This window comes from Apium graveolens, chromosome 2 (genome assembly GCF_009905375.1).
Source record: "Apium graveolens cultivar Ventura chromosome 2, ASM990537v1, whole genome shotgun sequence".
Classification (NCBI taxonomy): Eukaryota; Viridiplantae; Streptophyta; class Magnoliopsida; order Apiales; family Apiaceae; genus Apium; species Apium graveolens.
The window spans coordinates 202,084,446-202,156,534 of record NC_133648.1 but is presented as its reverse complement, the minus strand read 5'-3'; the positions used below and the strand labels follow the sequence as shown (position 1 = coordinate 202,156,534).

Sequence of the window (72,089 nt, the reverse complement as noted above, 5' to 3'; positions counted from 1 at the left end):
CCCTTCATAAACATTCATGGTGAAACAATCATTCCTAAGGATGAACCAATTGATTGGGACACCATCAAATTGCCCACCTTCTTAACCTCTTCTCCACCATCAAAGAAGCAGAAAAGAAGAATCAAATCAACACCTTCTAAAACCTCAATCAAATTCACTCAGAAGCCTAAGCCTAAGCCACAAGACTCTAAGGATGATTATGTTCACATTTGTGACATAAAAGAATTTTCGGACATTGAACTCTATCTGGATGAGCTGGAGGAAGTAAGGGGAATAGCTGCCTACAGACAGCTACCAGAAAGACTAGTGTTCAAATACAAAGGAAGTGGGGAAAGAACTTGGCCTCTCTACAGGAATCTGAATGAAGGCTACTCTACCTTGGTTAGAGTCTACTCAGCCATACAAAGGGATTCTGGCTTTACCAGGACTGCCAAGACTGAGATTCTCAACAAGATTGCCAATATAAGGAAAACTTGGTGGGAGCCCAATGCCTTGCCTAGAACATTACTCATTCAAGAAAGAGGAATTAAAGTTCACAAATCACCTCATTGGTTGATGGAGTTCAGAGACAACAAAGGAGTCAGAAGATTTTTCAGACTTGAAGATCAGCTCAAGATTGCCAGTAATGAAACTCTCAAGGATATGCAATCTAAGTTGGACATCAATGAAGAACATGAAGCTGAGTTCTACAGACAACTTCAACTTCAAATAGAGGAGAATTACAGGAGGCTAGGAAAGAAAACAAGGGATCAAAGGAAAAGAAATTAATCTGCTCAGGCTAAAGGAGCACCCTTGGAAACAATGTAATTCTTCAATTCCATCTCAGCATACACATTTTTGCAGCACTTTTGAATTTTTGCTTTATTACAGTTAATATATTTGTCAAGTGTTTTGTTATCATCAAGCTAAACCCAAATTTATGCCTACAGTTCTAGTAGACATAAATAGGGGGAGATTGTTAGGAATATGTGTATTAGTTTGATGATAAGTTGTACAAAACACTTAAGTAGAAATCTAGTGTTTGTAGCCTCAACGGATAAGACCATCTTGGCTATCCGTTGAAGGAGTAGCTTTACTTAGCAATAAGTTTAGTATTGTAGCACATTTCATTCTCTGGATTCAAGTTGTAATTCTTAGATGTTGTAGGAAATTATCAGTCATGTTGACTACTAGTGGATATGCAAATAGGAGGGCTAATTGTAAATATTTCATGCCTTGTAATTTTGTATAAGTGAAGAAGTATCAACTGATATTGAAGACCTTCAACGGATAGAAAACAAAGCTTCAACGGATGTCTCTAAAGCTTCAACGGATAATATCCATCAACGGATAAGTGCGTCAACGGATAAAGACTTCAACTGATAATGCATCAATGAATAAAGCTTCAACGGATAAAGCCTCAACGGATAAGGCATCAACGGATGAAAGCTTCAACGGATGCTTAGTTCATTAGCAGTTGATAGTGACAATTCATAAGCTGACAGAGGCACATGGGTTGACAGAGACAAACTGAAATGTGGAAGCCTCTAGGAGGAATCAAGAAAATACAGCATTTCCATTCTGGTACAAACAAGGAAGTATTCAAAGATTAACAACTAAGCCTAAATTGCATTGGATAGAGAAATGAAGAAGAAACATGTGAAGAGCATTTTTAATTATATTTTACAGTTTTGTCTTCACTTGTAAACTTGGTGATATATAAACCAAGTAGCAGCTAGTAATTAGATGTGAATTTTTCCAGAGCTGTTTAGAAAAATCCAGAGAGAAAATCATCTAGTTTGTACTAGGAAGCAGCTGTGATTTAATTCTTTGAATCACAGATTTTCTGAAATAACACATCTCTGGTGGAACAACAAATCCACCAGAAAAGTTTTTAAGTTCTTTGTGTTCTCTACATTTGTGTTTGAATATATATCTGTCTGTATTAGCTTCAATCCATTCACACACATCTGCTCACTAAAACACTTAGCCTTAGAAACTACTCAAAACTTGAAAAAGTTTTGAGATTTACATTCAACCGCTCTTCTGTAAATCTCATTGTTATTCCACTGGGAATAACAATTAGTCCTAAAGAAAATAGAAGATCTAAGGAGCAATAGAGCCAAAGATGCACTCCCAAAAACTCTGTCAATTCCCTTCATGGGAAAAAGAGTGCATTTGAGGCCTTATTGGCTGATGGAATTCATGGATGATAAGGGTGTTAGAAGATTCTTCAGATTGGATGACCAATTGAGTATCTCTAGCAATGAGACTCTATTGGAAATGCAAGAAAAGCAGGATCTATCTAAAGCTGATGAACTTGAATTCCACAGACAACTCCAGAATCAAATAGAAGAAAACAACATGAAGCTTGGGAAGAAATCCAGACAATCAAGGAAATAGAATCATCTGCTCAAACTAGAGGAGCATCTTGATTATGATTGTGAGAACTCTTTGTACACTATGCTTTATTGAATTTTCAATAAATTTGTGCACTAATCAATTTTATCTACTATATTTTAATCTGTATTTTTAGGGTATTTTGTGAAAAGAATATGTCCTAAGTCCAATCATGTATTAGGATTTAGGAATAACTTTTATGTAATCTGTTTTGATTTCATTGATATTAATAAAAGACTTGTTTTGTTTTTATTACGGGCTCTATCTATTTAAGTGTTTAAATAAGATATACCATAGTTTAGAGTAAAGCTTTTATGGATTATGATGAGATCATAATAGTGAGACCTAAAAGATGATAACTCTAAACTTAAATTGTTCCTGATAATAGGATTAATAACTGGTAATTAATAATCCGCAAAGATCGGTACATACTATGCTTGCTTCATTATGAAGGATGTCTTTTCTCATAGACATTTGTGTGGTGACACTATAGCTAGTATGTAGGTTCTTATTATAGAATAAGTTCACTGAACATGACTCGCACAGCTGAACAACTGATGGAGTTCACTCACGTGTCAGCAGTTGTTCACATAGTGATAGTTGTACAAGTATCCTTAGACTTGAGGTCATCATAGTCATCTTGTGTACACTGAACTATGCTTTGGTTTAGTTCTTAGTCTCCAGGGACAATTATTAGGGCTCTACTGGGTATAGGAATTTGTATACGAAGATAATGTATGATCAATAAAGGATCTACCCCTTCCAGTGAAGGAAGCGAATGTTCAAGGCTGATCCACTTATGCTAGTTCAGGAATCTTTGGGCAGAATGAATGAAATTAGAAAGGAGTTTCTAATTTGCATAGAACTAAGCATAGTAAATGGTAAGCAAGTGATTAAATTAGATAGGCTTAACAAAAGATCCATGCCTTGTATTTAATCTGGACATTGTAGGGTAGAAGGAGTTTATTGTACGGTAACTATTCACTGAATAGGTTCTTGGTATTCTAAGCAGTGAATTCGTATTATCCGGATAGTCGCGATATGCTGAGAAGTATCCCTCACGATGTAGAATAAATATGATTAATTAATTAATCATATTTAATAAATTAGAGAATTTATATAAATAATGATAAAATAGTTTTATTATTATTTATTTCTACTACCGGCTTAATATTGAACCTACAGGGTCACACCATAAAAAGAGAATGATTTAATGGTGGAGGAATTAATTAATAATGGCTGATAATTATTTATTTATGAAATAAATAATTAATTGGCAAATTTAATAATTGATTAAATTAGATTTAATTGATTATAAATTAATTAAGAAAAGTTCTTAATATTATTAATTTAGAATTTAATTTTTGGAAATTAAATCAAGAGAGAGAGTTATTTCTAAAGTGTTTAGAAAAAGGATTAATAATTAAAAGGTGTTTTAATAATTAATGAGAATAATAAATGGGTTAATAATAATAATATTTTATGGGAAAATTTCAGCTGAAAATTTTGCCTATAAATATACTATTACAAACCCTATTTTAATTCTAACCCTAAACCAAAAAGTTTTAGAAAAACCTAATTCTCTCCACCTCCTCCTCCTCCTTGATGTCATTTTCTTGGTGGATACCGGTGGAGTGCTTCACGTTTGAGGAGCAGCTGCTAAGGATCTCCGATCGTGGCATTTGGATCGCTATTAAAGGTTAGTAATCGATTCATATGTTTTAATCACGATTTATATGCTTTTATTTGGATTTTATATGTGTAAAAGTGTTTTACCATGCCTCCGCTGCGATTAAAATCCATCATTAGTATCAGAGCATAGGTTGTATGCATATAGATCTGTGGTAAAAATTTCAGAATTTTATGTACTTGTATGAATTAATTATGATTTTTACAAGTTATATCATGGATTAATTTTGTCTGATGAGAAATCATTTCTCATAATAATTTTGAATGTTGATCTGGGTTCTACAAGTGTTGTAGATCGTCTGGGTATTTTTTTCATAATTTTATGATGTATAGATTTTTTATTATAAATTTTTGAAGTTCTTGCTATTAAATTCGTAATTAAATAATCATATATATATATATATATTGTAAGTATATATATATTATGCATCTGCTGCTGTATATCTGTTGTGGTCTGCTATTATCTAGTTGAATGCACGGAAGCAAAGAAGCTGTCAGGTACGGCGGCACGGAAATCCGTGCGAGAAAAGACGGCGAATGCTGAAAAAGGCGAAGGACCGCGCGTCTACCACGCACGCGTGGGGTTCACGCGCTCCAGGCCCACGCGCGGCGCGTGTCAGCCACGCGCTGGTCAAAGGTCAGATGACATGCTGACGTCAGCACAGGGTTTCGGGCGCGTGAGGCGCGTGTGCGCGTGGGGGTGCGTGGACGGGAGTCTGACACGCGCCTGACAGCGCGTGTGCGCGTGGGGGCGCGTGGGAGACGTTGTTTTGGCGGGTGCGGGCGCGTGGGAGCTCAGAATTGGGCGTGCCTGGTGTCGTTGGATTCGTCTTTTCGAGACGCTTCTAATGGTATATTATATGATATTTTATGAAATTGTTTCATACTGTTTATAGCTAACAGAAGTGTTTTAAAGCTGTTTTTGACTGTTTTAATTGCTTTTAAATACTTCATGTGATACATAGAGATGTATAATGCTTAGACCAATATGCTAGATGATGTAACATGCCTACCTTTATGTTTATTTATGTTTATATATGTGTTATATGCTTAGTTTATCATGCGATGATAGATTTAGGTGAACTTAAATGAACATAAGGCGTTTGTTAGACAACCTAGTATAGTGAAATTGTTTCATAACCTTAATAATAATATTATGAATACAATCATGAGATTCTTGTGTTTATGAAACACGTAATTGAATATAAATTTTCGATATGAGAGAAAGGATGATTCTGTCAACAACAGATTTCTATCTGTAAGAAAGGGTTATTAAGTGACGCCTCTTGACAATGCTCCACCCGATCTGGGAATCATCTGATTATTGATTATTGATTTGAAATATTTAATTTAAAAGGAAGAATCTCTTTATAATATGATTATGATTGTAACGTAATATAATCCCTCTAAAATTAAATAATATCAAGTAGTAATTGGCCAATGACACAACGGGCTTGTGTCGGTCATAGCCTTCCAACATGATAGAAAAGTAGTTCTTATTTTTGAATCATTGTCGGTTCGTGCTACTGCCGAGGGCTTTGATTTCGAAATAAGAAATACTTGTCTATTACATAGAGATGTGTACGTTGAATTAGAATCTAAAGGTCGGTACGTGCCACAGCCGTGGCCGTTGGAGACTGATTCAAATGTACGGAATGTTGGGTTAGACTTGACTTAGAATATTGAGTTTGTCGTGCCACATCCGTGACTCAATTATTCAAGAGGCTAAAGTTTGATTAGGGAATAACATAAGATGTAATTGACAAGAGTTGTCTGCCTATTGAACATTACATGGCGGTTCGTGCTACAGCCGGGGTTGTGTAATGGAATGTAGGATCCCTATTCCCACTAGCATTATGAATGCTTAATTTTTCATGTAGGGGGTTGAATAAATTAGGTAAACTAGTGGGAGCCACTTATGAATAAAGACCCAATTCATATAGTGTTTTAAAATGAAATCGAATATTTGCTAAGTGTTGTTATGTGTTTATCATTTACAGATTTACAATATACATTATGTCTTCTGCACTATCACTCAGGAGCATATTGGATGCTCACAAGTTGACTGGTCCTAATTATGCTTACTGGCTTCGAAACTTGAGAATTGTTCTCAGGATTGAGAAGCTGGAATACGTGATTGACTCACCTAAGCCTACTGAACCTGCTAGCGATGCACATAATGATGAACATGTTGTGTATCGTAAGTGGGTAGATGATGCAAATGTTGCTCAATGCATCATGCTAGCTTCCATGAACATTGAGCTATAGAAGTAAAATGAGCATATGGATGCTCACACTATCCTCATGCATCTACAAGAGTTGTATGATGTGGCAGGGAGGACGGCTCGATATGAGATATCGAAGGAGCTGTTCGGTTGTAGGATGTCTGAGGGATCATCTGTGAATGACCATGTACTTAAGATGATCAATTTGATTGAATATCTTGGACAACTTGGTTTTGCCATGGATGGGGAGCTGAGCCAAGACCTGGTCTTGCAATCGCTTCCGAGTTCGTTCTCGCAGTTTGTTGTGAACTTTCACATGAATAAGTTGGATGTCAGCCTGCCTGAACTCCACAACATGTTGAAGACTGCGGAATCGAATTTTCCCCCTAAGAAGAGTTCTGTTCTTCTAATTGGTGAAGGTTCCAATCCTAAGAAAAGGAAGAGAAACCCTTCCAAGAAGAAGAAAGTAGGTGAAGAAACGCCGGTTCCACCAAAAGCTGAAGACCCCAAGAGCAAAGTTGTTTGCTTTCACTGTAACAAGGTGGGGCACTGGAAGAGGAACTGCAAGGTTTACCTTGCAGAATTGAAGAAGAAGAAGGGTAGTGAGACTACCGCTTCTGATTCAGGCATGTTCATGATCGAAGTTAATATGTCACTAGGTCAAATTTCTACTTGGGTATTAGATACCGCATGTGGTTCTCATATTTGCAATTCGTTGCGAGGACTAAAGGGAAGTGGGAATCTTGAAAAAGATGAGGTGATTCTACGTATGGGCAATGGAGCAAGGGTTGCGGCCATAGCTGTAGGATCATTTAGTTTACATATGCCTACGGGCAAGACTATTATTTTGAATAATTGTTATTACGTTCCCTCTATTGTGAGGAATATTATTTCTATCCATATGTTGGATTTGGATGGTTTTTCATTTATTATTAAGAATAATGAATGTTCTATCCTTAGAGATAATGTTCTTTATGGACGTGGAATTTTAAATAATGGTCTGTATGTATGTGACGTAGAGCATGATTTACTTTAGATTGAACAAACTAATAAAAGAAAACGAGATGATGAAAATCTGACCTATTTATGGCACTGTAGGCTAGGTCATATTAGTGAAAATAGACTTCGGACATTGCATAAGGAAGGGTTACTAGACCCCTTTGATTTTGAATCATATCCTACATGCGAGTCTTGTCTATTGGGTAAAATGACCAAATCTCCATTTAGTGGACATGGAGAGAGGGCTGCAGATTTGCTAGGATTGGTACACACAGATGTATGTGGACCAATGTCTACGCAAGCCATGGGAGGATTTTCGTACTTCATTACTTTCATAGATGATAAATCTAGATTCGGATATGTGTTTGATGAAACACAAGTCTGAAGCCTTTGAAAAGTTCAAAGAGTATAAGTATGAAGTGGAGAAACAAACCAAACATAGTATTATAATTCTTCGATTAGATCGAGGTGGTGAATACTTGAATGGAGAGTTTCTGGATTATCTCAAAGTAAATGGTATAGTCTCCCAGTGGACGCCTCCAGATTGGTATCTGAAAGGAGAAATCGAACTTTGTTAGACATAGTTCGGTCCATGATGAGCTATGCAAATCTTCCAGTATTCCTATGGGGTTACGCATTGGAAACCTCAGCATATTTACTGAATAAGGTGCCTTCCAAATCTGTTCCTCAAACTCTGTATGAGATATGGAAAGAAAGGAAACCGAGTCTTAAACACGTTAAGATTTGGGGATGTCCAGCTTATGTCAAATAAGTTGACCCAGATAAGCTGGAATATCGATCCGTAAAATGTAGTTTTGTAGGATATCCTAAAGTGACTTTAGGGTATTACTTTTACACCGATCATCGGGTGTTTGTCTCCAGACATGCTACCTTCTTGGAAAAGGAGTTTATCCTTGAAGGAAACAGTGGGAGCAAAATTGAACTTGATGAAGTTCAAGAAGCACAAACTACTACGGATCAAGTGGAAACACCTATTCTGACTGAACAACCTTCTGTGGAACAGCCCATTCGTAGGTCAGGGAGAGTGTCTCGCCAACCTGAGAGGTAATATGGCCTTGTCATTGAGAATGACAATGAATTGTCGATCATTGATGATGACGACCCTGTGACCTATAATGAGGCCATGAGTAGTGTTGACTCAGAGAAATGGCATAGTGCCATGAAATCCGGAATGAAATCTATGTATATGGGATACAAAAGAATGATTAGAGCAGATGGCCAGGTGGAGACCTTTAAGGCCAGGCTTGTGGCAAAAGAATTCAAACAAAGGCAATGGATTGACTTTGATGAAACCTTTTACATGTGCCCTGTTATAATCAGTTCGGATTTTGCTTGTGATTGCTGCTTACTACGACTATGAGATCTGGCAATTAGCCAGATGGTTTTCTTTCCAAGAGAAATGAAAACCTAGTGTGTAAGCTGTTGCGAACCATATGTGGTTTAAAGCAAGCTTCTCGTAGATGGAACATCCGTTTTGATGAGACAATCAAAGAGTTTGATTTTATGAAAAACGTAGATGAACCATGTGTCTACAAAAGAGTTAGTGGGAGCGCGATAACATTTCTTGTGTTGTATTGAAATAGAGTTGACACACATAACAACATAGCAGACCCACTCACAAAGCTACTTTATGAAAGTCACTTTGATCGTCATAAAGACAAGATGGGTATTAGATACCAGAGTGATTGGCTTTAGTACAAGTGGGAGATTGAAAGGAATATGTCCTAAGTCCAATCATGTATTAGGATTTAGGAATAACTTTTATGTAATATGTTTTGATTTCATTGATATTAATAAAAGACTTGTTTTGTTTTTATTACGGGCTCTATCTATTTAAGTGTTTAAATAAGATATACCATAGTTTAGAGTAAAGCTTTTATGGATTATGATGAGATCATAATAGTGAGACCTAAAAGATGATAACTCTAAACTTAAATTGTTCCTGATCATAGGATTACTAACTGGTAATTAATAATCCGCAAAGATCGGTACATACTATGCTTGCTTCATTATGAAGGATGTCTGTTCTCATAGGCATTTGTGTGGTGACACTATAGCTAGTATGTAGGTGCTTATTATAGAATAAGTTCACTGAACATGACTCGCACAGTTGAACAACTGATGGAGTTCACTCACGTGTCAGCAGTTGTTCACATAGTGATAGTTGTACAAGTATCCTTAGACTTGAGGTCATCATAGTCATCTTGTGTACACTGAACTATGCTTTGGTTTAGTTCTTAGTCTCCAGGGACAATTATTAGGGCTCTACTGGGTATAGGAATTTGTACACGAAGATAGTGTATGATCAATAAAGGATCTACCCCTTCCAGTGAAGGAAGCGAATGTTTAAGGCTGATCCACTTATGCTAGTTCAGGAATCTCTGGCCAGAGTGAATGAAATTAGAAAGGAGTTTCTAATTTGCATAGAACTAAGCATAGTAAATGGTAAGCAAGTGATTAAATTAGATAGGCTTGACACAAGATCCATGCCTTGTATTTAATCTGGACATTGTGGGGTAGAAAGAGTTTATTGTACGGTAACTATTCACTGAATAGGTTCTTGGTATTCTAAGCAGTGAATTCGTATTATCCGGATAGTCGCGATATGCTGAGAAGTATCCCTCACGATGTAGAATAAATATGATTAATTAATTAATCATATTTAATAAATTAGAGAATTTATATAAATAATGATAAATTAGTTTTATTATTATTTATTTCTACTACCGGCTTAATATTGAACCTACAGGGTCACACCATAAAAAGAGAATGATTTAATGGTGGAGGAATTAATTAATAATGGCTGATAATTATTTATTTATGAAATAAATAATTAATTGGCAAATTTAATAATTGATTAAATTAGATTTAATTGATTATAAATTAATTAAGAAAAGTTCTTAATATTATTAATTAAGAATTTAATTTTTGGAAATTAAATCAAGAGAGAGAGTTATTTCTAAAGTGTTTAGAAAAAGGATTAATAATTAAAAGGTGTTTTAATTATTAATGAGAATAATAAATGGGTTAATAATAATAATATTTTATGGGAAAATTTCAGCTGAAAATTTTGCCTATAAATATACTATTATAAACCCTATTTTAATTTTAACCCTAACCCAAAAAGTTTTAGAAAAACCTAATTCTCTCCACCTCCTCCTCCTCCTTAACGTCGTTTTCTTGGTGGATATCGGTGGAGTGCTTCACGTTTGAGTAGCAGCTGCTAAGGATCTCCGATCGTTGCATTTGGATCGCTATTAAAGGTTAGTAATCGATTCATATGTTTTAATCACGATTTATATGCTTTTATTTGGATTTTATATGTGTAAAAGTGTTTTACCATGCCTCCGCTGCGATTAAAATCCATCATTTTGTTATCATCAAGTTTCTCTTAATTTATGGCTACAATTCCAGTAGACATATATTGGGGGAGATTGTTAGGAATATGTTGTGAACTTGATGATAAGTTAAACAAAACACCAATAGTAGATTTAACTTAGTCGAATTTGTAGATCTCGGCGGATGATCTAATATAGTCCCGACGAATGAACTTTATAGTCCCGACATATGACAATTTGACATCCATCGAGAGTGTATCTTATGTAACAAATAAGTACTGTAGCTCATTTCTGTAAATAGCATGTTTAAGTCTGGTAGATTGTGTAGGGTTCTCTAAGTCATGTTGACTAATAGATTGATATGCAGAATAGGTTGACTAATTGTAAATATGAGATGTCTTGTAATTCTGTATAAGTGAAATAGAGTCAAGTGGCAGATAGACTCTCGATGGATGATCTACAAGACTCCTGACGGATGATCAACAAAGTTCCCGACGGATGACCAACATAGTCTCGACGGATGATCAAATTCAAAATAGCTATTGACAGTGACAACACAGTCACATGCGTTGGGTATTTGCAAAAGGAATATGGCAGCCTGTTAAGCAGGATTTTGAGAATAAAAAAGCATTACCATTTCCATGCAAATGTGAAGATATTTAAAGATGATAGAATAGAGTAGTGAAGCAGCATGGAGTTAGGCTAGATAGATTTTATTTTATTATCTTGTCTTACTATCATGTAACTTGGTGATATATAAACAAAAAGTAGCAAGTAGAATATTTAACAACTAAGCAAGTTTATTTTCAGAGAAACATATCAAGTTGTATTCTGCAATAATTTCTCTGTAGTTTGTTTATTCAACTTGTAAAGCAGACGTGAGCTATTCAAAGCTTCATAGAGTTCTCATTCTGATATATATATGTCTCTGGTTGATATATTCAAATCCACCATAAAGTTTTAAAGCCTTGTGTTTTATTACTTAGTGTTTTGATTTCAATTATCATTCTATTCCGCACTTTAGCAAATCAAACATTGTTATATGTATTGAGTTAGAACAATTTTAAAATCAAGAAAAGTAGGAAGAATTACATTCAGCCCCCCCCTTCTGTAATTCTTGTTGTATTGTTAGGGAATAACATATATTGCTTGTCATACCTGTAGCTATCAATTCTTGTTTATGTCCCAATCTCAGTCTTGTAATCACCTCTTGAACTGAATTTGTAAAAGTCTCTGCTTCAGAATAGATAGGCTTGATCCTTGGATATAGCATAAGTACTCCTTGTGAATCTGTTGCGACTAAACTTCCCTGACAGGTGAAAAACTGCCCTGACGTCCAGTCCCTCAAGTACTTCTACCTGAGCTTCCTCTGATTCAGCTATTAGTAACTTTTACATTATGTCCTGAGGTTCTAACTATACTGCATGTAACTGAGATGTTTGTATATCCCCACTATTCTCTTTGACCTCCAAGATTTCTGCCTATATGATCTCATTGATTCCCGGATATATGTAGCATTGGTACAAACTACTGTGTGACTATATCATCTAGAATCATAGAGTTGTCTTTAAAATCTTCGAGAAAATTTGTAACCATAGAAATTTCATTTATTTCCTGCGTCTGAAAACCTAGTGGTATCCAATGGAGTAAGCCTTTGAGGATGTTCCACAATTTTCGTCTGCAGGTCTTGAAATCATTTTCATTAGAGTGAGAAAACGATTATCTCCGATTTTCGTGTTCGGGAATTTTCTGTCTGAAAAGCACATGGTCTTCGTTTTTTCGAAAGATTAAAATTATTTTTAAAAGCCTAGAGGAATCTCGAGTCTACCAATACTTTGAGTACCCTTCATTTTATATTTAAGAAAGATTTAAATTTCCAAAAGTATAAATTTCTTAAAAAAATAAATTAATCAAAAATAAATATTTACGAAAATCTAATTTTCAAAAATTTCGAATTTTCTTAAAAATTAAAATAAAACTTAAACTAATATTTTAAAAAAAATTAAGAATTTTAAATTTTTTGATAAAAATAAATAAATTAAAAATAAAAACTTTGGTACACGCGAATTGATCTGTTGTAGCCGAAGTAGTATCTGAGTTGCGATCACAGGGAGGGTGATTACTTGCGACTTGAACTGGCGACGACACGGGAGAGCTGAGTTGCGACTTGTGTATATGTTGTACGCGGTTGTTCAAATAAATAAGGAATGCTTGTCGCAAGTTAGTCCGCGCATGTAAAATCAGCTGTCCAGGCGCGTGTATAACAATTGCTGCCAAAACCTGTTCGTTGATTTCTCCGCGCGTGACTGCAGTCTCCACATGACGGCGCCTGGTCGCAAGTTACAGGCGCTTGTCTCCCAACCAAATATGTACACCTTTTCGTTTGTTCACTTGTAGTTTCAGTGTTTTTCTATTTCTTTATTTCCACGCGATTGGTACAGGTTTAAATAAGGTTGTCTTTATCCATTTCTATTGCAGCTATTCAAATGAATAAACTGAGGTGATCACCGGCAACTAATAGTTTAACAAAATGGCACCTAATAAACTAAATTAGATTTAAAAAAATTATTTACTAAAATTTAAATAGTAAAATAATTTAGTTAAATTTATAAAATAAATTTATTTAAATTAAGTTCATAAAATAAACTTATTTAAATTAAATTTATAAAATAAATTTGCTAAACCAAATTTACAAAATAAAATTATGTAAATGAAAAATTAATAAAATAAATTAATTTCAGGATCCTGATTTGTGTATCAATCAATCAGCTCTGATATTAATTGTTAGGTCCCAAAGTATCGTAGAAGGGGGTTGAATATGATACTCATTAAATTTAAAAAAAAAATCGAATCTTTTGGGGATATAAAATTTAGTGTTCGGTTAGTGTTCCGTGTTCTTGAGGTGAATAGTGTTTGGAACAGTAAAACGATGAACACAAGATATTCGGGAAATATATATTCGTTTATAAATCTGCGAGGGGTGTTTTTACACTCTGGTAAATAAATTAACCGGCTACAATCTAAGAACAACAAAGTTCCTAGCTATCACAAAGATCAACAAATTAAATCCTATACAATGATCTAGTTTTTATTTGTCTAAGGATTTAATTATCCGGTAACGTTTATAATGCTTCTATGAATGCTTCTATGAATATACAATAGTTAAACCGGACATTATAACGTTACTCCGGTGAGAAGTTAAACGAATATACAATTAACTTGAACTTCTCTGAAAATCTTTGCTGCTATTTTCACCAGCTCTCTTGGGAGAGAAGATGAACATAATAAAATTCAATAGCTGAATGAATCTACTGATGTAGTATAGACTTTATATCAATTGAAATGTATGGCTGAAATTGAACCACACAAATAATTGATTGAATCAATAAATAGCTGTTGAGTTAGTTGCGTCCAGGTACATTTTCTTTTACTTGCGACCAGAATAAAGATCAATTGCACTTAGTTTTATCCGGGCCTTATATTACTTGTGATTAGGAGGGAGCAGTATACTTTTACTTGTAAACTATTTACAAGCCACACTTACTTGCGACTCCCTACACACTAGTACAGTACATATCCTTGAAAAAAAAAAAAAAAAAACCTCCCTGATTTTACTTGCGCAAGTCACCGGGTACTTGTTTACTTGAACAAAATACAGGTTAATTAAGTCCTGCGAATGCATTAACAAAACAAGTACTAGTATTAGTACTTAGAAAAAACAATCGCCTGGTTGTTTTCTTTTTATTTTATTTCTTTTTTCTTTTCTCCTTTTTTTGTTTTCTTTTTCTTTTTTCTCTTTTTATTTTCTTTTTCTTTTCTTTTTTTGATTTCTTTTCTTTTTGTTTTCTTTTTCTTTTGTTTTCTTTTTTTGTTTTTGTTTTCTTTTTCTTTTAGTTTAAATTGTAACTAAATTATTATAAAATAAACTTAAATATAACTTATATAAATAAACTAATTTAGATTTATAAAATAGACTTATTTAAAATTTATAAAATAAATTATTTTAAGTTTATTAAATAAATTATATTAAAGTCTACTAAATAAATGTATTTAATTTAACAATTAAACTTTGAGTTTCGCTAATCCCTCAAGTTGTTTAGCTGAAGACCTTACGCACCTCTTCTCGTACTTTAACATATAAACGTTCAATCCAAGTACGTTACTCAACTTAATAATTCTTCTAAAATTAATACCCAGATTCCTTTCACGTGCTGTTGACGCCTAGTACAACTGGTCTGGTTCACAGACGACTAACCCCAATTCAGGTCTTCGTATTATAGCCTTGATTACATTGTTAAGCTTGCAACAACTTTATCGCTTCAAACACTGACTGTCAATAAACAAATGTACTTTCACTGGAATTTTTTCTGGTACTTTAGACAACATCCTCATTGCCAATACAATCTTGAATACTTCATTCACTGTTCTTCACCGATGCTTGCACATATAAATGAACTCCTGTCAGTGAGTATAACTTCAAGACTGCAGCTGTCTTTTTTAACCTCTGTCAATACCATGTTTTCAATTCTTCAGATTCCTATGTTTCATACACTGTCTATCTTCAATCAATGCCAATACACTGAAATCTTCCGGTAGCACTTATACACTGAATCTTCATCATTTCTGAAATCCTGAAAGTCTTTAACCTTTATTCTTCACTAAGGCATGAACATATTAATGAACTTCTTTCAGTGACCTGTAAACAGACTTCAAACTTTCTTCTAATCTTTTGATTCTTTGTATTTGTCTTGTCTTCATTTCTTCTGATTTCTTGTGTAAACGTAGTATTATTAACCTGTCATGTTGTAGTGTTGTTCTCGTGTTGAGTTATCAGGTAACTGTTCATACAGCTACGCAGTCTCACCAACAAAGACCTTAATCTGGATCAAAGACAAGTAGTTAATAGAGGTGCAAGTTGAAACAGATTGCCTAGTAGCAGTTCAAGCAATAAGAGGTACTAAAATAATGCAGTCTTATTTTGAAATAATTTTTCGGGAATGCAGGGCTCTATTGATGGAGCTAAAAGACAGAGGTGTTAACCTTAGATTTATGTAGTGTTCTACGAATAACATAACTCATGCGTTAGCAAAATATAGTTATTCAATAGATAATCGCATTTGGAAGGTAAATGTAGCATGTCTGGAGTTAGTTTATATACTTGAGAATGATCTGAGGGATTAATGCAATTTATTCTTTTTTTAGAAAAAAAAAGTTAAATTATTGTTTACCCTAAATTAAATTCAGTAAATAATCCATAATTGGATGAATGCCAAAAGTAACTATGTTTCTAGTAACTGTGACAAGATTGCCATCACTTATACATCATGACTATATATATATATCAGTCTGTTGCACATTTTTTAAAAGGGTAATAGTTGATATGCATTTATCTCTGATGTGTTATTTTATAATACCGCAAGTTTACAGTGTCTGTTGTTAGCAAATACAGGCAAGTACGGGTCATATCCACAAGGAGATTGTTTCGAGGATTTTAATTTAACTATTATAAATTATTTCTAGAGAAAGAACGAGTTGATCAGTTTTAACTAACTAAATAATGCAAATTAGGTGTGTTTAAAATCAGTTAAATAAAGTTTAGGGCAATGCAGGTACACCATGCTTACACCAAAATATTCACAGAAATATAGGAGTTTATTGGGTCGAGTAGTTAAAGTAAAAGTTATTTTTTTTCAAGCATTAACACTTTCAAAAATCTAATGATGCTCTCGCACTCGTCCTCAACTCTGCTAATCGTATGTGTGCCTCTAGTGAGCAAATCTCTCTATCTATTACTCCTGTTATGTCCAAAATTTGGTACAAGAAATATTCAGGTCAAAACTAGGTCAATTGAAGATAATTGGATCAAATAAGTACCTAAATTAAGATATTAGAATTTTTCCATTTCTCAATATGGAAAGGGCGCGCCTTCCTAAAGTAAAATACATGAGGCACTCCTAATGATAGGACGCACCCTCTGAAGAAGGAAAAAGAAAAAACCCTAACCTCCCTGAAAGTTAGGGCGCACCTACAATTGTTTAAGAAAGGCAGGGATGATTTAGAATGTAGGGTGGTGCCAACCCATGCAGATGTTAGTGCGCGCCCTCACAATGAGCATAGCTCATAATAGAATTTTAAAACTAACATATTTTTTGCAGGTACTTTATTAAAGAACTCCTTCCTGTAATGCAACTACAAGAAGGCGGTGTACGGGATCAGAGACCTCCAACGTATGCTGGGAAGGAAGGCCTCCTCCTGTAATCAATGGGTGTCATCATTGGGGATGTGGGTGAACTTTGGTGTGTGCTTTGGGAGCACTGTCTCTGTAGTCAATGGGTGTACTCATTAGGAGACTTTTCGAGTATCCTACACTTTGCACCCAAAAGTTTGGGATCACTTGTCCTGCAATTTGGTAGGGGCTCCTTATTCGGGGGACAAAGATGCATCCAATATTTGTGGTATCCATGGTTATCCATGCGTCCACGGATTAGAGAAATAGCTGGTAGAGGAGAGTTATCCTCGGCCGGGGAGATGCCTTATCCGCGAAATCTCAAAGCTGCGGACAAGCCTTGGGCCTTTGTGGTTAGGCCCCATCGACGGACATTCCTGAAGCTAGTAGAAGACGGTTTCCAATAGTTTTTCTAATGGGCCTTGGGATGAGAAATCTAAGTCCATTAGGTTTCTTGTTCCCTAAGAACTACGTTGGCTTGATTCTCTATAAATAGGGATACGTAGGCAAATTGGAAGGGGTTGGAAGTTGACAACGCAAATGAGCCACCACTAACCCTAAACAATCTCAGCTACCATTAAACACAACCACCAAACAGTGTTCACGTTTTCCAGCAAAGAACACCGTTATAGATCTTGTTTCCAACTACGAACCTCGAATTTTGTTTCTACCAAATTCTTCCATCAACAACTCCTATTTAATTTAATTAATTCATGATATCGGCCTATTGCACAAATTAATAATAAAACATTATCAATTAGAATTAACCATAATAAATCGAATGACTGTGAAAATTATGTCAAGATTATAGTGCAAACATGGGTTATCCTTCTCTGCTCCAGAAAATGACTACTCGCTAATAATTACACAAGTAAAACAACTAAGACAATAAAGAAGCACAATTAAACTAATAAGAACATATAAGAAAATCAGATAAGAAACCCTGTAATATTTAATCCTGTCACGAGACTAAAATCCATGGATTTCTTCTATGTGTATAAAACCCTAACTATATTCTAATCTAAATAATACGTGTCTCTATTATATCTAAACTAATAATAAAATTTGTAATCTCGTCTCATAATTAAAGTATTTTCTTATTTTAATAAAATTACAAGTCAGACTTCCAAACCGAGTATGATTCTATAATAAAAATTTGTAGTTATCTATTATTGGAACATATCTAAATTAAAGAGAATTTCATGAGTTTCGCGTGGGTTGTAAGATCATCAAAAAGGGACTTCTGAAACTCAAGATATGGGTCGGACAATGTTGGTAGCCCGTGTAGCCCAATAACACGAATTTTCTTCTATTTTCACTCTAAAATAGGACTTTTTGCTCCAAAAGCTTCCAAGTATTAAATTTCCTTTTAACAATAAAACATCAAAACCTTATAAATAAATATAAAAATAAGTGCAAAACACAATAAATATGAGGACAAAATCATCTAATATATATATATATATAAAATATATTCTATCAATCACTTATATATTCTTTGTGTTTGTGTTTCTCTTACGCGTTTGAATTATGGGTAATATGTATTATGTTAATCTCATATGCGTGTGCACTCAGTCACCCACATTGTTGTTTCAGAATACAAACTCAATCTTCAGCAATATCTTTCAATTGGGTTTTCAGTTAGTTCTTCTGCCAATCACAAATTATCTATTATGGATAACGAGTCTGTCAATTTAGACAAACTAGAAGGGTTTAGTTATTAAACTTCTAATACGCATTTGATATTGACTTATTACAATGGTATTTTTGGCCACCTTGTCTATAGAGTGATATTTTAGTAACAAAAGTGTTAAATTATGATAAATTTATCATTTTTTCTATATAATCCATATCTAGTTAATGGATCCGTTTGGGGTTTCTTAAAAAATGTAATTTATGACTTAAAGTTGAGAATTGTCGTATAAGAGATATGAACATCGTAACTTATATGTTAATTAGGTGTTTGGATAATTTTAGATATAATTTACTTATAAGTTGTTGAAACGTTCGGTAAATCATAACTTATAAGTTATAGTTATTTCTTAAAAAAATCAAAATTTTAATATAATAATTGGATACATGAATAAAAAATTTAAAAAGACCTTAAAATATAAATACTGAAATATAAATTAGTAAAAATAGTATTTTGTAATAGTATATTATATAAAAGTACTGAAGTTAAAAGTTTCAAATTAAAAAAAACATAAAATTTAAATAACTACAAAATAAATATGTTGCAATAAAAGTATAATAATTCATTAAAGCTTTAATATATTAGTGGAATTTAATTTGATTATGTTTATTAGGTTATTATTATTAATTAGTCACATTTTCCAAGAAATGGAAATAAGTTGACGGGCTTTTTTAAGAGGAATTAGCATAATAACCCGTGTTAGTAGGGGAGAGCGCGGGTCGGTTTGGGGCGGTTTTTAGCCGAAACCGAAATCGCATGTCCTCGGTTTTTAAAATTAGAAACCGCAACCGAAACCATCGGTTTAGTTTCGGTTTTGAAAACCTCAGTTCGGTTTTATTCGGATCGGTTTCGGTTTTAAAAACGCATCAAATAAAATTAACTAAACAATTATGAATACTAAAATTTTTAAGTATAGGAATTACAAAATAAAATTATTCGAAAATAAAAAATGCAAATTTTTCTTAATAAATTATAAGTGAATGAATTCAGTTGCTCCCGGACCATAATCACAAGTCCATTAACATGATAAAAAATAGAAGGCTTAGTCTCAGGCTCTCAGCCATCTAAGTCTTTTCTTAATTGATACCAATATAAAAGAATTAAAAAAGTGAACCCGTAGGATTTACCCAGTGCGCATGTAAACGGTAGTGGCTGTGGGTTAACTATGATAATAAAAATATATATATTCGTATACCAGTTACAACTGAACCCACATCCTTGAATATGTATCAAAAGTTATGTTTACTATCTATTCGTGCATAAATAACAAAAAATATATAATTTTAAGTCTTCAAACAGAAAAAAATAACATAGCTATAAACTAGTAAAATATGCATACTTATTAATTTTAGAAAATTATATTATATGTGTAAATATAAATATATTAATTTATTTATTTTAATAATCGGATCAGTTTCGAGTTTTTTTGGTTCGGTTTTAACATAAAACCGAAATCGCAAATCGGTTTCAGTTTTTAATTTTTCGGTTTCGGTTCGGATGTAAGCGGTTCAATATTTATCGGTTTTTAGCGGTTTTGGGTTTTTTCGGTTTTTTGTTCACCCCTACGTGTGAGGCACGGGTCATTTTCTAGAGTTTTTTTATGCATCATACAATGATAATGTTCTTAGTTGTTTTCTTATTTGTAAATGTTGTACAATGTCTAACGTATATCAAATACAAGTTGATTGTTTATCAATGTGTATTATTTCCATACAAGACATTACCAAGTTACACAACGTTTCTAATATAGCCTATTAATATATATATATATATATATATATATATTCTTATTTGTGTTGTATAATTTGTATTTAATGAATGAATATAAACAGGGAAGTCGGTGTACGTTTAAAACGAAACGATTAAACTTAATCTGTAGAATGCCGTTAATATGTTTACAAAGATTAAGCTAAAAATTAACAAAAATGTTAAATACAGAGTTGACCAAAAATTTTAAATTTTAGACCAAAAATTTTAAATTTTATTTAAATAAATCATATGTACTGCTCTATGTTATTATTGAATTTACTACTAACTTACAATTAACTTACTCAATTTAGAAAGATAAAAAATGCATAACTGAAGTCAAATGATTTGCAGACATAATATACAATAATATAAAATTTACATTACTGTTAATATAAAAGTTGATTTTAATGAAAAATGTTAGTTTTTGAAATTCAACGTTTGTATGAAAAATGCTGATTTTTTATTTACACTACTGTTAACAAAGTAAGATTAAGTTATATTTGTGTATATCAGCATGTAAATTATAGTATGTTGCATTTCTTAGTAATTACGATGGTTTCAATTATTTATATGTTAAATATTTGATTTATGTACATGTATAATCATTATTAACATCTAGTGAGACAATTGGTTACTTAAATAATATACATTTATAATCATTCAAAAATTAAAATTATGTAATAAATAAATTGCAATAAATTATATATGGTATTCACATTATCACTGACATACAATTCTTATCTAATTTTTACGCAACGAAGTATCAATCATGGTTGTAACATAAATATAAATTATATATTGTAAAGACTTATTATTGATATTCATGATTTGTTTTCCAAAATTTGAAGGAAAAATTATAATTATATCATTATTTAAACCGTTTTTAAGTTTCTTTCATTACGACTCTAAAATTTCTTCATATAATAATTTGATAACACTGTATACTATTCTACTATAATTAAATATTTTTCAATTCGATAAAATTTTATAAATATCAGTTGAAATGGTTAATTACTTTAAATTATTGAACAATATATTTTTAAAAATAGTATAAAATACATTGAATCAAATGCAACAATATAGTATAGATTTAACTTTTATTTGAATAATTCAAAATATTAAAATTCAAATATGTGTACAATATTATCTTGATCAATGAATATTTCTAATATTAAAGAATTCTTTTTAAAAGGCTAGTTTTTTAAAGTGGAAAATGAAAAATAAATTGATTTAACATATCATCGTAATTTTAACATATCTCGTGAGACTCATATCAAATTTTGAATATTTTTAAAATCGGGATAAATCCCAAAAATAAAAATGTGCTATTAGTGAATTTAGTAATTTTAATACAAATAATCAATTGACTTGATCTTATAAAAAAACTCAAACATATTAATTTATATTAACATAAGATATTAAAAAAATTCACATTATTGGTTAGATATCCTCGCCGAGTTTGTAATTTAAATTTAATAAATATACAATGTGACGATGTTTTTCGGTCGGATTATGCGGTCAAATTTCAAATATTTTTTGAACAATGGGCCACGTTATGATTTCAAATTCGAAATAAACTAAAATGAATTGACTCATTATAATTCAAATTTATCTATATATGTAATACCAATATAGATTATTTATATATAAACCATTATATTTTCAATATTTTTTTTAAAAATTATATATGTACATTTTAATTACTTTTTATAATAAAAAATATATTAAAAATATATGAGATATATTTTCAAACTAAAAAATAATTAATAAATAAGATAGTAATCCGTTTATGTATTATACCTAACTTTATATCCGGAATTCAATTCTTTAAAAACAATTGTACAAATATTGAAGTAATTATCTTTTTTTTTGCGAAATTCAAGTAATTATCTTTAAAGTTAAATAAAATATTGATTTAGCATACTTACATAATATGTGTATGATACAAGTACATGTGACAATATTAGTGTTATTAGGTTGTATAGATTAATAAAATATCTCGAATTCGAATCCTCAAACCACTTGCAAGTTTAGGCCCTGTTTGGTATTGTATTGTTATTGCAAACAATTACAACAGCTTTTTTGGTGAAAAGCTGTGAGAAATATTTTTGATAAATTCTAAAAACTGCTCTCTCTGAAGAAGCGTTTTTTATCTTGTTAGCAAAAACATGTCTCCCATTCTTTTGGAAAACCCAAACGGTTAGTCTTTTTTAAACACAATGTCTATACCCTGATGTGGACCCTATAATTGTTTTTTTTTTTCTTTTAAAATTTGATACTGGGTGAGAAATTAAACAGCTACTTGTAGCCCAAGACAAGATAAAAATATTTCGGATTCAAAAGCCCTATGTTTGTTCTTATACTTTGTGTCTATGGCGGCACTGTCACCAATTGTGTCCCAAAGTTAAATATACACATACATATCTACGTAACTTTGATTAACGAAACAAGTGCACTGAAGAAACAATGAGTAGTTGTAATTCAGACAACGAACCCAAACAGACGAAAGAAGAGAGTCCACCTCCTCCTGTGGAGCCCATACGATTGCCTACAATCGAACAAGTTCGTGGGCAGGATATTTGGAACAACTGCGCTGTTCGCAGCGTCGTTAGTGGTGTTATGGGTTTGTTTTCCTTTAATTTCTAGACTCGATAAGTTTTCCATCTTCTTGTATTCTCCAGATTTTTTGTTCACTGGTTTTTAATAAATTATAATATTTCAATGTTGAGTAAAGTAAAATTCCACAATGTTTGTGCATGATACAATAAAATAAATGTTGTGTTTGGGTTTTCGCTGTATGAATGTCAGGAATTTGTGCGGGATTTTGAAATTGCTAACTAATTTACATGTTTTTTTTTTATGTCATGGGAGAAGCTGGCGTGTCACACGATTCCCTGCATCCTCAGTTTTTGTGATTTTGTTCTTCAGCTACAATTCTTCGGTGTTTAGTGTTTGTATGCTCATGTTTTTTTGTAGGTTCTTGGTAGTTTTGCCCATGTTGATTATATTGTGTTGGCTTGGGTAAAATGAAATTGAGTTGTACTAATAAAAAAAATGATACATTGAAATATATTTGAGAGCCAAAAACAATATAGGGTGCAATATTGTGTTACTAGATTTATAAAAAATATGACTCTGGTGAATTAGATTTGGGAGAGCACTGGTTTAAGTTTGTGGATTGAAATGGTAGAATGCATAATGAGGATCATGCAGATGGTCAATCCATTTCTCAGCCAATTGGACACATCTTAAGGCTAACTAATGAAAAAAATAATGCTCCATTCAGATAGTTTCTTTCAAATAAATGTAGACATGTAAATCTTTGATGATGATTTTGTGCATTGATGTGCTGTTTAATGTCTTTAGGAGGTGGCCTTGGGTTGTTCATGGGACTGTTTCTGGGGGCTTTAGACAATCCTATAATGCAGGACGAAATGACGGAAGACAATATATACGGCAAAGCAGATGGGTAGGAGAAGCTGGGGTTCTTGCAAGGCTTTTGCTGTTATGGGATTAGTTTTTTCAGCTGCTGAATGTGTTGTTGAAAAGGTACTAGTAGCATTTACCCCTGAAGTAGAGATTAGTTTGTCCAAGGGGAAGGGAAGGGGAAAAGAACACATTAAATCATATGCTTGTGATATAAAGAACACTACTTTTTCATATGTTATCTGTGTCACCTTGTATCTGTGAATTTTTTTTAATTGCAACACATTCATTTCAGTCTCCTCTTTCTTATTCTTTTTCGCTTTTGTTCCGTAGGCTCGTGCAAAACATGACATAACAAACACATTTGTTGCTGGGTGTGTAACGGGAGGCGCTCTGTCAGCAAAAGGTAATGTCCTGTTCACTTATATGATTACTCTTGAGTCTTGACGGGGTCATCGGTACTGTAAAATCTTACAAGTCATAAATTTCAATCCCTTATTTGTTGCTAATTTAGCAGCGATGCTGTTCAAGGTACTGATTCTAAAAACTAGAGGTCAAGACCCGATCTTGAAGAACGACTCGCGGCCTGTCATTAATCGCTCACTTTTTGACCGAAATGAAAAATTCACAAATTTAAGAGAAAATAATACTTGACATGATACAAACACTCAAACATAATAGGAAGTATATATAACATGATAAATATGTGAATACTGAAACAATAATTACTAATGTTCAATAATTCATCATAAACCCATTTAGTTCAATCTCCGACCCGTCAAATTTTCATTCTTTCTCTTCATCGTCTTCATTTATTAGATTTGAAGAAGATGCTCCTCAAGTTGCGTTTGTGTGGAACACCAAATATTGGATTCTTTTCTTTTACTTTTACTTTTACGGGTATTATTGTATTTTGCTAATCTGAGCGCTTTTTAGTGCTCTTTGCCTTTTTTTGCACTCTTTAACTCTTAAACGCGCTTTATGCTTCAGATTTCATAATTGCACTAAATCGCACACCATGTGCCTAAGCGTGAAAGCGCCATTTATCGCGTTACTTAGCATGCTTTTAACAACATTGTGTAGTAGCAAGATTGAACTTATTCTTTTATGATAAACTCCTTCTATGCCTTTAGAGGATGTTTCAAGAAAATAATATGTACATATGTAGACAATCATGCCAAGGATTCTGAGTATCTTATAAGTAAACGTTTAATGTTTCAAACAAACTTAGTGTTTAATCGTGTTGCAGTGTCATGAAGATTAGTTTGGAACAGACCCTTGTGATTGATATTGAAAAATCAAACATATGCTTCAAAATGACTTACATACAGCACAAAAAAATTAAATGACGGGTGCAAGGAAAATATTTGGATTACACACAACACAAGTACATAACATGACACAGGAGATGACACAAAACAATTGCAAAGGTATTGTCTGATAGGCTGCAGTTTGTTGTAGATTAATAAAGGAACGAGATATAATACGAACTCACTGATTTGGCCTATCTGATGTGTACAGTTCTGTAATGTTTCTCTCACCATTCCCTGATCTTTAACTTATATCACCCAAATTTAGTTATTAAGTCCTGCTTTGATCTTAAGTTCCTTCTAGAGGTCATATTCATATTTATCATTCCAAGTAATTGAATAGTTCATTGATATCATCTGTGCTAAAGAGCTAATGCACGAGTCTTGTGCACTGGTACAACATTTTTATGTGACATCAGGCTAGCTTATTCACCTGTCAAAAAAAAAGGCTTGCTTATTCGTGCAGAGTGCATACATTTACCTGATAACCCTTTTACGGCCCAGCTGTCCTCATAACCCTTTTACCTGAAATATAAGTTGTAATATAGCTGTTATGTATTTTTCAGCTGGACCACAGGCGGCATGTGTCGGTTGTGCAGGCTTTGCTGCATTCTCAGTGCTTATAGAGAAATTTCTGGAAAGACATGAGTGATGAGGCGCCCATTTATCTACCAGTTCAGAGAGGAATCAACTTAAAAATTAATCGGCAGCAAGAATAGTAGTAATTCATCTCTCATATATTACATATCACAATCTCCCGCTCTCGTGTCTACGACCCTTATATTTACAGAATGCGCATGATCGTCCTATTCATCACATTGTGTCATTACCCTGTTATGTCTGCTGACTGCAACAACCGTTGTCTAATATGCAATCAAGCTTTTTGTTTGAATATAATTAACCCACCCTGCCCTTTAAATTCAAGCTCATAAGTTCCATGATTGCAACTGTTATATAGTTTGTTGCTTACAAAATACATAGTCATGCCTTAAAAATTAAATAGGTTAGCCTAATTGTACTGATTTCACCGAATGTTAGTGTTGCTGTGGCATTAGCGTTATCAAGCTGTGTTCAAGTACTGTTTATTTTTTCATTAGGTGCTCTGTGCTATTTTCTTAAATAAAAGTATTCTCCCTGTTAAATATTTTGATCAGCGACTCAACTAAACATTATTTACAAGTCTATATTTTTAAATAGTCTAAAGATAAGTAAATGGTAATAGAATCGATCAAGTTATAAGAGCGACTCCAAGGGATGTCATTGTGATTTGGCATGACCTGACATTCTTATTAGCACTATTGGAATTGTTGGAATGGTAATTGTTGTATTCATAATATCTACACACCCATACATATACTGCTTTTGCTCTAGAGAAGAGAAAGGGACTTATGATACATTAATAGAGATAGAGATTAATGCACAACAACAAACCCAATAATGAGGAGGAGCGGGAGATAGAGGATCAATCTCAATCTGAGAATAGATATGAAGAGGACCCAATACCCACAAAAATACAAGATTCAGGCACCTGAGAACTCTAGTCAGTAGTACTGTAAGTCTGTGACATTGAACCCACGTGTGAAGTTTACTCTCTTAGTCTCTCTATGTATGTACATACAGACAACCACACGTACGTGCTTTTGTGTTTTGTATTCTAGTGTACATATGATATGAGTACCTTGGACCAGTTTCATGCTGCCCAGGGGACCATATGAAGTGCTGCTGTATTTATGGGTAAATATATTCATATAATTATACTCTCCTGAGTTGAAGATAAAAAATGTCATGCATATTCAAACAGAATTATAAAGTTAAACCCTGATCTTGCACATAACTGTTGATAATTAAGTTCCGAGATCTGAGTATTATATTCAAATCATAACGTTTAGCAATTGAACCTTTGTGTAGTTGTAGAGATTTGCATTTCACATTCACAATCTAAGACAATTATGTAGCTATCATTGCTAATTAACGAAACAATTATACGAGTGCACCACTGTTAAGCAGCTTGATTAAGAAACTAATTAAAGTTGTTTAAGAAGGTTTCACACTTACATGATCGAACTTGCATGATAGAACCAAGACTTGTCGCCAAACACAGCACCACGCCACCAAACAAACTCCATGTATGTAGCATATTTATTATAGGATAGGAATCCACACCTAACAATTGTTTTTGTCCTTCTGGACAACAGACCGGGATCAATTTATTTATAAGATTTAAGGGGAAGAGGCTGGGTTCTATCTTAATCTCTTTTTTTTTTAAAACATTCTGCTCATCAATACAGCAGAGTTTTCTAGCTAAGGGGATTGATGTTTTATATATATATAGTGCATATGTATGTTTTGGCGTGTGTGAAAAAGAACTAATGAAATATCGACTCTTTCATAACCAACCAAGCATATATATATATATATATATATATATATATATATATATATATTTAAAAGTTTGTTAAACAAAATCTGTCTCATCAAATATCCTGAATATACAGCAGATAGCCAAATGCATATATTTATCTAAATTGTTTCACATTATTACACCCACAAGTCCTTAGCATACAAGTCTAATTAAAGGGAAAAAGAATGCAGCTCTTTAATCACTACTGTCCAGTATAATTTTTTTGGATCCGTTTCCATTAAGGGAAAAGTTGGAGGTTCAGTGTGCATCTGTATAATTATCAGTTGCCAACCTGGAGCAGAGAAGCACGCCCTGTAGATATCTGGATTAGGATTATGTTTCAGTATTAGAATGTTTTGCAAATTAAGGATTCTAGTAACTGATATGGTTGGTTTTGAAAATTAATCATTAATATATTTTGCAGATCTCCTCTTATTTCATCAGGACTACTAACCTGCTAGTTAAATTTCCACCTGCATATATTCAGATTTGGAACTCGATCATGTGATCTAGAAGAATTTTACAAAAGTTTTGATCATCTAGGTTATAATACTAGAACAATAATCTCAACATTCATATTTAAACTTAAAAAACAACTGAAATGTGATGCCTAATAACTTGTCTATGAATTAAGGAAGATTATTACTAACATCCACACTGCCATCTTCAGCCGCCTGGGTATGAGAGCTACCTGCTGCTGCAGCTCTCACAGTCACAGCCCGTTTTCGCTTTTTCTTGTCGTAAGGAATACCTCTAGCTTTGGACTGACTTTCTTTAACCTCCCTCAAATAAATTCTAACTGCCCTGGCTCCAAATGGATTGGATTCAGGGAGGCCTCCATTTTCTTCATAGGCTGCCCTAAGTCGACCTATGAGTGCATCTAGGCTACCCCATGCTTGTTTAAGCAAGCAAGCGCATGGGGCAGGAGGATTTGGATGTCCAAAATACGGACACCCGGTCATGTGCACCTTGGTCTTCCCAAACTGATCTAGGTACTTGAGAAACTCAATCACATGTGCACCGCTGCACCTGGCTAGTGTCAGCGGAGGCTTGTGGTTTTTAAGGTACTGTAAGAAAGTATTCCAGTCTCTCCGCTTCTGTGACTCGTACCTACTCAGTACTGGCGCTGTTGTTGACCCTCCACCGTCTGCTACCGTGGTAACAGCACACGACGATGGAGCCACTACTGCTGCTGTTGATGCTGAATCCATCTTTTCTTTATCTACAACTAATGAAGATATGCATAAGTGCATGAACTTTGTTAGGCTAGAGTTGGGTTGATAGAAGGGGGGGGGGGAGATTTGTCACGGGAAATTCAGGATTTAATATTGCTTTCATAAGATTTTGGGATTATTTGGAACCCTTTTACTTTTCTTGAGCAACTGTTGTGGGAGGTTGAAACATGAAGATAGGAGAGTGGGAAATGAAAATGAAAGGAGAACAATACAAATAAACAAAAATAAAAGAAATGCATGAACCAATAAATGAGTGAAAATTTAAAGTGAGTGAGTGAGACAGAGTCACTTGTGACTTGTGAGACAGAAGAATCCAAAGACAAATCCATGGAGCCATTTCAATTTCATGTACATACAATTTTTGCTCTTTCTTTACTCATCATACATAAGATAATTGCATTTTGCAGTCTTATGTTTGGCCATATTTAACTTTTCTATAGATAATTTAAAATTTATAACATGTATCCCTCTTCTTTTAAATCATATTTAACATAGATTCTAATTATTTAGTTGTATTTGTTGTCTTCCACAATATATTTATCTTTTTTTTTCAATAGTAGATTAACTCTATTGTCAACGAATTATTTATGTAGCGGTTGAACTCTTGTACCACTACGTAGGTCATGAGTTCGATTTTTGCGTGTGCGCGTGTAATTAATTAAGAAAAAATACTATATTGTTGAAGATAATAATTAGGGTTAAAAAATTGACGAGATTAGACAAAAAAAGTGTATCTTGAATCTGGTTTCAAATAATGAGGATGCAAACTATAATTTTTGGAAATTTCTGAAATTATCTACATAAAAATTTAAGGGGTGGAAAATATAATTCCTATATCTAAAAAAGGTGCACCTGTGTTTGTCACATTTAGAAAACAGATAACTAAACCTAGCAAAACCAGTTCAAAACAAGAAAATAAAGAGAGAAATTAAAGTGAAAATCAAAAGCGGACAACTATCACCAAATAATGTATAATATTATCTGAGACTCTGAGTTACTGCACAGCAGTGATGTTGACTTGAAAATTAACAAAAAAAAAATATTATGCTAAGAAATTTATTCGATAAACAAATATGAGAATTAGGGTAATTATCCACGCCCCGTTTCGCTATAAACCCGACATAAGTTGATGACAGGTCATTTTCGTAAAAGAAAGGAAGAAGAAAGAAGATTGCGGTTAGATTTGTTTTTTTTCAGGTATTTCTATTTCACTTCACGTGGTGGCCCGTTGTGGAAGATTTCATTACAAATACTATCTCTTCCACAAGATTAAATGAGTTCAATTATCGTCAATTATTTTAATTTAACTTATAAGATATTTAAATTCAACTTGATAATAATCAAGTCGAATTTGTACTCGAATTTTTCAAATTATTTATCAACTGAGTTCAAACTTTAAATTATTAGACGTGTAAAATTGGCGAACCCTATCGTACCTCTATAAATTTTTTGTAACAACTCTCTCCCATTATTCATATTTTTAAAAAATTTGATAATGAGTTGGCAGGTTAGTTAACCAAATAATCGATTTATATAAGTGAACATAAATAATTGAATTAAATTAAATTTTTTGATAAATCATCATTTAAACGATGATGTTAACTTTTATTAATAAAATCACCAATAAAAATTATCTCTAACCAACGTTTAATTTTAAGATTTTTTTTAAAAAAAATCATTTTTCTCATTTGTTTCACAAAAAGTTAAAAAATAACTTCAAGTATGCAACTTAATACTGAGCTAAAAGGGTCTTCACTATACTCCATTCGTCCCATTTAAAACATCTATTTTAAAATAGTTACGCATATTAAGGATAGTTAAATAAAAAAATTAATATAAATACCTCTAAATATACCTTACAATTTTAGAATCCAATTAAGTTTTAAAGGGTCAAAACTTGGACATATGAGCTATTAGGATAAAACTATCTTTGAAAGTAGAAATTGTCAAAAATTATTTTGTAAATTGACGTGTAAAAGAGAAGAGTTTCGAAAATAATTACAGGACAGCAATCTTTTGTCGAATGATAGACACGGACTTTAATTCCCGAATATTAATATTAAGGATGTAATCCGAGTAGAGTTGAGGTTGTACATGTCAAATTCGAGTTTGAATTTTTTTATATCGAGTCGAGTCGAGTTCAAAATTAATTGAGTCTAAAATTATGTTCGAACTCGACCCGTAAAATAAACGAGTCTATTTCAAGTTGTTCGCAAGTTTTTGTGTTTTATCAAATTTTAGAGATTTTCGAGTTTTTTAACGAGTTTTCGAACTCAGCAAGTTTTCGACGTTATTTGGGTTATTATCGAGTTTTCGAGTTTTGACCTCAATTCCACGAAACATACTTGACTTATTATTATAGTTTTAAGTTCAACCTAAAAATATCATTGAATTTTACAAAATAATAAACTTAATATTTTATGTACTCTACTTTTCTAATTAATTAAACCATATACGAATATCATCTACTCATACATATTTTATAGATACATTTTATCTTTATTACGAACTAAACATATTAAATATATATGATGATAATAATAATAATAATAAATTATAATTTTTTTATTGTGAAAAATTTGATTTTTCCTTCTTCATAATTGGCACCAAGAACTAAGAATCATTAATATATCTATAAATTATATTTACTCGAATAGTATGTAGGTAAGTGCAAATAGGATTGCGACTTATAAATTATATTTATAATGAACAACCAAACTTAACCGAGTGATTGTCTGCATCTCTTGTCAAATTATTATCCAGAAGGATGAGAAAATATCTAAAATACCCACATTTCAGTATCAGCGGTCCAAAATACCCAGATCCAGAGTACATTTACCTAAATACCGATGGAATACGCGTGTTTTCACTTGTTTTTTTTAAATATTTACAAAAAAATACACATTACACATATACGTATCTAATTTTTTTTCTTACTTTTTCAACTTTTGCTTAATGAAAAAAAAAGACAAGCGTATCCCGTGATGGACATTCTAAGAATGCGTATCTGTTCTCTCTCGATGCACGCATATATCACATGCGGACATGCGTATCTCTTCTTTGGTTATGGTTACATGCATGTATCACATGCGGAAATGCATGTCAGGTCAATTGGACCACTAATTTCGAATCTAGGCATTTGTGTCATCTATTTTCAATGATAGGCATTAGGGCCATCACATGATAGAGATACCAGATACATTTCAATAATGCTAATAATATTTAATATATCATTTTAATGATCTTATTTATTAAAAAAAATTATTCATTATAATTTATAATGTAGTCGAATATTTGAATTTAAGTATGTAAAAATTTCTCATTTGAGTGATTGATCAATATGTATAAATATAAATATATAAAATATTATATATTATACATAAGTAGCCTAGAAGAGTTAATTTAATTTGATCGTTAAGTATAAAACAGTCATCCGAGAGTTGAGAAAGACACTAAAGTTCAATTACGGAAATTAATATTAAGAGTTAGGATAAGTAAATATGTTTTTACAAAATAATTTATTTAATTTTTTTTTACTAAATATAATAAAAGAAATAATATTGCTCGTAATAATATTAAAAATTGCAAATTAGTTTGTAAAATAATTTTACAAGATAATTGGAAGACACCTAAACTAGCAAACACATATGTATATAAAATATAGAAAAAAAATCGAGCTCGAGCTTATCGAGTCGAGCTAAAAAAACTTGGCTCGACTCGAGTTTTATATCGAGCCCGAAAATGTATTCGAACTCGAGCTCGATAACAATTTCGAGTTAAATGGAACTCATTTTATCAAGTCAAGTTCGAGCCGGCTCGGGTCGAATTACATCCCTACCGAATAGAACAATAACGAATATACCAGCTGTTGCAAAAGAGCCCTTGCAAAAACAATTTATATAAAGGGAATATCCATATTTAGAAGAGACTGGTTGCATTTTTGTTATAACTGTTCTCAGTCTTATGTACTAATCATAGACCTAAGTACCAAGAGCCATTTTGCGAATCAACTCGAGCACTTACAATGCCATGCACATACTTCAAATCATACCAGGACAAAAGTAAGGAAGTCACTTCACAAATTAACTCGAGCACTTGTGAATTTCAAGTATAAGCACCCAACAATATCATGCACATTCTTAAAATCATACTGAATCATTTATAAACATAAAAACTCCTGATATTTTAGCAAGCAAGGAGCATTTAAACAATATTCCATTAGCATATAATTACTTAATTACATGGCATATCATATTAATTGACATATTAAAAAATATATACAGTATGTACAGACAGTGACAACTGAGACAGCCGTCTTAAAGATTAATCACAAGATGCAACAGAAAGTGCTACCTGTAGATCATTTGAGCTTCCACAAATATACATCCTATATGTTTCTATTTCTTGGCCATGACCCCACGGGGTGCTGGCAGCATAGTAGCTGCCATTCATTCTATCACGCAACGAAAATATAATCTCCCGTAGAATTGGCTCGTGACCATTGAGAAGATTACCCATGCTTAAAACTTTCCTCCATGACTGATTTGCACTGGGCGGAGAAAATAAGCTTGCTACAACTTCCCTGTCGGCCATGCTCACTTCTTGCTTCTTTTTAAACTCCTAGAAATGATACAGAATGCATATTGCATCAGCCCATATAATTCTGAAAGGTGTCTCCTGCGTTAGTAGGAAAGTGATGCAAAAACAGCTTTGAATTTTGTGTTAAAAAGAATCACAAAGGAGTTAAACTTGTCCAAGAAAAGAACAAGCTCCCCTACAAAGATGGTAATATTATACTGCATCCAGATAAACATATAATGGAAGGAAGTGTTCCTTTGCTTAATGTGACAACCCAGTCAACACTAGCCATATCAAATGTCGGCTAGCCTATGGTGGGAATAGATGTCTTTAATATGATAAAACAACTCAAAGTCAAAATGGTGCCTTGTGGGCGTAGATGTCTTTTATTTGAGCCAGTATCAACTATTATTTCTTTCCACACACATACACACCCCTGTATATATATATAAATTGTTCAGACTTCGGATACAGACTAAATTTGTGTAACAAGGACTAGTTTTGAAGCACATCGGTTTTTGTACTACTGGAACCAGAGCTTTGTAGCTGGTTTGTGCGCTAGAATATTCTTTAGTGGAACATGATCCTATACATTTGAAACTGTGGGGTTTTCTGTATCAAGTGCAATACTCAATTCTTCTTAACTATGTGCTATTTCTTATAAATAATATCGATTTAATATTTACTAGAGATTATCTATCACAAAGTCCAAGATCAGATCCGGCCTCATGACCTAATGAACATTCTTACCTTGGTATTATCAGCTTCAACTGTGCCTGTTCCCAATTTCGGGAGGTAGGCATTAAAGAAGTTACAGAATATTGCCTCTGATAGATGCGGGGCTTGCACGAACTTACGATGAAGAGAAGCCGCGACATATAGTAACTTCTCGATATGTTCAAATATGACACAAAGCCGTCTCATGTCTTCAATAAACTTACTGTCTGCAGTTATCAGATTTGCTGCAACAGAAATTTGGCAATTTAGAATGTGAAGATAAAAATTTCACACATCAAGGAACGAATCTGTTGCATATCCAAAACACAAAGAAAAAAAGAGAGAGAATATCAGGTCAATTGTTTATATACCTTGCAGAGGCTTCAAAAATGAAGCCATTGTAAGGTACAGCTGTCCTAATTTTGTTTTCATATTTTGCAAGTTGCCAAACATAGTCTGGTGAAGAGTATCAGCAGCTGCTTTAAAAGCAGTACAAACCATCTGTTCCAACAGTTGATATGGGCTTAGTGTCTCCAAATAATGAAGAACCTGCAAAAACCAAAGATGACTTAAAATAATAAATCTACACAAATATGGTATTATCCAATGAACTGAATCATTATAGCATAACAAAGAAAGATAAGCTTGTATCTTATTTTTTATTTGAAAATAAAATTTAAATGGGATAGTGTCCAGTGTTAACTAACTCATCAGATAATATAAAGTCTGCAAGTGAATCACGTGTGTTGCCTCAGGGTTCTGGAAGACTATATTACTCAACATGGTAACAGAGGTTTGGGGAGAGGTCCCGGACACTGCGTTCAAACCCTCCCAACCTCAATTGTTTAAATGTACTTGTTTGTTTGTTTGTTTGCTTGTTCTGTTTGTTGTTAACTGATTGTCCACCATACAAATGAAGGGAGTGTTGAATATAATATAAATGATCCAATTAAGTTCTCCTGACGCCTTATGGTTCTGGGACAGTTGGTTACTAAGCAGCATGGAATATAAAGTCTCACCTTTTCTCCTTCTCGATTCGGATCCAGAAGTGGTTTTTGGTTAGAAACTGACAAAGCAGGTGCCTCATTCCAGATTTTTCGCCACGAATTTGCATTATCAGACATTCTTGCAGAAAGCCTCCCTCGAGGTGGCCACTTTTTTTCCGACCGATCCTTTGCGTCGCCTCCATCTAGTGTGTCTTCATCCTCCCAATCTTTGGGTGAATGCCATCGAATAAAATCTTCAAAAATAGCATCCGGGTTTGCTGCTTTGAATGCTGACATATCTGGTTCAGGTTCTGACTCGATTAAAATCAATTTAATAGACTTCATAGAAAAAGCAACATGTCAATGGAAATGCCAAACTGTCCATGAGAGTAAATAAGAGAAATGCGGCATTCACAAACTAAAAACAAATATTAATGTTAAATGGTACAGCACAAACAGATGCAATGTAATGGTATAGTATATAACTAAGACCAGCATCGGAACAATTGAAGGAGCAAGTAAAACCTGCCTGAATATGTTTGGAGCCTCAAATTGGTGGGTTCTTTCAGAAATACTTACATTGCTTTCTGCACGACTAGGAATTACAAACATATGGAACTATCAAATTTTCCTCATCCTAAAATAAAATTTGAACTTTTACATGGTATGAAAAAGATGGGTAAAATTATGAAGAAACTTGGCACTTTTTCACATAAAAAGGTTGCAACAGATGGCAACTTCTGAAATCACAAGTATTTGCAAGTTTAAATAGATGATACGCACAACTAGGAATTACAAACTTATACAACTATCAAAAGTTTCTAATCCTAATATCTACTTTAACTTCAATATAGTAAGAAAAAAAAGACAGTGTAAATTTACGAAGGATCTTTGCAATTTTCTTACAAAAAAAGGTTGCAACAAATAGCAACTCCTGGAATCACAAGTGTTTGCAAGTTTAATTCAGAAGATAAGAACTGTAGCACATAATCATGCGTACATAAGTAGTTCATATGATATCCAAGAAACATACTGGAGGCTCTTTCTACCAACCTATATTCCAACTACTATGACATGAACTTCCCTGCATTTGAAGGGTTAAAAAAACGAGAATAACATAAGCATGTAATGATTACTACCTGACAGCAACACATCCCTCTCTAGTTGAGCAGAAAAGCTCTGCAAACAAATGAAAATATTAATTTCACAGATATTAGCTATATAGTTCCCAAATAAAAAATCTACATAAATATATACACCATTGATATATAAAAATTAAAACCAGCACCAGGAGATTACATAAACATTGATTCGCCTCGACGTTATTATCTCCATTGTTTTACTTATTGATCATGATGTGGTCATGTAGGCAAAAGAGGGTTATCCTAAAATTATTCTTCCATAGATACACAGTAATTAACCAAAATGAATCTCCTTTGAAGCATCCAAAAGCACTTAAAAAATAAAAATAAAGAACCACTACCTTGCCAAGTCACAGTAAAATTCAGTTACATTATATCAGGGGAGAAAATCAATGAATGCTTAATAAAAACAACCCAGACTTTTCTTGATGTGTGTACTTACTAAACATGCAACAATTATGAGGATGATATTATGTACAATCCAGACAAAGTGAACCGCTTTCACTGCATGATCAATCGTGTGGTAAAGAGGTGGTGAAAGTTGGGTAACAAGCTATACTCTCAACTTTGAAGTCTTAGCTGTTTAAAAGTTATCATTACAATGACTAGTAATGACACAGGTGCAAAAACACAACGAATTTGCAAGTTTAGCTACCAGTTTTGGAACTTTAGCAGAACCCACTAGATAGTACACAAGTTCCCATATGTCTAGAAAATAATGAGGCTAAAAAATATAACCCACTCTAGGAAGTACAAATTTATACAAAAACTAGGGGCTCATTTGTTAAATCTGAACAGTATTATCTGAATGATTAAAATTCTGAACCAATGACTAATCTGATGCTGAACGACTAACGAGTGTTTGTTAGAGTAATTTTCAAATTCCTGAATGATAGAATTTGCACACTTTTTGTTATTTAATTATATTGTACTATAACTTAACATATATTTATTTGTTTAATATATAATTTCTATTAAACTTAACAGTTAATTTTATGCGATCATGTAACTTAAAATTATCAAAGGTCAATTTTAATGAAAGAGTACGTGTATTTTTGAGTAAAAAAATATGATATGTAATAAAATAATTTTTAGCTACTAATTTAATACTATAATAAAAATAATTAAATAATAATTACTTATACTATATTATAATAGACGAAATATAAAAATGATAAAATAAAAAATATATAAAACAACCGTGTATGGCACGGGTTTTAAACTAGTAATTATAACATATAATAATATGATAATGTAGCAAGGCAGAGGCTAGAGCAACATCATTTACATGGATGATTCAGGTAGATTTTTTTGCCAGACTCGTCCAGAGGAAATATGGATTCATCCAGGGAAATATATTTTATACAAACAACCTGAATAATATAATAACGACTCATTCAGTTCAATCCGCTTCATTCCTTTATTAACAAATGAGGCCTAGGTGTGATAATAAAGAGCAAGGTATAACCCTTAGAAGTACCATGTGTGTACTAAATTATGGTTCTTACAAAATTGCCAAAGGCTTCCGCAGCTTGCAACCGTTCTTCATGCATGTCCTCTGTCATAATTGGTGCATCCTGGAATGCATTTATTTAATTAAAAAATAGAATTCAATAATCCATGTCTACATTTGAAACTGTTAAGAACAGGAACAATATATGGTGCCTAGAATAGTGAAGCCTGGCAACCTGGGTGAATGGAGCATGCATGTACTGACGGGAGTTTAGAAGCATCATAGACCCCACAATACCAGCTGTACCACTCCTTACAGGTAGTGCAGTTGACGACGAACTGCATCAATGGCGAGTACTTCATTAAGGAAGCATATATATAGAAGTTTAGCTCAGTGACTCGTTCCCTTTCTTAGTTAAATATATTCCCCCATATCTAAAGTAATACTCTTAAACGTCAAAAACACAACCAATCTCAAAAACTGCAGAGGCACTTGATAAACCCAAATTTCAGTTGAGTTGGATGGCCTCTTTTTTTATGCTTTAGAGATGATTATTATGGTAAGACGGACTGCCATCAGAGCAACTCATTAACTTCCAGTTAAATAAATTAGCAAGCGCCACTAGCTATCCCACCACAAACAAATTATCTGCAATATGGGAAACAAAATGCCTCTATATGACAAATTGAGTATAAGTATAATTGTATATCTTATAGAAGTTGGGAAAAATGGCTCTTCCAGGTCAGTAATTGCACTCCAAATTTAGATCTCTATTACTGATTATATGAATAGATTAGATTTAGATGGAGTTCTGTAGTATTATACGGCCAACCAACAACCAATAATAAAAGTGGATTCACATTATATTAAATATTGGACCTGCATGGCTTTTGGTTTAGAAAGTTTGCTTTAATGTAAGTAGTAATGACTCTTCATGTATTGACAGCATTAAGTGTTAAATGATAAGGCTATGGGACCTCAGAGTTTCATACTTCACAAATATATGATAAAAAATAATTAACCTTCTTAGTAGAGTCAATGACTCCATTACAATATTAAAAAAGAGTTCTCACTTGCTTTTTTTCACCTGTCACGTTCCGTATTAAAGTTGCCCGATCTTAAGGAATGAGATGAGTCTGACCCAATCGTAATACCATCCTGCAGTTCATACAGATAAAGATGACGCCAAGAAGTATACAATTCTTAAACATTTCAGCTACAAACAGAATATATAAAAAAGACATATCATCCATGATTGACCTCGGCATGAGCAGAAACAGATTCTTCGCTTTCAACATCTTCATTATCTTTATCTTGCTGGAGCTTCTTTCCAATGCAAATTGCAAGCTGAAATCAAAGTGGCCGATTTTACCAAGAGATTTTGTGAAAATCAGGGAAAAATCAACATGAGGTAACTTGGCAATCAACAAGATACTGACATCTTCAACAAATTAATTCTTAATTTGAATCTACAGTAAAAAGTAGTTGATCCAAATAAAATTATTAATTATTTCCATCACTTACCAATATACGGTACATAAAGTCAATTTGGACTCCACTTTTGATAAAGCAATTCCCAAATTGCATTGTGATGGCAAAGCCACCTTATCTAGTCTATCAAAATTGTAAAAAAAACGTCTAGACTCTTATGCTTGGGTCATAAATACACAAGAGCTCTTTGTATGGTTGAATTATATGATTAATCGATCTAATTCCGCATTCTAGGCTAACTGTAGTAGCAACTACATGCCCTAGGTTATTCCTCTAGAAGAGTAGATCTTTGCATAAATAAGGCTACATTAAACAATAGACAAACACTAGGAGCCCTGTATTTGGCATTCACTATCAACTTCTTGAGTGTTGTAGAAAGCGTTGTGCACACCGAGGTGCAAAACTCCCTACGCAAAAGGGAGGCTCCCGCTTCACTGAACCGAGGCATACAATTTATGAAAAAAATATAATACTTAGTTTATAAATAAAATTAGAAGGTTTAAAAGATTGATCAGGAACGAGAATAAACACTTAATAAATATGTTATTAATTAGTTTATATATATATAGTGTAAAGATAAATGATGTATTTAACTGCAGTAAAACCTCTGTAAATTAATACTCGATTAATTAATAATCTCTCTAAATTAATAATTTTGTCCGGTCCCGACTTGGGCCAGTTCAAAAAATGATCAATTTCGATAATATAATAAGATAATAATTTTTTTGAAAACCCTGTATAAAAATATGGTCCCAATAAAACTATAAATTAATAATTCCCTTATATTCATAAAAATATAGCTATTACATCTTTGTAAAATATGATTCAATTGTAGTTTGTTTTTTCATATAATTTAGATGAAACTTATTCTCGAGCCACAACTGGAGATCTTTTTGAGTGCATGATGAATTTTCTCTTTTATATTCACATAATGTTTTTCTTGTTTCATCCGTCATTGTTGATTTTGTGACACCTTTTAGATGAGAAACCATTGTTTTGTTTGTATAATTTTTCCCCCAATCTAGTATATACAGTATATATAATATATTTTATGACTACACATACATTGAATACTTTCTATGTAAAATACAATGAATTAAATTAATTCATGTACTTTGAATTTTCCTAATATACATTGAATATTTTCTATGTAAAATACAATGAATTTAACTTATACACTACATGGACTTTGAATCTAATATATTGTACATTACATTGACTTTCTAAATTCATATACATTGAATTAATTGAATTAAGTATAAAATATAAATTGTACAATTCATTTTATTTAAATTTATGTGAATAAAAATTTAATCAAAAGTTAATTTTGTTTGCTATCGAAAATTCTCTATAAATTAATAATTATTAATTTATCGATTAATTAATACCTCTCTAAATTAATAGAATTCTCCGGTCCCAACTATATTAATTTATAGAGGTTTTACTGTGTATGTTTTGTATGTGGGGCTAGGAGTATATTATTTAAGTAGTTTATTTGTAATAAAGCCTATTTGTTAATGGGCCTTGGTCCATTAGGTTTAATACTAGGGTTTTATAGTCTATATAAGTGATGTAATCCCCCGCATTATTACTTAGCTTTGATTATACATTTTTTCTTGGGAATAATATTGATTAATTATTCTTGGGAATCGTATAATTCATCGCTTGTTCTCTTATTTTTGATCTTAAATCGTTGTTTTCACAAATCTTTTCTGCATCAAATTGGCATCAGAGCCAAAACCTGAAGTTTACTGTTCATCGTTTTTTTACTGTGTACACCCCGTTTTTACTGTTTATCCGAGCCCTAATTAGCCTCCAGCCACCACAACACACCACCACTGCATTACCACTAAAAACACCTGGCCACACCACCATATTGCCGCCTTTTAACCTCTAAAATCACTGCCTATTACAACTGCCCAGAACCCTAATTACTTAAAAGCCCAATTACATACCCGACCCGTTTTGAAACCCTAAGCCCAAAATCAGAAAAAACCTAATCTGATTCGGACCATAAAACCGGAAAAAAGAGACTTATTCACCGGTGCCACAACGCTATTATTCTATATCTTCTGGAACACACCAGAAACAAGAAGAATTAGATTGAGGAAGAAAAAAAATGCATCTGGACCGGCCTAAGTTGGGGTTTCTGTCACTAGTTGCTTGATTTCACGCTGCTGCCAAAGTTTCTACTGCTGTTGCTCGCTAGAGCAGCTGCAATCAACGCGTTTTTGCGCCACTACAACAGTTGCATCTTCTTATTCTGAAAATCAGCTGCTTTCCTACTGATTTGTGTGAAAAACTGGGCTTGCAGATATTACAAATCAGTCGCTGAAGATTCCAGAAAGTACAAATAAGCCCCTGAATTTTCAGATTCTGCTCATTCTGAGTTCTGATTTGTTCTTCGGTTCCAATTGCTTTTCCATGTCTTAAAACATGTCTGCTCATATCAAGCGTCAAATAGATTTTGTGAAAGATAATATTTATTTCCTTAAGCATGAACGTGATGAGTTCTACTACGAAGTCTATGTTTGTTGTCGCGAATGTTGGTTACTTCAATATGAGCTTACCTTGAAAGAGTTAGATAATCAATATTATGAACTTGAAAGGTTGGAAAACAAGTATCGTATTGAGTTGAGGAAAGAAAGAAAAGAAAGATGCAAACTTGCAGATGAAAGTTACAAACTTGCAAAGGTGGAAGTACATAAGGCATTTGAGACTCTCACATCTCAAGTTGAACGTCTTGTACATTTGGAAAATGAGAAGATGATCAAAGAGGTGATGGAAGTTGAGCATATTGAAGAAGCTGCCACGGAAAATACCATTGAGGAGGTTAAACAAATTACAGAAGTCCAATTAAGGAGGTTAAACAGTTGAGCATACAGAGGTTGCAAGTGAGGAGCAAGTGAAAGAAATTAAGCCACAACCTGATTGCTTTCATATTGTTGAGGATCGTAAATATTTGATGATATTATTGAGGTTGAGCACGTCGATTTCATCATTCCGAAGTACTTGCCTAAACTACTTTTGCTTGCTTGTCAATTTTCAGAGTTCTTTTCACCTCAACCGTTTCTCTTGAAGAACATAAAGTTCATCTTGGTTCCATCTCATTCTTGCGTGATTCTTGATTTTTACAAAACTCGTGGTCGAGTTTTCTCTAAAAAGGGGAGAATGATGAGGAACGAGAATAAACAATTATTACATATGTTATTAATTAGTTTATATATATTTAGTGTAAAAATAAATGATGTATTTATCTAAATGTTTTGTATGTGGGGCTAGGAGTATATTATTTAGTAGTTTATTTGTAATAAAGCCTATTTGTTTATGAGCCTTAGTCCATTAGGTTTAATACTAGGGTTTTATAGTCTATATAAGTGATGTAATCCCCCACATTATTAGTTAGTTTTGATTATACATTTTTTCTTGTGAATAATATTGATTAATTATTCTTGGGAATCGTATAATTTATCGCATGTTCTCTTATTTTCGATCTTACTTAATAAATCGTTGTTTTCACAAATCTGTTCTGCATCAAGAATATTTTGTACTTTATAATATATTAAATTATCTAGCGCAAAAGTAACATAATTTATACTTCATAATATATTAAATTATACTTGTAGGGTAAAAACAATCCTAAAATTGACATCAATACAGGGATTGCAAATTAATCCAATGTGACGGATGCCTAATCCGAAATCCGAAAATTTGAATTTACGGAATCCGAATTTTTGGATTTGGAATTTATGTTTACCGATCTAATATCCGCTCTGAAACCCGAAAAAAACCCTAATATATATAATTTAATATCATATATATATTTAATATTTAATATTATATATTATATATTATATATTATTTATTATATAAATATTATACTATTTATGCACCTAGGCGCTTTGGGAGTGCATTTGTGCGCCTAGGCTTGCTTTTTCTTTTGACAACCCTGCTAAAGATCTACTTTAAAGTTTATTACAATTAATCACACACATAAACCTCGTATTTATCAAGGTTTGGACCCATGACGCCCGGTAAAGGCACAAACCCATTTGATGCTTGAACCCTCGACTGCCCGCAAAGGTACAATGTAGACGCCTTTGGTCATGTATCTTTGTGTCAAATGATATTGTGACAGGGATTAATTGTAATAGTAAAGTTTCAAGATTAGGTAAATACTAATGCAGAATGACGCCTAATGCGTGTACTAACCTAGCATTGTTTGTCAGACAAACAATAAAGTAGTTCCACCTGCCAAAGAGATGAAGGAAATTCAAAATTCATAATTAGGAAAAACTGTAAACCACATGTACGTGGTCAGTCATATGCACCATGGTTTGCATGTTGTTAATTTAGTCTACACTGTAACCAATTTTCGACATCATGAAACTCTTAGCACAGGAAACATAGTGGTGTATATAACTGATTCTCCTGGTTCCCTCTCTCTAATTTCAAGTTTACAGAAACTTATTTCAATGACAAGCAGATACAATTAGAAGAAAGAATCACACATTTTTCATAAACAATTTTGCAAAAAAAAAACACAACATTCCCTTTCTGTTAGCTACATTTCCATAATATATATATAGAGAGAAATAGAATTTAAAAAGTGGATCTGGATAATATATTTTTATAGCATTACCATCTGTAGTTTCTGATTCACCAAACAAGTTGATAGGTCAATGACTCCACTGCCCAGCATCCTAGGTAATGGTTGTGACTCTTCCCAGCACCAACGAACCTCCCGTACAAACTCTATCCAAAGAACAGCAATAGCTAACAAAAAGAATATGTTCAGAAAAAACTATGACAGAAATTCTGTTCAAAACAGCACAATTAAAGAAAATGACCTTTAGTGGTATAACATTCTCCTTAGAAAGGAGATCACCAAACTTAGATTGCAAATAATAAGAGAGGCCCAATGGATGATGTAAAACGTTACCAATATAATTACATTCCTGTGTATTTGTTTTTCACTAGGTCTTCTTTAACCTATGGTGTGAGAGAGGGTTGTGGGAAAGCGACTGTTACGTGATGACTAATAGCTTCAACCAACACAAACTAGAAATAACTTTATAATCCCAGTCCTTCAACTACAATGTGCTTTGGAGAGGAGGATATCTTTTACAGTTATCTATATAGAAAACCTGTTTCAATATATATTTACTTCCACTTCTTAAAAATAAATTTCCTCATCAATAGTAGCAACAATAGGTTGTAAACATACCGCGTATATTGCAGTCCCCAAACCACAAGGACTGTAAACAAAATTGCGCAAAGAGTGATTCAAGTGGTGCTCCTTTGATATTTCGAGAAGTCTTGTCCTCGCCATCAGAAATATTGACACGTTTACCTACAGTTTTTCATTGTAGACATGAGTGATTAACACCCATGCATTTCTTTCTAACTTAATATTCTAATCTTCATACTTGCTTTAACCTGTTTGGTTAGAGAAAATACACTGAGCATGGAATAAAAAGAAATATTGTGAAAAGTATTGGGAACGTGAAACGTGAACAAATATCAATGCCTATTTTCTTTGGGAAAAGAAGGATCTAAAAGCACAACGTGAGCATAAATTCAAATGATGAAGTTTGTACGAAAAACAGGTAACAAGGATTATAGAGCATTCTTTTTCAAATTGATGGTTTTGAGCTCTAGTTTAGATTGCTAGGAATGGAATCAATGAATAATTTTATTTAGATACAGTTACTCATATAATAGTATAAATTTCATTACATTGTCTCCCAATATCATTCATCCCGACAAAACACACTGCATGTAACTGCAAGCTCGTACGATCTAAGAATAAAATGAGCAAGAAATTGAATAAAAGAATTTGACAAAGGGGAAAGAAATATGTAAAAGCGAAACGTGAATATATGACCAAAAATTTCCTAATGATGAAGTTTGTTAGAAATATGTTGTGTACTTGATGATAACTTGAACAAAACACTTGGTAGATTTTAATTAAGTGATTTTGTAGCTTTCAACAAATGATCATTTCAACATCCATTGAAAGAGTAGCTTATGTATCAATAAGATTAGTAGCACATTTCTGCATACTTAAAGCAGCTTAGTGAACTAGGTGTTGTAGAATGTTTAAGTCATGTTGACTACTAGATTGATATGCAAGATATGATGGTTAATTGTAAATATTAGATGTCCTGTAATCTTGTATAAATGAAATAGAGTTAACTGCCAAAAAGACAGTCTCAACGGATGATTCACAAAGTTTCAACGGATGATCAATATAAGTCTCGATGGATGATCAACCTGGATTTCGACGGATGATCAATATAAGTTCCAACGGATGTTCAAATTCAAAAAAGCTGTTGATAGTGACTTGACAATCACATGCGTTGTTTTATGCAAATGGAATGTCGCAGCCCGTTTGAAGGATTTAGAAAATAAAGAAGCATTTCCATTTCCATGCTAAACAGATGATATTCAAAGATGCTGAAAAGAGAAGTGTAGCAGCATGGAGTTAGACTAGATACAGTTTGTCTTGTTATCTTGTCTTTTTATCATGTAACTTGGTGATATATAAACCAAGGGTAGCAAGTTGAATATTATCCAAGTTAGTAAGCATTTTACCAGAGAAATAGATAAGGCAAAATTTGTAAAGAATTTCTCTGTTCTTGCATTTTCAACTTTTAAGCAACTGTGAACAATTTTGTTACACAGAGTTCTCAACTTAATATATATCTCTGGTGGAAAAATTCAATCCACCAGAAAATTTTTAAATACTTGTATTTGATTACTTTGTATTTTTATTTCTTTACTACTTTCATTCCGCACCATTGCTAAATCAAACACAGTTATATATTTATAGTACAACTGTTCTTAAAAATAAAAAAAGCCAGAATTACATTCAAACCCCCCTCTTCTGTAATTCTTGTTTAGATTGTTTGGGAATAACAATTGGTATCAGAGCAAACTCTTGAAGAACAAAGAGTTTAAAGATCACAACAACTAACAAGATGAGCAAAAAGGATGTTGGAGTAAAGATTTCATTTCTGGACAAAGACAACTATCACCATTGAAAGGGGAAGATGCACCTGCATCTCCTATCTCAAGATGAAGCATATGTGGACTGTATTGAGAAAGGTCCACATGTCCCTATGAGAGCTGTTACAGGAAATGAAGCATTTGTCCTAAAGCCTAGAGCGGGATGGTCTGATCCAGATACAGACATTGAACAAGTTCGAAAAAATAAAAGGGTCATGAACATTTTGTTTAATGGTGTTGATGGTGACATGTTTGACAACATCATAAACTGCAAAACTGCTAAGTATGTTTGGGAAACTATTCAAGTCATATGTGATGGAACTAAGCAGGTAAGGGAAACAAAATGCAACTCTTGATTCAGCAATATGAGTATTTTCACAGTGAAGAAAGTGAGTCACTCACTGACATATATAGTAGATTTCAAAAGCTACTAAATGCTCTAAAATTGCATGGTAGAGTCTATCAAATAAAGGACTCAAACCTCAAATTTCTTAGATCTCTACCAATGGATTGGAAACCCATGATAGCGAGGACAGTCTCACTAAGAAACTCTCAAGACTACAAGGAATTCACCTTAGTTAGACTGTATGGAATTCTAAAGACCTATGAGCTTGAAATAGAGCAAGATGAAAAACTAGAGAAAGGAAGAAAGAAGGGAGGGTCCATCGCATTAGTTGCTGAGCACGAAAAGGAGGAGACAAAGGTTGAAGCTGTTGAATCTGCACCAAGCCCTAGAGTTTGTGAAGGCAAAGGAAAAGGGCTAGTAGCTGAACATGAAGACCAGCTTAGTCAAGATGACATGGATGACATGGATGAGCATCTTGCTTTTCTATCCAGGAGGTTTGCCAAGCTCAAATTCAAGAAGAATTTTGGAGCAACCAAGTCCAACAGAAACATGGTTGATAAGTCTAAATTCAAATGTTTCAAGTGTGGCTTGGCTGGTTATATTGCTAGTGAATGCAGAAAGTCTGATTCTGATAAAAAGAAGTTTGAGGTTGTTGATTACAAACATAAATATTTTGAGTTACTCAAACAAAAGAAAAGGACTTTCATCACTCAGGAAAATGACTGGGTTGCAGATGGATTAAAAGATGAAGAAGATACAAGCTATGTCAATCTAGCACTTATGACCAAATCAAATGAAACAGAGGTCAGTTCATCAAGTAATCAGGTAATCACCACTAATCTATCACATTTGTTTAAAGCTGAGTATAATGATGCCATAAATGACATGTCTACTGAATTATATCATTTGCGTGTTACACTCAAGTCTCTTGCTAAAGAAAACACTAATCTTAAAGTGAACAATATGTTTTTAAGTGAAAAAATACTGTGTTAGAAACTCAATTTGTTGAGTTTGAAAAACTGAAAATAGAGTGCAAGATTGTCAAAGATGAATTGACTGAATCCCTAAAGAAAGAGGAGATTTTAAGAAAGCAGCTTGAACGAGAACAGGAAGTAATTAAGACATGGAAATCATCTAGAGATGTTCATGCTCAAATTACTAAAGTTCAAGGTATAGAATCTTTTTGTGATGTAGCCTGGAAAAAGAACAAGGAGAAGCTTGATTCCAATCTGGTTGAAGGACTTTCAACGAATGTTGACTCGACGGATGATGAAAATTATCCGTCGAATAATCAAAAGGATTATCCGTCGAAAGACAATGAGCCACATCCGTCGAGTGTAAGTAAACCAGTTAGCAAACATCCGTTGAGTGTAAGTAAACCAGTTAGCAAAGCCAAGCTAGTTAAATTAAATGAAAAATATGGATCAGTTTCTAAGAATTTTGTTCCAGGATAAACAAGTTAAACAAAACAAGAGAGTCAATGTAGGATAATGTCATCATTGAAGAAGTTGCCCAAGTGGATGGACTCAAACACAATTTGTTGAGTATCAGTCAGCTTTGTGATAAGGGTAACTCAGTAACATTTAATTCTGAAGCCTGTGTTGTGACCAAGAGAAGCAACAAAGTGGTTCTCACTGGAGTGAGAAAAGGGAATGTGTATCTAGCTGATTTCAACTCATCAAATGCAAAATCTGTCACTTGTCTATTTAGCAAGTCAAGTCAAGATGAAAGTTGGCTATGGCACAAGAAATTGTCCCACCTTAACTTCAAGACTATGAATGAGCTAGTCAGGAAAGATTTGATAAGAGGTATTTCTCAAGTAGAATTCTCAAAGGATGGACTGTGTAATGCATGTCAGAAAGGAAAGACAATTTGCATCATCCGTCGAAAGGCAAAACTCAACATCCGTTGAATCATCAATAGAAATTGAGGGCCAATACAGATCACAATCAGAAAGGACCCAACTACAAATCAAAGATCCACAAACTCGGGGGGAGTTTCTTCTAATCAAAAATCTGTCACACATCAAGACAACAATGAAGAAGAAGTCTATGTCAGTCAGCCTTCTGGATTTGAAGACCCAAATTTTCCATAATATATCTACAATCTTTTGAAAGCACTTTATGGATTGAAGCAAGCAACTAGAGCCTAATATGATACTTTATCAAAGTTTCTCTTAGAAAACCACTTCACTAGAGTAACTGTTGACAAAACCTTATTCTTTAGAAATGTTAATGGCTCTAGTATACTTGTTCAAATTTATGTAGATATTATATTTGGCTCTACAGATGAAAAACTTTGTAAAAAGTTTGCCAAATTGATGCAAAGTAAATATGAAATGAGCATGATGGGAGAACTAACTTACTTTCTTGGTTTACAAGTTAAGCAAGTTAGTGATGGAATATTCATTAGTCAAACCAAATATATTTATGATCTTTTAAAGAAGTTTGATCTAATGGATTGCACATCTGCAAAAACTCCCATGGCCACTGCAACTAAACTTGAATTAAACACTACTGAAAAGTCTGCGGATATTTCAAGCTATAGGGGCATGGTTGGCTCGCTTTTATATTTAACAGCTAATAGGCCAGATATAATGTTTGCTACTTGTCTCTGTGCTAGATTTCAGGCTGATCCTAGAGAATCTCGTTTAATAGCTATTAAGAGAATTTTCAGATATCTCAAGGGAACACCAAAACTTGGCATTTGGTATCTAGAGATTCTGATTTTGATCTAACTGGTTATTCAGATGCAGATTATGCAGGTTGTAAAATTGATAGAAAAAGTACAACGGGAACTTGTCAATTTCTAGGAAACAAGCTAGTATCCTGCTTCAGTATAAAGCAAAATTCAATTTCTACTTTTATAGCTGAAGCTGAATATATTGTTGTTAGTTGTTGTGCACAGATTTTATGGATGAAAAATCAACTGTTAGACTATGGTCTCCTGGTGAATAAGAATCCTATTTTCTGTGATAACACAAGTGCTATTGTCATCACTGAAAATCCAGTACAACATCAAGAACCAAGCACATTGACATCAAGTACCACTTCATTAGAGAGCATGTTATGAATGGTACTGTGGAACTGCATTTTGTTCCAAATGAGAAACAAATTGCAGACATCTTTACCAAGCCACTTGATGAATCCACCTTCACTAGGTTGGTAAGTGAGTTAGGTATACTTAATTATTCTTAATCTATTTTGATATCTAAGCAAATTGAAAAGCAGCCAGAGTAAAAGTTGGTATTTCCTGTCAAAGATAAAATTTTGGCCAAGTCAAAATTTATATCTGGACGGATGTTCATTATCCGTTGAAAATGAACATCCGTTGAATTTTATTATCCGTAGAATTATAAATTATTACTCTGGGAAATTTTGTCATCATCTGTCGAATTGTACTCAATCTTAGCCGTTAATTTTGAGCCATCCGTCGAATTTACTTACAGCCTGTATGTATATTTCAACGGATAATCTTAGAATTTTGACAGTTTTCTTTATTTTTAAAACGGCTATTTTGACTTGTCAATCATGGAATTGCCTCAGGTAAGTGAGGTAAATATCTCTGTCTCTACTACTACTTCTCAACCACCTGCTTCTTTGCCAATTGCCAACAACTGTGGCCATGGCACCTGTGACGGTGACCAAACAAGTGCCTACACAAGCCACAAAACCAAAAGTTTCCGAACCCAAGTCAAAGAAAGCCCCTCTAGTTTGCTAGTTGTAAAATCCATTCAAAATCAAGAAGGGAGTGTGAAGGGAAGTGAGGCCGGTGAGGGACAGGGTGAACATCAAAGAAGCCCTAAGAATAAGGTTGGAGGGGTGAGTGAATCCCAGCCTAGCCACACTACAGTTTCCCAACAAACTGCAGTGCTTAATAAGGAAATTAGCTCATTACTAGGTGCATTCTCCCAAAAGGATGTAACTATTGAACAAAGCTCTCAGCTAAGAGCACAGACCAAAAGGGTAAGGGACACAAGCTCACCCCAAACTTATGCTAGAAAGAGGAAATCCAAAAACATTGGGGATACACAGGGTGCACACACTGTGCCTACTGCAGTTAAAGACTCAGTACATGCACCTTCACAAAGTCATGTTGATGTGGCTCCAATAAATGTGGAGTCACAGCTAAAATCTTTAATAATAGAAGCACTTATCACACCAAACTCACTCACACATTCTCTGGATGTTGATATGATTCATAAATCAATTCCTGATTCTCCATCTCTAACTCTCATGGAGGAGCCAAAAATCCTAGGAAGTGAGCATCATCTTTTAGATGATTTGTTGGCTCACTTCCCATTTCTTTTGAGTCTACTGAAACATCTGTGCAAAATCTCAAATCAATCACCACAGATTCTACAGTAGTCTCTACTCCAAACTCTTTCATTTTCACTATTTCAACAGATATTGTTAATCCGTTGACAAGTTATTGTATCTCGACGGATGTGCTTAACAGCAGTTATCCGTTGAAACCTTCAACTACTATCTCGACGGATGTTTCTCATCCATGAATAACACTGTACCACTCCAAATTTCAACTTCAGTTACAAGTGCAGATGATCTAGTAGTTGTACAATCACTCTTAGGACTAAGGGAAGGGAGTGAATTGAGTGAGAGGCTGAGTTGCTCTCAGGAAGAAGGAGAGGAAAAGAGTGAAAATCTGCAAGTTATTTCTTCCAGCTTGGCAAAAGTGAGTGAGTGGAGTCCCACCTTGGTAGGTGAAGGTGAGGGTGTGAGGGTGGCAAGCCAAGGGAAGCCTTTGATGCAAAAACAGAGAGAACATGAAAGAAAAGCAGGTACATGAGAGATAAGGATGGAAACCATTGCTAGTGAGTCAATGAATGTCAGTGATGCAGAAAAAGAGAAACTGTTTCAGCAAGAATATCAAGCTGTCATAGATTCTATCTCTTTGGATGCTGAGATATTTACAGCATATCAACTTTTGGCTGGACAGGGCAATGAGGAGGCTGAGAAGCTACTCAACTTGGTGCACACTACTGCTTCAATGCAAAGGGCTAAAGATGCCATCACAGCCATGCCAACCACAGCTAGTGATGATATTGATTATGGCACTGGTGGTTCTGAGGATATTTTTGGAGATGAAGATGATGATGAAGCAGAGTTCATGGATAGTCATGGATATAGGGGGAGAAGCAGGCCCTAGCTCAAGATCAAACATGCCATCTTGGGTGTTTGCCAAAACATGTGTTCAGCACCTATTCAAATCCACTCTGTCTCACATCATTCAACAAACTCAGACAGCTCTTCAAACTACTACAAATGCCAACACCAATAGACTTCTACAAGCACACTTAAACTCTCTCCAACTACATCAAATTCAATCTCTCAAACAAAATCTGGATGTCACTGAGCTGAAGATAGAAATTGATCAAGTCAAGAAGGATGTTTCTGAGAGACTGGATGCTAAGTTTCCCAACACAACCATGCTTGACATCAACAGACAACTAAGAAAAAATTCTGATCTAGCTAGCAAGGTGGACTCATCAAGTTTCTCTTAATTTATGGCTACAATTCCAGTAGACATGAATTGGGGGAGATTGTTAGGAATATGTTGTGTACTTGATGATAACTTGAACAAAACACTTAGTAGATTTTAATTAAGTGATTTTGTAGCTTTCAACGGATGATCATTTCAACATCCGTTGAAAGAGTAGCTTATGTATTAATAAGATTAGTAGCACATTTCTGCATACTTAAAGCAACTTAGTGAACTAGGTGTTATAGAATGTTTAAGTCATGTTGACTACTAGATTGATATGCAAGATATGATGGTTAATTGTAAATATTAGATGCCTTGTAATCTTGTATAAATGAAATAGAGTTAACTGCCAAAAAGACAGTCTCAACGGATGATTCACAAAGTTTCAACGGATGATCAACATAAGTCTCGACGGATGATCAACCTCGATTTCGACGGATGATCAATATAAGTTCCAACGGATGTTCAAATTCAAAAGAGCTTTTGATAGTGACTTGACAATCACATGCGTTGGTTGTATGCAAATGGTGCAATGTGACACCTGTTTGAAGGATTTAGAAAACAAAGAAGCATTTCCATTTCCATGTTAAACAGATGATATTCAAAGATGCTGAAAAGAGAAGTGTAGCAGCATGGAGTTAGACTAGATACAGTTTATCTTGTTATCTTGTCTTTTTATCATGTAACTTGGTGATATATAAATCAAGGGTAGCAAGTTGAATAGTATCCAAGTTAGTAAGCATTTTACCAGAGAAATAGATAAGGCAAAATCTGTAAAGAATTTCTCTGTTCTTGCATTTTCAACTTGTAAGCAGCTGTGAACAATTTTGTTACACAGAGTTCTCAACTTAATATATATCTCTGGTGGAAAAATTCAATCCGCCAGAAAGTTTTTAAATACTTGTATTTGATTACTTTGTGTTTTTATTTCTTTACTACTTTCATTCTGCACCATTGCTAAATCAAACACAGTTATATATTTATAGTAAAAATAAAAAGAAGCCAGAATTACATTCAACCCCCCTTCTGTAATTCTTATTTAAATTGTTTGGGAATAACAAAGTTTGTTAGGAAAATGAGTAAGAAAAATAATGGAGCATTCCTTCTCAAATTGGTGAGATTAAGCTAGATTTAAGAATTCTAGGAATGGAATGAAGCAATAAAGATTAGACACATTGGCACATCACGAGCAAATTATGTACCATTTTTTTTACTACGCTTATACCAACCGAAGACAAGCTCATACAATGTAGCATTTAAATTCGTTCATTCATTCATAAAAAATTCCCTTTCTTGAAAGTTGTTTCATTATTTAGGTACGAACATTTATTGTAACAGACATCTTGTGTTCCTACTTCTATGATTACTCAATAACTAATCAAGCCATTCCCTCGAAGAAAGTCAAGAAAGTCAGGTACTCTCTGAAATGTATATACACTGCCAAAGGGTCGTCAGGTTCGGAAGGTACCATAAGTTTGGAATCAGGGAATCAAGTCGGACTAAAGTTGTATGGGCTTAGAACTTGATTTCTGATATTATGTGTTCAATGTTTGAACGAATACTCTCTTAAATTTGAATTAAAATATTTTAAAATACCGTAAGCTCCCAAACTGTGGGAGGAGCCAGGGGCTCGCATCCCATCCCCCCCCCCTTTGGGCAGAATAAAAAATTCCGCTTTTCGTACCTATCTAATGGGCCGAACTATAGTACTTGTTTATATTTATAAAACAACAACAACAAACAAACAAAACATAGCAATTATAATTTGGTAAATTTGGTTAATAGGTAAAGAACAAAAAACACATAAAAGAGTGTCTCTGGAACTCATACCTATACCCATTAGTCACTACCCTTCCCATAAGGTTCCCAAAAACCTGATACCCATCAATCATGTCGCCCAGCCCTTGCACCCCCCCCCCCCAGGTTTTATAACTCCATAACCAATGGGTTTGAGGTATTGATTTTAGTTTCAGAAATGTTCAACCAGACACTTTGTATGGGTTTACCTCATTCCAATCCCATACTTGATACCAGTATTGCACAAACCAAAAGACCCCAAACATGATCTCTACATTCAAGGTATAGAATTGCTTCGACTCATATACAATAACTTAGGTAAAGTACGACTGAAAAACTTTGTAATGGCTCCAAAATTAAAAAAAAAAATCCAACTAATTGCCAGGATTGTGTTAATAAGAGCTAAATGTTAGACCAAAGCCCAAATTAAAAATGTTGAATTTTCAATAGTTCCAAATTTAAGACTGCTTTATAAAACAGTATATGCCAAAATTATTATTTGTTCATAGAATGTAAACTCTACCTTGCACACAAACAGAGCACTCCAAGACCTTGTATAATTATGCAACACCAAATTTACAACCAAAATATTAAATTAACAGAAACAAAAACTAATGTAGGTACCTTCATTGAAAATATCTTTGAGAACTCGATCAAGAACTGTTGGCGGAGGTATGACCGCTGATGATCTCATACCATCAGACCCCAAGCTCTCAACTGCAAAACAAAAGGAATTACCAATCCAGATAAAAGAATTATCACACTATAAAAGCGACTAATACTGCAACTTATGTTATGTATTATGGAATAAATACATCTTTCAGGCAGATTTGTAACATTGAGAGTCTACATGTTTATTCAACAAGATGATTTATATTATGTGCAACACTAAATCAGTGCTCAAGTAGAGCATATAAAACATAGTATGTGTGTGTTACACTATATGAGATCTTTGGTTCAAGACCCTTACGTTTTAACAATTGGTACAACAATGACAAAACAACTGACAACTAAGATACAGAGGGAAAAAAATGACCTGACACATAATCTTCCACATACTTTGCCCCAAAAGACATATTTAAGGCTTTAACCAAGAGGTGAAGTTGAGAAGCAAATCCTACTGTGTTTCCTGCAGAGATGCCAACGCTGAAATAGTAATAAAAAAAATTAACAAGTTATCATAATATATATACATTACAGAGACTTAATGCATGAACAACAATTCAACTATTCGAGAGGCAATTATCAGGTTAAATGGCACTTTCATCACTTAACTGACACTCAACTTACCAGCGAGTCATCAAACTGAAAAGCCTTACAGAATGGACGGAATGCTGATTGTGAGTACTTATGTGACTAACTAATTTCGAGATGGCATGCCATTTGCCCAGTTAAGAGTATCCATCCAATATTTCAATTCATAACCCACCTCACATGTATCACTCTCAATTCCAGTCCCATCTGTTTTGCCAATTTTCTTTCCAACCCATTTCAATTCAAACTTATAGCAGGGCTAATTATTTATCATCATCATTTTCTTTCTTTCTTTCTTTTTTTTTGGTCAAGAATCATCATTTACACATATGTATTATGTCTATATCAGGATCCTAGAGCATTATGAGAATCAATATACTATGTTTTAGTTATAAGAGCAAAAATTGCTTTCTGCATCTTTGTACAGAAAACTGACTATTGTCTCCTACAAATGATGATAAAAACGTTAAGAAGGTAAACCATATCATTATTTCAAGGTCAATATGATTCTGAGTTTTAGAGGTACTATTGGCAGAGCTGGAGGCAAAGATACAAAATAGTGCACTTCGAGACGCACCATAAAACCTGATAAAATAAAAGGTCCGTTGTAAATATAAACCTTCTAGAAGATTCGGTTATCCAACCTTATCAGGAACCGTCTCGTGTTGAAAAAGAATCAAGTACTTATTTATCGGCTGGTGTTGGGTATAATACCAGTTGGGACAGGGATTACAAGGTTTGTAGAACCAGGATGAGTAAAGCATATTTCAGGAAACTTTTGTTTGTAATCAGTTTCAAATAGGTGACTAACTATTATCATCTTCCAGATCAAGAATGATTTCTAAACTAAACCTTTGAGCTTCTCACAAACTAATACTGAAACAAGTAACCAACCAAAGGTAGCTTAACTATCATCATTCTATTAAAAACATATTGGCATACAGTACACATTTGGATCAGTTTCTCAGCTGTCTGGCAAAAGATTATCTTACATGTTTGGAGAAAAGGTAGGAGCTAGTATCCATTTCTCGGCTTCATGCAGGGAAGCATTTTCCAGTTCAGCCATTTCAAGGGAGCTCTCAATTGTTTTTTCGGTCCATATAACAATCAACTCAAAATCTGCATGAATTAGTGACAAGAAGTGTTAATTTAAATTTACTTTTTAGATGACATCCACAAGTCAATAACTCATTATACGGAGATATCAATGTTCTACAAGTAGACCTATCCTAAAGATTACGGTGCCTGCATTCATGTGTGTCTACTGTCTAGTTCAATAGCTTTTAGCCTGCAGATATTGCAGATTCTAGAAACTAGGCCGACCTTTTACTGGGTCTTCTGCAGAATACCATTCACTCCATGGACAGTCCTCGTCCCATTGTGCTTTTCTGTGCACTTCACTACCAGAATTTGCATCAAAACTGTATACTTCAGCATTAGCTCCTTCAACTTCATTGTCATCATCATGAAGTATGGTTTGGTAGGTTAGCTTCATTGTGAAATTGACTTTGAAAAGATGCATAGACAGGTCCAAAGTGGAGAAGACCTTCAGCAGAAAGAAAGCCATTACAAAATAATCAGGATGGAGGGACATTAGCTTTACTTAACTTAGATGCTCAAAGAGCAGCACCTGTACTGTCCAAAACAAATTCACAACAGAAATTTGCACGATTTCCTAATTGAATAGATTTTAAATGGAATAATTGTGGTCCCACAAGAAATTAACATTACATGTGAAGTCGAGGATAAACTTACGAATTTTGAAATAAACAACTCGTATAAACCTTCCAAATGCATAAGTTTTACTGGAACCTGGCTACCAATACGATCTGATTCAAATCTTCGAGTAAAAACTGTTCCCATATTTTGGATACCTATAAACGCTTTGCGAGAAGGAATATGTACTGGAACAAATGCTGGCCACAAGCTACACAAACCACAAATTAATCAATACTAATTGTATACACTAGTTCGCATAGGTCTCTACTCTTAAGAACATGGCAATAGATAATTGAATTGATGATTAAATAAGGTAACTTTCTGTTTATGTACTATGTTTGACCTTCTATCTTAAATTCAATCATTTAAATTTACTCTACAAATAATCCAATAATTATGTTTGAAGGTTGATAAAATGACAAACATTTCGCCTTACTAGTAAGATGTGCTCGACTTAATTTAAATTTTACTAAACCTGGGCAGTGACAATGTACTTTTGGTCGGGTCATGTAGTCAAATTTCAAGTATATTTCAAAACAAACGGGTCAAGTTCTGATTTTGAATTCAAAAGAAGCTGAAATACACTGACTCTTTATTGTCCTGAGTCCTGACCTGTCTAAACATGTAGTACACATATTTTATATATATATAAGGTGTGTGTGTGTGTGAGAGAGATTCTACTTTTAATATTATTTTTTTTAAAAAAAAAGATGTACAATTTAATTCCTTTCTATATTAACAAATTTATATAAAAAAGGTCTGAGACAGATTTTTAAAATAAAAATTGATTAATAAATAAGGTAATGAAACCCATAAATGACAGGAAATTTTATTATTCAGTAATCAATTAGAGTCCAAGCTATGCTAATATGTGATGATTATATCACTTGAACTGGTCTCGGACCGAAATATAAAATTTAATAATACCAGAAGTGCAAAACCTAATGGACCAAGCCTGTAACCTTCTAGACAAGTAGACCTCACATATAACTGTTTTTTATAATTATATGATCTACTAAACTTAAAAAAGCTATTTATTTGTGACAAAAAAACTATTTAACAAAAAATGTCAAAAATATATCAATTTCTTGTTTGCTTAACTTACCAAAACTATTTAACTATTTATTTCAGAGAAAAAAGAAAACTGACTTCTAATCCAACAATCAGTACACCTTTTACCAAAAAAAAATAACCATAAAAGAAATCTTACAAGGAAGTTCAATGATTCTAAATAAATTGATGTAATAAAAGCAACATATGTTTAATTAAATGCAAGCATCATTCCACATCTTTATTCACTGTGAGGCCCACCTGGAACTATTTGACAAAGCAATGGCAACTGCACTCAGAAGTTTGCTTGCCTCGGGTGCGTCAAGAACCACGCCACTTGCACTTTGCGGTGCAATCACCTTATAATAATGTTCAGAAAAAACTAAGATCCAGCAAAATAGATCCAAACAATTAAATGTTGCATACAAGTTAGGTGTAAAGAAAAGGAATACCAGAAATTCCTCGACTCCAAAAGACAACTGCAGATCGTGTAAATCAGAATTCCAATGTCCACTACCTCCTGAAGAAGTCAATCACAGTAGCAAACGTTATTACATGAATTAATGAGACCCACTAAAACAGGGAGTTCGTCACATTTCCTGCATACCATCACCACCATTTATAAAGTAATACTCCATGCAATAGCTTTTCGTCAGATACTTCAACTCAGACTTGACCTTGTACAAATTCTTTGATAATTCCAAACAATCGGCATTTTTTTCCTGTTAATAAACAAAACATAAAAATGTACTAAATTGGAATGGATCAACCATTAAGGTTTAATGTATTTCAATTTTCAGCTCAATATGCCATATGAAGTTCATTGATTGGTAGGAATAATTGGGGATGTAAACAAGTCATTTCAGTCGGGGTTTTGATGAGGCCGGGGGAGATTTATAATGTGATTGAGCTAGAGTCAATGTGCATAAGAGTTTCCATAAGTTGCTACTAGGCAAGATCCAGATAATTAAGCTTTCTTCTGTCCTCGTATATGCACTCATATGGTACAAGAATAAGACGGTATCATATAGACAAGTGCAATCTTGAAAACATTCACCTGACATAAATTCTTTTACATTTAAAATTTTATGATATTTACAATTAAAAACATGTAGTAGAGCAAATTAATTTCCCATTTCATGTAAACATACCAACACTGTTTTTGGACCATCAGCCAACCATTGCCGACAAACCGCCTCAATTTCAGATATAAACCTACAATAAAAGAAAAAGCAATTCTGAATGCTCGCGAATAATTATATTCAAAGTGTCAAAAAGGGAGGAATTATAAGGATGTGTGTCAATGTATAATTAACTAGAACTAAATACCTCTCCCAAGAAGATGCAAGAGTGAAATCATCAAAATGTTCAAACTGCACCAGAGCAAGTCAAATTATCAATCTCATAATTATCAATACAAGTGCTTGTCTGGATAATTAACACGAAAAGTAACACTTATCCAAATAAAGTAATACATAGTTTTCAGAATCATTCCAATGGCCAGCTCATATGCAATTCACAAGTCGTATCAGTTAGGCTTCGCTTTTCAGTATATCAGGTAACCGTTGCCTATCCACGTATGACCTGAAGCTAAATCCAAAGCAGCCTAATTATCAAATTTCAATATATACTATTTTTCCCCATTCACCATCCAATTTCATTAAATGTAATCTACTCTACTTGATCATCTCCTCGTATATCCCTAACGATCATTACAATCAAAAATTAGGCCTTACTGGAACAGCACAACTAAATTCATTTTACAGGGTAAAGTCATAAGTCTCAAAGTAACATAAAAAAGTTAAACTCTCAAATTTTAAATCGAATACCGAAAAATGGTAAAGTATGATCAAACAAGTTTCCAGTGACAAGCAATAGCCAAATGCAATAAAATTCGGAACAAATTAGCACAAAAACACAACGCTTACAGAAGCTACACATGTGCTTTAAATATAGACATTAGTGAATCAGAATTTTTAGTGTGCAAAGTGAATTAATGATATATGTGTGCACATATTAAGGCAAAAATGAATATCTATGAAGAAAATTAGTAACACGCCTCTTGTTCTTCATCTGATTCATCAGGATCTTCGTCTTCGCTGAAATATTGTTCACTGCTGGAAGGGGACATCTGTGTGTATGTCTGTATGTAATTAAATTTGCGATGTTAATTACTTCGAATTTGGCGAAATCTGGGTCGCAACTCGCAAACACCCTTTTACTATGGTCACCAATTTGCAAGCTTTTTTGTGTCACCGAGTACTTTATAATTTTTGGAACTATATTTGTAGTATTATCGTTGTTAACCTAATTTAAGAAAGTTTTTAAAAAAATTTCGAGATTAAATACTTACCATCTATTTCGTGTTGGGACCAAAAATGTATATAAAAAATAATTTATATTGAGTCATTAATTTATATACTAGTTTGAATGTCGTTCAATGCACCGATTCTCGTTAATATTTTAATTTTTTTTATTTCGTCATAGTATAATTTTAAAATATTTATATATTCTTATAAATTTATAATTAAAATTATATGATAACTTGTGGTCGTAGTTTAGCATAATAAATAGACTATGTCTAATAATTTAACAATTTAGTAATTTAGCGAATATATAACACTGTTTATTTATTTTTTTAATAATAGGATAAATTATTGTCATATTTTAGTAGGATAAGTAAACTATATCTAATAGTTTAACAATTTAGTAGTTTAATGTATATATAACACTATTTATTTATTATTTTAATAACCAAATTTAGGGAATAACCGTTGAATCAAATATACTCCATTTTGGTTATTATATATCATTGGGGTTTTATATCAAATTGTCCATCGAACTCGTGAAAATGTATCAAGTAACTACTCAATATCCACGGCGACTCATTTAAACCACTAAAATACTAGTATATATCACTCCGTTAGATTTTTAAATTTTTTTTAACAGAAGTTTTGTGTTTGTCGTGTATTTTTTTTTATTATTATTATGATTTATCAGCAAATTTGAGTGCCTCTCTCTCATCTGTATATCTTCATTTGTATATCTGTTTAGTTGGTCCTAAAATAATCGTTATCTTCACGAGTAAAATAAAAGCTGGGTAGTTTGTAATTGCAGTATTATTTTGAGTAAAATTCAACAGAGAGATGAAAAAAATATGTCCTTTCAATTAGGACTTTCGTTGTTTATCTCAATTTAATGTGTCAGTTTAACAAAAATATACGACTACAAATGGTTAAAGTTAACGTTTTCCATTAAAAAAATTTAAAAAATCTAACGGAGTGATATATACTAGTATTTTAGTGGTTTAAATGAGTCGCCGTGGAGATTGAGTAGCTACTTGATATATTTTAACGAGTTTGGTGGGCAATTTGATATAAAACCCTATATCATTTTGGTTATTATAGTATAGTATAGATACTGCGAGGTGAGTAAGCGAAATCCGGAAGATGTAAAGCCCCAACTTTGTATGGAGTTATATATATGTATAGGCCTTTTTTCGATAGAAAATCCTATTATATAGAGAACCGTATAAACCTTTTGATTCTATTATAGAATTTTACCAAATTCGTTACTAATGTACAATAATAATTATATTTAAATATAATAAAAAGTTTAACAATTAAAATTTGAAAAAATAATTGATTTTAAATTTGATTCAACCGTGAAACTATTTTGGATTAGTGTGATTTTACCGTAATTCTACTACAAAACCACTTTAAAATTATTTCATCAAATTTCAATAATTTTTAAATAAAAAAATTGTGCAACTTTATTTTTTAATTTGCTAATTAAATTTTTTAACTATATGTGATGAAAAATGAAATAAATTATGTATTTATATTTTTGAAATAATGATTCTCAATAGATCTCTATATAAGGGAGTCCTTGATAGATTGTGACCATATATATACAGAGAGAGAGTCTTACTCTACTACAAACCAATTTAAAATACAAACTAAAAATCTTAGCCCAGCCCACACAAATAAATAGTCCGACCCAACTTAAAAACAACGGCCTTTTGTTTAAATTTGAAATTCAGTTTCGCATATACATACAATAGATACAGAACCGTTAGAAACATTTATTGTTCAGTTATTATCCAATATACAAGCATCATATACAGTCTAAAAATCACAAAAAGAGACTTAAATTCATTCGTTTCTGAAGAACACTAGAAAGAGTGGAGATCGTCATTGTACCAAACTGTTCAAACTGAAGAATATCGTTGAAATTATAGATCTGAAGGTATGTTTCATTATAAATTAGTAAATATATATTGGTTGAAGTTATAGATATGAAGGTTATCAATTACTAGTTTATATCGTAGATTAGTAGTTGTAATATCTTTTTTTGCTAAGTAAAAACTTATTTCATTGATGCATGCCAGTTTTTTTGTGATTTTAGGTTTTATAACTATTTTTGTTGATAAAAGTAACAAATACTCTTCTCCTGTTGTTAAAGAAGAAATATATATATATATATATATATATATATATATATATTAAATCACTAATTATACAATAATATGTAAATGATTAGAGTAGGTATACATAATTAGGTTTTATGTTTTTAATTTTAATGTTCTTAATGTTGTTATCTAATTTTACTGATTCGCTTGATGTTGATATATGTATTCAATCCATCATTAAAGTTATAATCACAAAATATGTTTAATGATTAGGTTTATTTTGATGATATATGTTAAATAATTTTACTGATTACCATAACTTGTTGGATAACGAATGAGCGTGTGTGTGTGAGAGAAAGAGAGAGAGAGAGAGAGAGAAATAGAAATAGCGTCTGTGTGTGTGTGTGTGAGAGAGACTAAGTTTAACAACCCAACAAATAAAATTTAAATGAATATAAACTCTATTAATAGAACTCCATTAAAAATTGGGTAAACTTTACAACTTCTCAAAAATCCAATAAACTTACGATTCTTGAAATAAAATACAACCAAATTACAACCAAACCAACAAACTCTAAAGAAAATCTAAGAAAATACAAAACTCCTCAAAATCTTGGAACTCGCACTCTTCCCCTTAAACAACCCACCTAAAAGAGAGAATACCTGCCGGAGGAAAACAAGAAAAACAAAGGACCGGCACTGAGCGAAAGGCTCATATACGGATATAAAATAAAGCATAACTGAACAAAGATTAAAAGATGAAGAGGCTAAAAACACAACTGAATATTTGAATGAAGTACAATAATAATAGTGAATGAGACAATATAAAAAAAATGAATACTCAACTCACAAAATAAAAGTAAATGCTTACCACCCAAAACTTATCATACTATTACACATATCCTTATCAATTATACATAATAATCACAAATAACATAATCGAAAGAATAATGATAAAATGAAATCATACCCTTACACATACTCTTACACATATTCTCACACTTAAAAAATAATACATAAAATAGCTTACATACGAACATGAGAGATCATCTTACACTTACAGGATGTCCTACATTTTCGGTAATCCAGAAATATGTAGTCATCAAAACTTACAGGGGCTTGCACAACACAAAGCAAATGCTACCCAATATCTTACAGGGGCTTGCACGACAATAAGTGATGCTACCCAAAAGGATAAATCATACACATACTAGCCATGGCTATACGTGTCCCACAACTTCGGCGACACGCCCGTACAATTTAACTACACCGCATAGGAGGTGCCAAGCACGAGATTATCCACTCGCGACGGATGTCTTACAAAGACCCAAGTCATACAAATAACATAAATAACTCAAAATAAATACTCAAAGATCACACACTCAAATATCTTACATCTCCAAAATCATATATAAATTTATCAAATAACCTCTAAACACTATAACCCAACATCACGAAACAAAATAACATAACAAACCACTGATTATTGATAAACTCAAATCTGATCAGTTTCAAAGAATGTCAAATTACTGCATAAAGATGAAGTCAACTGTAAAAGTACGAAACACGAAAGTCGTAGGAAATTTGGAGACCTTTCCATAATGGTAAGGCTTATCAAAAACGAACAAGTAACGAATTCAGAAAACAAATAAATGCGGACTGCAGAACCGAATCAGCCCCTGATTATAATTGTATTTTGATGTTTAAGACATCAAATTCACAGAATTTAGCAGTAGAATGTAAATGCAAATTGCAGATATCGAAAAGAGTTTTCCAGAATGGTATTGCTCATAATATTTGAACAAATATTCAATTTATAATGAATTTACGAAGTTAGGCCGCACAAACAGAAATTTCAACAATAGATTACACAAACAACAGATTTTGACATATTTACAAGCAGAATTTCAGAAAATGCAAAGAACGAAAAATGAAGATAATCAAATTAGCTTTCCAACGAGCATAGAATCACAACAATCCAATAAACAGAGAATTAAATACGAAATTTATAAGAATTCAGATTACTAGAATCGAGGCACACGAATCCGATGAAGTACAGCAAGAATGATAGTATAACGAAAATATCCGTACACATGAATTAAAATACGAAAAGAAAGAGTACAAGAAATATGTCTGTACACATAAATTTGAATTTGAAAAGAAAGAGTACAAAAAAGATGTCCGTAGCTCGAGATCTTAGTTATCGAGAATGCTAACAAAGAATTAAGAACCCCAAATCACAAGAACCCTAATCCCTTAAACTCCAAATCCATAATCTCCAATTTGACTTTATTGTTCATCTATTTCTCCTTGTCTTGCCTTCTCTTTTCCTCCTTTTCTATCTATTTTACTCTCTCCTCTTCTCTCCATCTCTTTCTCTCTTCTCCTCTTTTCATAAAACGTAATTAATCTCTTTTTGTTCTCCCTGTTGTTTTTTGTCAAACCCTAACTCTTTCTTCCTCCTTTCCTTTTTTTTATTAAAACCCTCACTCCTTTATTATAATAGGCTTACTATTTTTTTTAAACCAATACCCTTAAAATAATATTCTCAATATAAGAATAAAAATAAACTTGTAAAAATTATTTTAACTACAACACACTAACATTAATAAATAATTAAATCAAATAATTCAACTAAAAATAATTATAAAAATCGGGATGTTACACTAAGAGTGAAATACAGGGATTGAAGAAGAGACATTTTGATGATATAAGTTTAATAATTTTACTGATTACAATAACTTTTTGTACAACAGTGAGTTTGAGATTGAAATAGAGAGTGAGAGAGAGAGGGGCAGAGAGAAAGAGTTAAATAGAAAGAGTGAGGCAGAGACAGAGAGATAGGGAGAAAGAGAGAGAGAGAGACTGATAGTGAATTTATATTGAAAGAGAGAGAGAGAGAGTTTCTATATTTATTTATGATTAGTAATGTTGTTTTCTATTAATAATATTTCTTTTGCTAGGTAATGTTCTAAATCCGTAATATACAAGTTATTAACGGATTTACATAGTTCTTTATATATATTTGTTGATATTTAATCGATGAATATAGACTTACTACTTACACAGATTCACCAAAACACTAGTAGAAAATTATTAATCTTTTCAATATTATGTTGTAGATGCATCTAGGTTTGAACTAAATATCCTTGCATTGCTACATTTTAATTGTACACTATATTATTGAAATTAATTTTCTTGTTTAAAATTTAATATATACAGGGAACAAAATGGAACCGCGGAGAAGTCCACGGTTTCTGAAAAAAATACCTACTGAATTGGTTGCCTATACAGACTCTGAAAGTATTAAAGAAGAAATAATGAAAATTCAACAATTATCCGAAGGTATATATATTTTTAAATTACTAACTAGAATTTAGTCTTTTTGTAATTACTGATTCAGGACGGAATTGTTAATTTAGTATTTGTAGAGGATCAACATAACAATGCAGTGAGAGACAATGATGATTTTATGGAAGAAAATGTTACCAGGACCCCTTTTAAATGGAAGAAAAGTAGAGCTAAAAGACCTGAACTAAGTCCTAATCATAAGGTATTTATCTGTACTTTTTAACAAAAATAAATTGTCATAAAAAATAAACTTATGTTTGTACTTGTTTAATTTTAGCAGGAAACCCAAGACAAATGTGCTGATGATAGTAGAGATAAAGAAATTACTGAAACAACAATAGTTGATGAGGAAGGAGCTCTGGTGAAAATAAAAAAACCAAGTTCTGTCAAAAAGTATGATAATCAACAATTACTAATTACTGATAAATTGATTCATTATAAATATTTCAAGTACTCGTTGAGTCGTTGCTCTTTGACTGGTTACCCCCGTGTACATTGCTGCTTCTTTATTATTATCTAAGTTTCAGTTTTCTGATCACTGACAAGAAGGCATGACATGAATATTTTTTCACTATTTATCTATTATCATTACTTCATTAGCTTATATAATTAATTTATGTCAAAAAAGGTTGATGTATTTGGGAAAAATTTAGTGATCGTATTTTTGGTTCTATGAATTATTTCCGATAGGCCTCTTCCTATCACACTACGTACTAATGATCTAATCATTTCATAAATTATTAATCCTCCTGGATCAGTTGTAGTCAAGTAGCTACTATTATTTGTCATGGCTGTACAAAAGTCAAGACAGCGCAAATTTGATGAAAAAGAATTTTTGGCTAGACTAATGTTTGCCGCTCAACTAAAACATAAGAGATGAAGAGAATTCATAAAACAAATGCCTTCCATACATTTGTATTGAATTACATTTATGTTGTCCTATTTTGTGTCAGTGTTATCGATTTTATCTCAACTTCGAAATATACTTTCGAGAATTCTGATTCTTGACAATCGAATGTCATTACTATTTATCTACCATAATTTTTTCACGAACGTGTTTCAAACTAAAACTTTTTTGTTTAATGCAAACAGAATTGTGTTATCTATCTGTGTATTATCCGTGCTTAATACATATACACAATAATTTATAACCTATGGTTGTTGATAATTAATGATTGTGTTGGAACATTTTCTTGTTTTTGAATGCCAAATACTTAGTAGCTATTTAAGTACTTCATTTACAATAAATATATGAATTTTCTTGTTCTTATATGGCTAGTTAGATCAATATGTTAATACTGTTAGACAAGTTATACTTAGTAGGTGTAAATACTGTTGTACTAATCAATAAATGACTATTATTTTATATATTTTCCTGTTTTCCAGAGATTCATAACAAAAAAAGAATCAAAAAAGAAGAAAATATACAAAAAAAAAGCAAATATGGATGATCAGGTATTCGATTGTTTTCCATTATTTTATTTGTCACAAACCATTAATTAATAATAATAAAATCAATAAAAAGGACATTGTATGATAATCAAATTCATGGTAGAGAGACTAGAAATCACTTTTTAGCTGACAATAATATTTTTTTTGAATTCTTATAACAAGATAACGATCAAAAGAAAGCAGTAATTAGAAATTCTCCCAGACTTTTCAGCGAGGTAGTGTATCATCTATCTGATGAACAGAAAAAATGGGTGGAAAAGGCTGGATTCGGTGCTTTACTAGATTTTAAATTGGAGATGATACCGTCGAAATTGGGATCAAAAATTGTAAAAGCATTTGATCATACAAGTGTATCGATAGGAATTGAGAAGGGAATAATCGACATAACTAAAGATGATGTGTTTTATGTGCTTGGATTACCAAATGGAGGTAAATCAGTTGAACAAGTGACAAATGAAGAAACTCTCAGAAGAATGGAAGAATGGCTGTGTCAGTTTCCAAATGAAAAAATTACAACAATTAGAGTTGTTGAGAAAATTCTAGAAGAAAAAAGGGTGACAAAGATTTTCAAAATTAATTTTTAGTTGTTATATCAAACGTTCTCATAGGAACACCTACTCATTCTTACGTTGATAGACAATTAGTAAAGTTTGATGATTTAGATAGGTGTGTTTCATACAATTGGGCTGCTTTTCTGATTCAGTATCTGGTAACTGGAAAAGACAGCTGGAATAACACGACATCAACATTCTTCAGAGGATCACAAATTTTTTTTACTGTAAGATCACTAATTTTTATCATATTCAATAATTACTTATTTCGAACATTTAATTCATTAGTAATAGTTTTAATTGTGATTTTGTAGTTATTTTATATTGACTGGGTGATGCATAAGGCTGTAAACTTGTCGAAAGGAAATTCCCCTCTTTTAAGGGATGGACAGGGGAAAAACTTAAACAAGCAAGGGAGGTTTACACTGGAGAGTTTGGAAAGGGCAAAGTTCTACCTACACTAAAGGATTACTTCTCTCAAGATTTGCAATCACGAAAAAGTCCTTCTCTGGAGAAGGTAAAAAATAATATATTCTGGATATTTTTAATTGTTTATTTCAATTTATATAGTATTTTTATAATTATATTTACACCCGGTATTATTTTATCTATCAAACAGAATCTGAAAAGAATGAATTGTGCGCTTTTGGATATCACAATAAAGAATTCAATGAGGATGGAGATTGGGCACAACTTGAAGAACAAAATCATAATTATGGCTCATGGGATGAATGGCCTAATGTAAAGAAGAACAATGTTGAAACTGAAATAGCAAAGGAAGTAAGATAGTTCATGCTTAATCATTATTCAGTTTTATAACTTGCACAGAGATAACAGTTTTAAACTAATGTCCCGATGATTGTAATTATATTTTTTGCAGAGCAACTGAGATAAGTATAATGGGGATGATAATCATCAGTTGTCTAGGGAAGAAATGATTGAAAATGACTGTTATGACTGGATGCAGAATAAGGTATAAAAAATTATGTTAATTTTTTATAATCAATATTCAATTACTGCTCTTAAGTTGGAATGACTGTTTAGGAAAATAACTGTTATTGCCTAGTAATCAATATTCAATTACTTGGTTTCTTAAGACTACTCTCACAGACTCATTCAAATTTGCTTTAATGATTATTTTTAATTCTCAAAGTCTTGGTCTCTGTCTTCTACTACTCTAAGCACGCATAATTTCCCATGCATAAGCTTTTAATAAGGTTTCTAATAAAATGGTTATCAATTTAACCAACATCAGTGCAAGCTCTTTTTCCCTACATCAAGAAGTAAACACTTTTCCAAACCAAAAAGAAAGTGATTTTATATATTCAACGCGCCCGCCCAATCCAATCCACCATTAAGTGTTAATTATACTTACTCTAAAATATTGATTTTCAATCAAATGTCGACACTGATGAGATGCATCAAGATGATGACAATGATGATGGATGGGATGCATGGACAAATGCAAAAAATGATACTTTGGAAGATGATAAATTTGAAGAGGATATTACTAAAATGGAAGAAAAGGTAATATTACACCTAAATATTACTAATTTATAATGCGCATATTGATAATTATTATCTAGTCTTTAATACTATGTTTATTGTCAAGATTGTGTTGAGTTTTTGCGTGACAAGGCAGAAAATATTATTGATTTAAAAACTCAATTTGAAAGAGATCTTAGCAGAGCTATTGAAAGATATCCTGCTAATGAAAAACTTATGATTGTCAAAGAGGTAATCAGTGAAATTTTTCAATCCAAAAAACACTGATTGTGCTGAAAAAGAGTCAACTGAAAATTATACTGAGGTAAACCAAGAGGTCTGCATTCCAAATGCTGAAATTGATTCAGGCAGAGCTTCAAAAGATTTTACTGAAGAAGAAATAAAAAATGCAGCAGTGACGCCTGATAAACAACAAGTTTGCAATCCAAATACTGAAGTTGATTTGGATCGAGCTTCTATACATCAACTAGAAATCATCGATTTCTTGTATTTGGAACAGGGATTAAGCCACCAAATGTTACTTTATCTGATAAGGAGAAGAGAGATCTTGCTTTCATTCCATCCTTTTCACTTGGGTGGAGACATATATTGTAGAACAGGTATGCCAGGAGATTAACAAAGATCATGAGCAAAATCTGGAAAATGAAGACTATGGCACACCAAAGTAAAATATTAGAGAGAAAATCACAAGAATTATAAAGTTGGGTCCATATGTCAAGTCTCCATATATCAATAGAATTATTGATATCCATAAAAAATTTACAAGTAAAGATATTTCAATGTGGAAATACATGTCAATGCCAGACAGAGATGGATTGTAAGTAATCAATTCATTTTCTTTTTGTTATGATACACATATTTAATTGCAAAAAGATTAATATTATATTGTGTCACAGGGAAGAGCTCTTTGTTTGGAATGAGATAAAAGGTATAAGGGAACATTTGTGCACCTTGAGAATAACGAAACAGTGTACTATTCAGTAATTGACACATGGTCTATAATACTGAATGATAGTGAAAACTACAAGTCAGATGAATCACCACTTCGTCTGTTCTGTTCAATTGGTGGTTCGGTAATTTACTAACTTTTGCATTAATTAAATAAATATTTTAAACATTTTTTGTTTACAATATTGACACTATTTGTATTGCAGAATTGGAGCTTCGATGTAAGCAAAAAAGTGGCTGCCATATATCCTATCTTCCTGAGTAATATGGATAGTATTCTTGAAAAATACCCAACAAGAAAGATTCAGGATATTGACATGGTAAATAAACTAAATGTATCTTGTAATTATTACCTTATTTTTACTGATTTTTATATGGTAAATTTACTGATTTTTGAAATTTAAATCTTTACAGGTGTTCTTTCCAATATATGCCTATGAACATTACTACTTGATATGCTACAATTTGAAGAACCCGGCTTATTGTCTCATTGACAACATAAAAAGGGATGAAGATGTTAATCATTAAAATTTGACCGCGGGGTTGAATTATTTAATCATTAAAAGCTTATTGATTTGTTGATGTTAATTTGAATTTATATTTCAATTCCAAAAACTGTCATGTTTATGCTTTTTCGATTGTGGAAACTGTCTCATATTTTTTGTATTTTTAATTGTTTACGCGGTCCAGACCATTTAGGTTGTTGCAACTTTAACTCATTTGAGCTTGCAGGTAGTTCTAATTTTGACTTGTTTTGCCTTTTAATTCTTATTTTTAGGCGTTGGGGTTAATTGTTTGTCATTTTGACTTGTTGGACTTCGTATCTTAAGTTTATGTTTGTATTAGTGTTTGACTTAAAGACAAACAAATATATTAACTATTATGATGTGACTTGTCACAAATAATGATTTATGTTTGTATTAGTGTTTTGGATTTGATGGCCGATTATAGCAAGTTACATAGTTGGAATTTAAGTGTTTATGCTGCAAAATAAAAGAACTAATAAGCACATATAATTTATTAATTACATTATTTTCTCATCACTGATAATCATTAACTAAAACTATGTAAATATTATTGATATATTAACGAATTGCTCTATATTGCAGCACTCTCATTTTGCAAAGTATTTGCAAGGAAAAGGTCTTAACGCTCTGGCTCAAACTGTTCGCAAGCTAAAGCTATCTTACATGAGGATGCCCTGGCAAATAGAATCAAACTCAAATGATTGCGCAGTTTTTCTTATGAGACACATGAAAACATACAAAGGAAATAACCACAGTTGGGAAACAAGTTTGAAGCCTGAAGGGGTAATTAAAATAAAGCTCTATATATCTCACTAATTTATAGAATTTTTAAGAGTAAAATTATAATTAATATATATTGTTTTTATTTCAGTTTGCTCAGTACACACAGATGATAAAGCTTCGAACCAAATACAACAATGTTATAATGACATCCCATATTAATGAAAAAAGGGCTGCAATAGTAGAAGAGGCAGAGAGATTGTTCAAAGTTGATGTTGAACAAACAATCAAGAAGGTTGCTAATAGTAAAGTTGCCAAAGCTAGTACAAGCAAAAAGACAGTTATATTTGCATCAAATCTCACACAAAAATTTGATGAAGCAAATTGACATTTCAGTTTGATGACTAGTAATTGTTAGACATATTTGAAAACTTATGCAATCTTTGTCATATTGCAAAGCAAGTTACTACATGATTCACTTCTTATTTGGGATTGAAATTGCAATTGTAATATACATTTTATTTGATGCAAATGAATGTGCAGATCCATTCTATATATGAAAATGAATTAATGTTCTATTTTTCATTTTATTAGCTACTAATTAATGGAGACATTGTGTACTTCATCTAGAATTGTTTTTAAAGTTATGATAATTCACTACTATACAAGTTTATCACATAATCTTAATTATAAAATAAAAACAGAGTATTAACTATAATGACTAGACACTAAACTAGTAACAGAGGTAAAATTTGAGGAGAACAAATGTATTCATATTTTATATACATAGTATTGTGCTTCTTATAAAGAAATTAATATTATATGAGGGATAAATCAGAAATTATAGCCAAGTATACATATTATTGTGCTTCTTAGAAAGAAATTA

General features: G+C 32.7%; 2 protein-coding genes and 1 pseudogene across 4 annotated transcripts; 1 reads left to right on the top strand and 2 right to left on the bottom strand.

Annotated features, from left to right (window-relative positions):
* Positions 1-22,674: 22,674 nt before the first annotated feature.
* LOC141706146 (mitochondrial import inner membrane translocase subunit TIM22-4-like) lies at positions 22,675-26,077 on the top strand (annotated as a pseudogene).
* A 1,458-nt stretch (positions 26,078-27,535) lies between these two features.
* On the bottom strand, positions 27,536-28,914 carry LOC141708068 (protein LIGHT-DEPENDENT SHORT HYPOCOTYLS 5-like). Of its 2 annotated transcripts, none has more exons than XM_074511540.1 (2): positions 28,107-28,914; positions 27,536-27,768 (listed from the first exon to the last, which is right to left on the bottom strand). In XM_074511540.1, the coding sequence occupies exons 1-2, from the start codon at positions 28,707-28,709 to the stop codon at positions 27,715-27,717; spliced, it is 657 nt and encodes a 218-aa protein (XP_074367641.1). In that variant the 5' UTR covers positions 28,710-28,914; the 3' UTR covers positions 27,536-27,714. The 2 variants fall into 2 exon arrangements, with proteins under 2 accessions (XP_074367641.1, XP_074367642.1); XM_074511541.1 differs by lacking the exon at positions 27,536-27,768 and adding an exon at positions 27,903-27,929 and having other exon boundaries at positions 28,107-28,912.
* Positions 28,915-32,874: 3,960 nt separating this feature from the next.
* LOC141708067 (uncharacterized) lies at positions 32,875-60,001 on the bottom strand. 2 transcript variants are annotated; one of them, XM_074511539.1, is made up of 22 exons: positions 59,797-60,001; positions 59,067-59,110; positions 58,889-58,952; positions 58,345-58,459; positions 58,190-58,257; positions 57,999-58,096; positions 56,724-56,895; positions 56,292-56,514; positions 55,961-56,087; positions 54,751-54,860; positions 54,339-54,431; positions 44,286-44,411; positions 43,701-43,813; positions 38,828-38,914; positions 38,655-38,725; positions 37,803-37,905; positions 37,623-37,691; positions 36,112-36,151; positions 35,006-35,271; positions 34,358-34,535; positions 34,020-34,231; positions 32,875-33,311 (listed from the first exon to the last, which is right to left on the bottom strand). In XM_074511539.1, exons 1-22 carry the CDS (start codon positions 59,866-59,868, stop codon positions 33,015-33,017), a joined length of 2,748 nt encoding a protein of 915 aa, XP_074367640.1. In that variant the 5' UTR covers positions 59,869-60,001; the 3' UTR covers positions 32,875-33,014. The 2 variants fall into 2 exon arrangements, with proteins under 2 accessions (XP_074367640.1, XP_074367639.1); XM_074511538.1 differs by having other exon boundaries at positions 43,701-43,834; positions 59,797-60,000.
* Positions 60,002-72,089: the final 12,088 nt, after the last annotated feature.

Coding starts and splice junctions, on each gene's coding strand:
- LOC141708068 (XM_074511540.1), bottom strand. CDS start 28,709: ATGCACTTATGCATATCTTCATTAGTTGTAGATAAAGAAAAGATGGAT. Junction 27,769..28,106: donor CTGAAGATGGCAGTGTGGAT/GTTAGTAATAAT, acceptor AGATATCTACAG/GGCGTGCTTCTCTGCTCCAG.
- LOC141708067 (XM_074511538.1), bottom strand. CDS start 59,868: ATGTCCCCTTCCAGCAGTGAACAATATTTCAGCGAAGACGAAGATCCT. Junction 37,906..38,654: donor TTTAATACGGAACGTGACAG/GTGAAAAAAAGC, acceptor CCATTGATGCAG/TTCGTCGTCAACTGCACTAC. Junction 33,312..34,019: donor TTGAAGCTGATAATACCAAG/GTAAGAATGTTC, acceptor TATCATTTCTAG/GAGTTTAAAAAGAAGCAAGA.